The sequence below is a fragment of the Coregonus clupeaformis genome, chromosome 15 (genome assembly GCF_020615455.1).
Source record: "Coregonus clupeaformis isolate EN_2021a chromosome 15, ASM2061545v1, whole genome shotgun sequence".
Taxonomy (NCBI): domain Eukaryota; kingdom Metazoa; phylum Chordata; class Actinopteri; order Salmoniformes; family Salmonidae; genus Coregonus; species Coregonus clupeaformis.
Window position 1 is genome coordinate 22,682,004 of NC_059206.1, and position 68,553 is coordinate 22,750,556.

Here is a 68,553-nt window from a genome sequence, read left to right on the forward strand (position 1 = left end):
TTAGGGTTTGCCAACTACTACCAGAGGTTTATCCGGGGCTTTGGTCAGGTAGCAGCTCCCATTACCTCCTTGCTGAAGGGGGGACCGGTGCGACTGCAGTGGTCAGCTGGGGCAGACAGGGCTTTTGGTCACCTGAAGGCTCTGTTTACCTCGGCTCCCGTGCTGGCTCATCCGGATCCCTCCTTAGCATTCATAGTAGAGGTGGACGTGTCCGAGGCTGGGATAGGAGCTGTGCTGTCTCAGCGCTCGGGTACGCCACCAAAGCTCCGCCCCTGTGCTTTCTTTTCGAAGAAGCTCAGCCCAGTGGAGCGAAACTATGATGTCAGGGACCAGGAGCTGTTAACTGTTGTCAAGGCTCTGAAGGCGTGGAGACATTGGCTTGAGGGGGCTAAACACCCTTTCCTGAACCCTCGCCAGGCAAGGTGGGCCATGTTTTTCACCCGTTTTGTTTTCACCCTATCCTACAGACCAGGTTCCCAGAATGCTAAGGCAAATGCTCTGACCCGGATGTATGACTCAGAGGAGCAGTCCACGGATTCCACTCCCATACTTCCAGCTTCTTGCCTGGTGGCACCGGTGGTATGGGAGGTTGACGCGGACATCAAGTGGGCGTTATGTACGGAGCCCACTCCCACCCAGTGCCTTACAAAAGTATTCATCCCCCTTGGTGTTTTTCCTATTTTGTTGCATTACAACCTGTAATTTAAATGGTTTTGTATTTGTATTTCATGTAACGGACATACACAAAATAGTCCAAATTGGTGAAGTGAAATGAAAAAAATAACGGAAAAGTGGTGCGTGCATAGGTATTCACCCCCTTTGCTATGAAGCCCCTAGATAAGATCTGGTGCAACCAATTACCTTCAGAAGTCACATAATTAGTTAAATAAAGTCCACCTGTGTGCAATCTAAGTGTCACATGATCTGTCACATGATCTCAGTATATATACAACTGTTCTGAAAGGCCCCAGAGTCTGCAACACCACTAAGGAAGGGGCACCACCAAGCAAGCGGCACCATGAAGACCAAGGAGCTCTCCAAACAGGTCAGGGACAAAGTTGTGGAGAAGTACAGATCAGGGTTGGGTTATAGAAAAATATCAGAAACTTTGAACATCCCACCAAAACTCACGGACCAGGCAAGGAGGGCATTAATCAGAGAGGCAACAAAGAGACCAAAGATAACTCTGAAGGAGCTGCAAAGCTCCACAGCGGAGATTGGAGTATCTGTCCATAGGACCACTTTAAGCCCTACACTCCACAGAGCTGGGCTTTACGGGAGAGTGGCCAGAAAAAAGCCATTGCTTAAAGAAAAAAATAAGCAAACACGTTTGGTGTTCGCCAAAAGGCATGTGGGAGACTCTCCAAACATATGGAAGAAGGTACTTTTTGGCCATCAAGGAAAACGCTATGTCTGGCGCAAACCCAACACCTCTCATCACCCCGAGAACACCATCCCCACAGTGAAGCATGGTGGTGGCAGCATCATGCTGTGTGGATGTTTTTCATTGGCAGGGACTGGGAAACTGGTCAGAATTGAAGGAATGATGGATGGCGCTAAATACAGGGAAATTCTTGAGGGAAACCTGTTTCAGTCTTCCAGAAATTTGAGACTGGGACGGAGGTTCACCGTCCAGCAGGACAATGGCCCTAAGCATACTGCTAAATCAACACTCGAGTGGTTTAAGGGGAAACATTTAAATGTCTTGGAATGGCCTAGTCAAAGCCCAGACCTCAATCCAATTGAGAATATGTGGTATGACTTAAAGATTGCTGTACACCAGCGGAACCCATCCAACTTGAAGGAGCTGGAGCAGTTTTGCCTTGAAGAATGGGCAAAAATCCCAGTGGCTAGTTGTGCCAAGCTTATAGAGACATACCCCAAGAGACTTGCAGCTGTAATTGCTGCAAAAGGTGGCTCTACAAAGTATTGACTTTGGGGGGGTGAATAGTTATGCACGCTCAAGCTTTCAGTTTTTTTGTCTTATTTCTTGTTTGTTTCACAATAAAAAATATTTTGCATCTTAAAAGTGGTTTGGCATGTTGTGTAAATCAAATGATACAAACCACCCAAAAATCAAATTTAATTCCAGGTTGTAAGGCAACAAAATAGGAAAAATTCCACTGTATACAGAAGATAACCCTATTTGGTAAAAGACCAAGTCCATATTATGGCAAGAACAGCTCAAATAAGCAAAGAGAAACGACAGTCCATCATTACTTTAAGACATGAAGGTCAGTCAATCCGGAACATTTCAAGAACTTTGAAAGTTTCTTCAAGTGCAGTCGCAAAAACCATGAAGCGCTATGATGAAACTGTCTCTCATGAGGACTGCCACAGGAATGGAAGACCCAGAGTTACCTCTGCTGCAGAGGATAAGTTCATTAGAGTTACCAGCCTCAGAAATTGCAGCCCAAATAAATGCTTCACAGAGTTCAAGTAACAGACTCAACATCAACTGTTCAGAGGGGACTGCGTGAATCAGGCCTTCATGGTCGAATTGCTGCAAAGAAACCACTACTAAAGGACACCAATAAGAAGAAGAGACCTGCTTGGGCCAAGAAACACAAGCAATGGACATTAGACTGGTGGAAATTTGTCCTTTGGTCTGGAGTCCAAATTTGAGATTTTTGGTTCCAACCGCCGCGTCTTTGTGAGATGTGGTGTGGGTGAACGGATGATCTCCGCATGTGTATTTCCAACCGTAAAGCATGGAGGAGGAGGTGTTATGGTGTGGGGGTGCTTTGCTGGTGACACTGTCTGTGATTTATTTAGAATTCAAGGCACACTTCACCAGCATGGCTACCACAGCATTCTGCAGCGATACACCATCCCATTTGGTTTGGGCTTAGTGGGACTATCATTTGTTTTTCAACAGGACAATGACCCAACACACCTACAGGCTGTGTAAGGGCTATTTGACCAAGAAGGAGAGTGATGGTGCTGCATCAGATGACCTGGCCTCCACAATCACCCGACCTCAACCCAATTGAGATGGTTTGGGATGAGTCGGACCGCAGAGTGAAGGAAAAGCAGCCAACAAGTGCTCAAATCAAATCAAATCAAATTTTATTGGTCACATGCGCCGAATACAACAAGTGCAGACATTACAGTGAAATGCTTACTTACAGCCCTTAACCAACAGTGCGTTTATTTTAAACAAAAAAGTAAGAATAAAACAACAACAAAAAAAAAAAAAAGTGTTGAGAAAAACAAAGAGCAGAAGTAAAATAAAGTGACAGTAGGGAGGCTATATATACAGGGGGGTAACGGTGCAGAGTCAATGTGCGGGGGCACCGGCTAGTTGAGGTAGTTGAGGTAATATGTACATGTGGGTAGAGTTAAAGTGACTATGCATAAATACTTAACAGAGTAGCAGCAGCGTAAAAAGGATGGGGTGGGGGGGCAGTGCAAATAGTCCGGGTAGCCATGATTAGCTGTTCAGGAGTCTTATGGCTTGTGGGTACAGCATATGTGGGAACTCCTTCAAGACTGTTAGAAAAGCATCTAACTCTGGTTGAGAGAATGCCAAGAGTGTGCAAAGCTGTCATCAAGGCAACGAGTGGCTATTTGAAGAATCTCAAATATATTTTGATTTGTTTAACACTTTTTTTGTTTACTACATGATTCCATATGTGTTATTTCATAGTTTTGATGTCTTCACTATTATTCTACAATGTAAAAAATAGTTAAAATAAAGAAGATCCCTTGAATGAGTTGGTGTGGCCAAACTTTTGACTGGTAGTATATTTTTCCTACCACATGCCCTTTTTTCTCGCTCTCTCTTCCACTCTCTCCCCTCTCTCCCTTTCTGCCCCCATCACTCTCTCCTCCCCAGTGTATTAGGGTGAAAGCCAGCTGAATCCCCTACTTTTATTCTTATTCATGGTGGAGGGTTTATAGTTAATTACTAATTAATACCTTCAGAGCCGGGTTGCAGTGCGCCCTTTTACACATCTCTCCAGTCCCATGATTAATGATCCCCATTTATGAAGTAACCTAACGAGCCTATAGGTACCTCACCTCCACGATTAACAGATCACTGTAAGACCCCCTCTCCTCTCCGTCGGGCCTGACCGCTCGGTAAAACACATCCCCTGTAAGATTTATGACAGATGGAGGGGAAGACATTAATACATTGATAAGTTCATTTAAAGGCCTTAGTTAAAGCAGAGGCGTTTCACCAGAGGGGAGCCATTAACATTTTATTGTATCTTAAGGAGAGATAATGAATGTCTCTGGACCAGATTAGACCAGCACTCAACTATCCTGACACAATGGGCTGATTAGAAACATAGAAGTAATAATGTCTAATGGATGTGGTTTGCTCTTTAGTTAAAACAGCAAATGTTTGGGAGAAGTGGAGGAACAATTCTTCAGAAGTAAATACACAGTATATACACACACACACACTCTCTCTCTCTCTCTCTCTCTCTCTCTCTCTCTCTCTCTCTCTCTCTCTCTCTCTCTCCCTGTCCTTTCTCTCTCTCTCTCTCCCCCTGTCCTTTTTCTGATGGACCATCGTCTTTCTCCACAGTATTACTTTGACCCCAGACCTTAATCCCCTCTCCATCTCCAGCAGGTCTGGTAACAACACACACACATACACACACGCTAGGGCCTGTAGAGAGCGGTCCACCAGGGTCAAGCAACCTGAATGTCAGAACGGGAAAACACACAGAGGAGAAGAGGGAGGTGAAGGAAAGGAAGGTGAAAGGGAGAGGAGTGTTAGAGAAAGGGGATGTGGAAAAAAAGGGGTGGAGCAAGAGAGAGAGAGGGGGTATTAAAGAGAAGACATAGAGACCCTACTGGACACCTGACCTACAAGAAAACCACCCAACTCTACCCCTCATCCAAATCCGAGTCCGTACAATCCTAAACAGGGTTCGTATCCAAGCCCCCCCCTTACCCTGATTTTTTTTGGCCCCCCCAAAAATGCTAATGTCACCAGGAAAAAAGTCTAAAATCACCAGGAATTCAGCTAAAAATTAATTTCATTTGGGAAATCTTTTCACCAAGTATTCCCACGAATAACAAAAGATATGTGATCATGTCTCAATGTAATCAAGGTATGAAACAACTGTTATTTTCAACAAATTTTTGGGCTTAGTTGTGGTCAATTTGCAGCGGCAGTTAGCTTAGTGGTTAAGAGCGTTGTGCCAGTAACCGAAAGGTCGCTGGTTCTAATCCCCGAGCCGACTAGGTGAAAAATCTGTCTGTGCCCTTGAGCAAGGCACTTAACCCTAAATGCTCCTGTAAGTCGCTCTGGATAAGAGCGTCTGCTAAATGACTCAAATGTAAAAATGTAAATGTATGTTCCGCCCCCCGACCATCCACTCTGACAAAAATCGTCCCACGGCTGAATCTAGTTTATCTCCTTTACCTACTTATTATATACTTACTTGCTAACCTAGAAATATAAGATAAACCGTTTTACTCCTTTACATAAATGCCTCGACAACCACGCGCCTCCCCCTCCGCAACATTAACCAATCAAGCCAATAGCAATCTAACCTATCCAATCTATTTTTTGATCTGTCAGCTTTGACTCATCTCCTTACATGTGAGCTTTGACTTGAAAATAACCTCTAACATCGCACACACACACACACGATCACATGCATGTACTCATTCACACATCGCTTCAGGGAGCAAATTAGGCCATATCTACTATTCAGTTGCTATGGAGACCAATAGTCACAATTCCTGATCAAGTGTGAGATGTGATTTTTTTTCTCTCTCCTCTTCTCCCTCTTCTTTTTCCTCCTCCCCCTCTCTTATTGTAACATATAAATAGCCTTTATTTATTACAGTAATATGTATGGCTCATTCTGAGTGAGCTGGGGTAGCACACATTGATACACATATATTTAGCACCGTGATACACACACAGTGATATACACAGCCACTGTCATACTAATCCTTGTGACCTCTTTACTGTGTGCTTTAGAATAGAATGACTTTCTCTTTGTCGCTCTCTCTCTCTTTCTTTCTTTCTCTCTCTCTCTCTCTCTCTCATACACACACACACACACACACACACACACACACACAAACCTAAGGCTTAACTTCTTAGCTTTTACTTTTCATTCTGCAGAACAAGCACTCTTCTCTCTCCTCCCCTCTCCTTTCCTTTCTTGTCTCCTCCCTTTCTTTTCTTGCTTCCTCTCCTCCCCACTCCTCTGTTATTCAAAGTCACTGAGCCACCTCCAGCCAAGTCATTATAATATACTATACACACATTTACCACAGATTGCTTTTATCTCAGAGAAAATGGCTTCCACGAGACAGAGGAATGAGTGTGTATGTACAGCGGTCACAGCTCGACAATGCCATCCCACAGAATCCAATTTGTGAAGTCAATGAGGGGTGTGACACATAATGTATACTAATTCAGCGCCAGGCAAGGCACTGTAGGGTTCAGGCATCCCTCATGTACATATCATGCATATGTTAATGTCTCCTGCGTACCAGACAACAGGAATGAACCACACACGTATGTAGCTACTGTATGAGGCTCCCTCTGGCTAATGCTCTCGTACGTTCTCACAGCTTGAATATGAATGGGTCGTTCTTGAATTGCGGTGGCAACCATGAAAAACACTTTAAAATGACAAATAGCTACACATCATACATGTTTTGGTTTATATTGAACTGATAAAACATAATGCAAATCCTTTATACTGCAACACTTTATGTTTATGCATTGTTTAAAGTACTTAGGGAATGCAAATTGGCTTGTCCCAGTAGTGATGTGTAGAGCTGTAGTGACATGTTTTGGGGATTTAGAGATATCATCTATTAAATTACTCATTTTTTATCACTTTTTCTCCCCAATAGGTAGTTACAGTCTTGTCCCATCGCTGCAACTCCCGTACGGACTCGGGAGGGGCGAAGGTCGAAACACGAACCTGCCAAGCCGCACTGCTTCTTGACACACTGCTCGCTTAACCCGGAAGCCAGCCGCACCAACGTGTCGGAGGAAACACTGTACAACTGGCGACCGTGTCAGCGTGCATGCTCCCGGCCCGCCACAGGAGTCGCTAGAGCGCGATGGGACAAGGACATTCTGGCCGGCCAAACCCTCCTCTAACCCGGAAGACTGTGGGCCAATTGTGCGTCGCCTCATGGGTCTCCCGGTCGCGGCTGGCTGCGACACAGCCCGGGATCGAACCCGGATCTGTAGCTGCGCCACTCGGGAGACCCATCCATCTATCATTTTGAATGCTAGAAAGTGAACAAAAGTATTTAATATATTGCATAGATCAATAAAAACAAAGAAGGATATTAAAATAACTATTTTTTATTAGTATAATGTGTGTCCCTCAGTTTTATGTAATTGGTGTTACCACCTTGAAAATCCGTCATTACAAAGATATAAAAGGACCTTGAGCGTTCTCTCCAGCGGCAAACTGTCATTGTAGGAGGTGTGTATATTAAAGGAAATTAGTAGGTAATCACACTCTTTTAGTATGTCAAAAATGTTAGGATTCTATTGATAATTTGGTGTGTCTAAATCCAAAGTGTCAATTGGTGTTACACAATTTAAATTAAGTGAGCAAAATAATGAATCATATCACTTTAGTAAATGATTTTAAAGGATTGATGACCTGAGCATTTGTGGCCTCCATTTCAGAAAATCCTAATTTACCAAAAGCTTCTCATTGGTGTTACCATCATTGGCGTTACTACTCCTACTGGTGGCACAATGTTATCATATTGGTAAAAAAAAAAAAAAGTCATTAAGCTAACATATTAGTTGATTTAGAATATTAGTTGATTTATCCATTTATTTTATTTTATATATCTACAAAAATGAAATGCCATGCCCAAATGCCACCATAATTCAAGAGCAACCCAAATATCATATGCTCTGTTTCTCGCCCTCTTGTACACATACAGTGCATTTGGAAAGTATTCAGACCCTTGACTTTTTCCACATTTTGTTACGTTACAGCCTTATTCTAAAACGGATTAAATCGTTTTCCCCCCGATCAATCTACACACAATACCCCATAACAAAGAATGACAAAGCATTACTCCATTGTTGACATAGTCCTAAAATATTTTGTTTGTTAGCAATCAGGTTTTCAAGATATGTAACTTTCAAAATGCAGAAATCATCCCGTATGATGCATTTTTCATCATATGATGCACAACGCAGCATCATATGATGCAAAATGCATCAAACGGGGATGATTTCTGTATTTTTAAAGTTACATACAGTGAGGGAAAAAATTTGATCCCCTGCTGATTTTGTATGTTTGCCCACTGACAAAGAAATGATCAGTCTATAATTTTAATGGTAGGTTTATTTGAACAGTGAGAGACAGAATAACAACAAAAAACTCCAGAAAAACGCATGTCAAAAATGTTATAAATTGATTTGCATTTTAATGAGGGAAATAAGTATTTGACCCCGTCTCAATCAGAAAGATTTCTGGCTCCCAGGTGTCTTTTATACAGGTAACGAGCTGAGATTAGGAGCACACTCTTAAAGGGAGTAAAATCAATCAGATTTCAAACTCTCCACCATGGTCAAGACCAAAGAGCTCTCCAAGGATGTCAGGGACAAGATTGTAGACCTACACAAGGCTGCAATGGGCTACAAGACCATCGCCAAGCAGCTTGGTGAGAAGGTGACAACAGTTGGTGCGATTATTCGCAAAAGGAAGAAACACAAAAGAACTGTCAATCTCCCTCGGCCTGGGGCTCCATGCAAGATCTCACCTCGTGGAGATGCAATGATCATGAGAACGGTGAGGAATCAGCCCAGAACTACACGGGAGGATCTTGTCTATGATCTCAAGGCAGCTGGGACCATAGTCACCAAGAAAACAATTGGTAACACACTACGCCGTGAAAGACTGAAATCCTGTAGCGCCTGCAAGGTCCCCCTGCTCAACAAAGCACATATACAGGCCCGTCTGAAGTTTGCCAATGAACATCTGAATGATTCAGAGGAGAACTGGGTGAAAGTGTTGTGGTCAGATGAGACCAAAATCGAGCTCTTTGGTATCAACTCAACTCGCCGTGTTTGGAGGAGGAGGAATGCTGCCTATGACCCCAAGAACACCATCCCCACCGTCAAACATGGAGGTGGAAACATTATGCTTTGGGTGTGTTTTTCTGCTAAGGGGACAGGACAACTTCACCGCATCAAAGGGACGATGGAAGGGGCCATGTACCGTCAAATCTTGGGTAAGAACCTCCTTCCCTCAGCCAGGGCATTTGAAAATGGGTCGTGGATGGGTATTCCAGCATGACAATGACCCAAAACACACGGCCAAGGCAACAAAGGAGTGGCTCAAGAAGAAGCACATTAAGGTCCTGGAGTGGCCTAGCCAGTCTCCAGACCTTAATCCCATAGAAAATCTGTGGAGGGAGCTGAAGGTTCGAGTTGCCAAACGTCAGCCTCGAAACCTTAATGACTTGGAGAAGATCTGCAAAGAGGAGTGGAACAAAATCCCTCCTGAGATGTGTGCAAACCTGGTGGCCAACTACAAGAAACGTCTGACCTCTGTGATTGCCAACAAGGGTTTTGCCACCAAGTACTAAGTCATGTTTTGCAGAGGGGTCAAATACTTATTTCCCTCATTAAAATGGAAATCAATTTATAACATTTTTGACATGCGTTTTTCTGGAATTTTTTTTTGTTATTCTGTCTCTCACTGTTCAAATAAACCTACCATTAAAATTATAGACTGATCTTTTTATTTTTTATTTTTTTATTTTTTTTATCATGTCTTTGTCAGTGGGCAAACGTACAAAATCAGCAGGGGATCAAATACTTTTTTCCCTCACTGTATCTTGAAAGCTTGATTGCTGACAAGCAAAACATTGTGGGACTATGTCAAAAACAGACTAATTAAACAATTACCAAAATATAGTTTTTGGGTGGAGTTTTCCTTTAAGTAAGTACCAGGGAGAGACAGAAACCAGCAGGACTGCAGAACTAGAGGGTCTGAGTAGAGTGCCCCCCTGGTCTATAACTCTTCATCATATGAATATCCGCCGGTCGATAGGAACAAAATGTATTGATGAAATCCATCATGAGAATAGAACAATTCCAGAAGAACAGATGTCGTATTGACTAAATGATGTCTCCATTTTAGTCCTGTCACTGCTGCTGTAGGCCTACTGGATGTTAGTTTCCTATAAAGCACTGGTGTTGTAACCTGGGTCTGTGTGTGATTTAGCTGACTCCTCTGATTATTATTGTCTTTGCCAATATGCAGAGAGTAATCTGTAGATTGTCCATCACTCACTAACCTTTAGAAGCACCTTTAGAAGCACATGTAAATATCACTATAGGACTTCATAGCATTAACATCGAGTGTGAACCATAAGGACACAACAACATAAACAGGATTGTATACGTGCAATTCTGCCAGTCCGCCATTTCCTCTCAAATGTCACTGTGTGGTGGGGAATGAGAAAAGGTGAACACACACACACACACACACATTGTTAAAAATGTATGGGGTTACTCCTGTGCTGGCTGTGCGTGTCTGTGTGGCATTTCCCATTCTTCCTCAGAGACGTGGCACTGAAACACACACACATGCACACACACACACACATCAGACCCCCCCCATACACACACACACACACACATGCAGCGTCCTCAGAGAGGTGGCATTGACAAACCTCCAGACGGTAATTGGGTCATTATGAGTCCCTGGGATGGTATTGATCCTGTGTTTTAGGCTCTGGCTACTAATAGACGTCTAGACACACCACGGTTCATACTGTAGCCATGGCTAGTATGTTGTGTATGTGTACACTCTTGATGCTGTTTTTGTGATTGAGGTGTGTTGTTTGGTGCATCTCAGCCAATTTCAGGACTGGACTTCGCTTTGTCCTCATTTAGCACCACTTCACCAGAGCAGCCGCATTGCCAAAAACATGGGGGAAAGAAAGGAGAAAAAAGAGGAGAGGAAGCTAATCACAACCTTGGCTTCAATCCAAATCAAAGATGGCGGATGGGCGCTGGGTTTCCATGACAACCGCGCTGCCTGCCCCAGCCAGCGATTACATTTTGGGGGGTTAGCTGAGCTGAGCCTGGGCCCAAACGTGACCAGCATAGATGAACACAGAGTGAACAGCACGTCAGACACCTTTTCACCTACAGAGTAGATCCCCCGGGAGACTGAAGACTGAGGGGAGGTTGTGCTGTGCTGTGGCAACACATACAGTACACATGGAAGACAATATCAAATTTTTTCACTAAGGTCATTGGTTTCTGCATGAAGTAGCATATTGTGGCAATTTCTCCAACATTATGTATATGAATGTCTACAATATACCCGGTAACATACTGTTGCTTTTGTTTACCTAGTGAATCCCACGGGGGGTCAGTATGAAAAATGTATGCACTCACTAACTGTAAGTCACTCTGGATAAGAGCGTCTGCTAAATGACTAAAAATGTAAATGTAAATGAACCACCAGAAAACTCTAAATGGTAGATACCTCTGGTAGCCTTTCTGTATTCAAAAAACTTTTCAATCATTTAAAAACACTGGCAGTTAGCAATATCTTAAATCTGTCCTCTCAAACCCTTCTCTCGCCAAGCTGTCATTTAGAATAAAACCCAGAACATTCTCTGTGTCCTGTAAACGTAACTTTAACAGGTCTCTTCCTTTCACTTAAAATTATAAATCATTTAGAAGGGGAAACTTTCATGCCAACTGTGGAGTCTATCTGGTTCAAAGACGTTTGTTCAGTCAGAGAGGAGTTGGAAAATGGCTGCTGCACCACATGAAGGGGATATTCCTTATACTTTCTAAATCGAGATCCTCAGTAGAATAAAATCCATCTCTCCTCCCACTTTTTGTAATATCCATATTGGGTAGTGCTGTCAAGGTGAAACACACATGCTAATTCCTACTAGCACACTACCCTGGGCTCTTTTCACTGTGTCAGTCTTCTGCCATCATATCAACCATGGATCTCCATGTAGGGTGAATTCGGAATTTGCATTTCCGTCTTCTGTAACCTCTTTCGACATTTATCCAACATATTAGCCCAATACATGATACATTTCTGAAAGCCTTAAATATGTTCCCTAATAAAAAATTATAATAAAAAATGGATATCATATTAACAGGAGGCATGACACATCCATTTCTGTACACTGAGTCAAAACCATATTTTCAGTTTGCATTTGGTAGACTGGGACAGCATGTTAGATAAACGGGGACACCATTATTATAGTTCTAATTGTACCCCAGTGACAATTAAATTAAATGTTGTGTGATTAGGAAATATCTGATGATTTCAGAAATGTATCATCTGTTGGGCTAATATGTTGGATAGATGTCTGAAGAGGTTACAGAAGACGGAAATGCAAAAAGTGTCCCACTTTTTTTTTGAATTCACTCAAATAACAGTACTAATAAAAGTACTACAATAAATTATGAACACAAGAACCAGAGACCTGGTAGAGCACGGCGCTTGTAACGCCAAGGTAGTGGGTTCGATCCCCGGGACCACCCATACACAAAAAAAAAATAATGTATGCACGCATGACTGTAAGTCGCTTTGGATAAAAGCGTCTGCTAAATGGCATATTATTTATTATTATTATTATTATTATAACCTAAGTTCAGGGTGTCCCAAATATAAACTGGATCGCTTTCCTCCATTGGAAAAGCCTATAAGACTGTCCCACTATAGCTACTCCATGCTGTCCTACTTTAGCTAGCTATGGTTGGTAAAGTGGCACAACAACAAAAAATTACTACATTTCAACATAATATTGGAAACTTTTTTTATTTATTTTACATCAGAATTTGGCACAGTGCATTATTTATGACAGTTTTATAACCTTAACATCAAAACAGAAAAAAAGCATGTCACTGATTTTACCGTGTGTTTTGCGAGGTGAGCTTCCTGGTTGAAGCTTCCTCTGCCCCCCTCTATGATGTTACACAAATGAATTGTTGTGATTGGTGATGCTTTTTCTCCGCAAGAGCTTAGTAACAATATATTTGATTTTCTCTTGTCAGACCAAGAAATAAACGCATCAGGATTAAGCTGTCCCAGTTTATATGATGTCCCACTCTTTTCCGAATTTACCCTACATGTGGGGGAGATTCCCTGAATTTCCATACATTCTAGCATATAATTAGAATTCTATTTGTCTGGATTCTATACAGTTCTCCTTATGGACTGCCTGGGAAGATATGGGTGGATTCATAGAATTAGGGTGGTCAGGGTAGATTGGTATTCTATTCTCTTTCTTCTGCTGAGGAGATGAATGGGGGGACGGCTGTATGACAGGAGATAGATGGATCTCATTTAATATCTGTGCATATTCACAGCGGACTGGGCGAGAGTTAAGACAGATTGGGTAGGCAGAGAGGGCAGGAGGGAGGGAGGGAATAAGGAAGAGAGAGAGACAGAGAGAGAGACACTGAAAATAAACTTTTATTAAAATAACTTGTCTAAGGAGTACTGAAAGGAGTGTTTTCTGTTGTGCTACCATATCTAGTCTAGCCTTGTCTGGAATTGAACATTTCAGTGCCAACTGTCAAGCCATTGGCAACAGATTGTAAACCCTGAACACAATTCAATTCAACTGTTTTCTCACCATATGGTGTTGCGTATACATCTGTGGTCAGCACTTTTTCAGTTGGTATAAAGGCCTCTCTCTAGTGTAGAAAACCTTTGAGGAGCTGTGTGCATGTCTGTGTGCATGTCTGTATGTGTGTGTGAGTCTGTGCATGGGGGTAATGAGTGCATCAGTGTTGTTCAGTCAGTGTGGTTAGGAGCATCCTCCATAGGTCATGCACTGCAACTGCAGGAAGCAAGCAGCACCCTATGGTTCAGTGCTCTTCTTCACTTCCTGGTCCTGCTGAGAGGAGATGAGCTGGTTGGTTATTAATTACAGTTGGCAGCCATCTTTAATCTGGGTATAGGTGATTCATGGGTAACTCTTTCTGACTCCGAGGACAAGGCCCTGAGAAGCCCATCAGCCATAAATAAATCCACATACCTCAAAGAAGGCGAGACAGACAGGGCAGGGGTTAAAGGCTCTCTCTGTCTCTCTGTCAGTCATACTTTGAAGATCATCTTTTAACTTGAAGTGCAGACATATTTTTTTCATCAACACAGGTCTCTATAACTCTGTTGTGTAACTGCCAATCTCCCATAGACCTCATTTTGGATATGCCATTGTCTCCCATTTCCCTATATCATTATTTTATTAATGTATTTTCATACCCGGTGCAATAGTTTGTAGTTCAGTGTGTTTTTTAGGAGTGTAACTTTGTTTGAGTCCTGATTCTTATACTGCACACAGAGCTGTGGGACGTGTGAGACATTGTTTATGCAAGCACAGACTCTTCCATACTCCAGTAGCGAGGCTTCTCTCATTGTTGTGTAAGGTTGTTCCTCACTGACAATCTGCACATTGATTTCTTCTTAATCGGTCTGAAGTTTGCTGTGCTGAAGTTTCCTAACACAACACATACATTTTTCATAAAGGCAGATTATGCAAATGCTGTTCAGAGTAAGATGGTGGTGACATATTTTGCGCTGAATACACCATGCATATTTCATCAAGAAAACAGTATTCTCCCCAGCAGCTTTGTCGATGCATGTTCTCCGAGGATCCAGGAGAGATCAAGAAATGTTCTCCCACTGTAAGATGTGAGAAGGTGAGTTTGCTCATCTGAGGAGACCATTTGCTAAAGTACAGTATGCCTTAGCCCATTTGTTATGTAGGCCTACTGCATCGCAAGAGAGAGAGAGGAAAGGAGAGTTTCACATGAGAGAAGTATCATTTAGTTTAACTTTAGTCCCAGACCACTAGACCAGAGATGTCAAAAGGTCAAATATTATTGTTTTTAAAAACCTTTCTGAAACCTGGTTAGAAACCCTTCATAGGCTGACTGAACACAATATAATTTCTTCATCCCACTTATACTTTCATGAGCTGTATGTGGTGGTATAGTATGAATGTTTATAAATGATCCTGTATCTATTAAATGTTGATTCATGTGGCAATATCTTTGAATTACAAAGCATATTTAATAATAGCATCCAGTGATGGTGACGATGGCAGATTCCCCACTACAAACACACTACTGACACACATCTCTTCATCCCTCCTCTTTTCCCTGTCATCCACAGCAGTTTGTCACCATCACACCATTGATTTCTATTGTGACAGCTCTGTGCTCCACTGAATCAGATGGGTTCTGAGCGCGGCCCCGCGTGACAATCTGAATGACACGCCCGTTTGGTGAAATATACATTTTCAAATAAAATTGACAAAGAAATGTAATCTGAGTTCAGGGGACGGCTACCGCATCGTCACAGGAGAAAATTAATTACTACCCTTATGGTGACGGTGTGTGACAGATCTTGAACAGTTCAGATAATGGCTTTATCATGTAACCATGAAGCGGCCATATTGAAATAAATGACAAGAAGCAGCTTTGCAGACCGAGCATGAAGAACACAGGAACACACTGTGTGAAAGATAAAGGACGTTTGTTGCCTCTCAGAAAAAATCTATGGAAACACATTGAAAAACACAAGGAACATCAACTGACAAGATATACATTTTCCATTGATAGAGGTCAACGTGTGTTTTTTTTATGGCAGAGATAGAGAGAGAGCGAGAGAGGGGGAGAGAGAACGAGAGAGATGGAGACTCCACTGTTTATAATCTATGTAACTGATAGGGGATATGTGGAAGGTCTGGCTGCGTGCCCGATTCCACGAGGGCGATAAGTTAGTTTTATGCCCCCTCAGTTAGTTTTATGTCCCTATATAAAAATAAGAAAAAAACATCCGGTTGTCGCAGCATCTGTACCTCCGCTGCGCTGTGTCAGCACAATGGACACAGCGCGCTGCGGTGTGTGTAGAGGGGCTATGGAAAGCCACTGGGGTAACCACCCCAGTTGCTTTCTCTCTCACACGCCTTTCCATAAATAGTGGGAAAAAACGCATCTAATCTGTAGTAGTGAATAACATGATACACCTCCGCCTATAATATTATCATTGAAGCTGCTTCACTCAACTCTTCCTTACGCCCCACCACTACAGAGTTTAGTTAGCTTTTTACCTAGCTGTAAAAAGCGTTATCGTTATTAGCCTTAACCTACTTAGCTAGCTTGAACCAGCTAATGTGCCCCTGCCACGATGGATATCAGAAATTGACTTCGCCAAAGTACCCAAACAAAGCCAAAGGAGAAGGAGAGCGATGAGCAGCAGCAGCAGCATCAAACCACAGAGGCCACCGCCAAGCCCAGCCGCGATGATTCTGCCGAGTTACAGTTAGCTCCGCGTGCAGAGCCTACCCACCCTTCCACAAGCGCCACCAGGATAATGGCTCCACAGCCCCCTCCACCTCCGACTGTTCCTGACGATCTTGGAACAGAGGAGCCAGCCCAGGTTAGCCTAGAATCCTACCCTAGCCGCAGGTTTTCTGTCCAAAATCGTTATTTTAATTGCAACTAGTTCATAGGAAGAGTGGCTGGAATACTCGGTTACTGTAGATAGGGCATTTTGTTTCCCATGTCAAAAGTTCTGTGTTGGGTCCAATGCTAACGCAGACAAGGCTTTCACATTTTACATTGACATTTGAGTCATTTAGCAGACGCTCTTTTCCAGAGCGACTTACAGTTAGTGAGTGCATACATTATTTTATTATAGCTTGGGTATAGCGTGATATAAGCAGAATTCAATATACAGTGCATTCGGAATGTATTCAGACCCCTTTACTTTTTCCACATTTTGTTATATTACAGCCTTATTCTAAAATTTATTAAATAAAAATGTTTCTTCATCAATCTACGCACAATACCCCATAATGACAAAGCGAAAACAGGTTTTTAGAAATGTTAGCAAATTTATAAAAATAAAAAAACATATACCTTATTTACATAAGTATTCAGACCTTTTGCTATGAGACTCGAAATTGAACTCAGGTGCATCCTGTTCCCATTGATCATCCTTGAGATGTTTCTACAACTTGATTGGAGTCCACCTGTAGTAAATTCAATAGATTGGACATGATTTGGAATTGGACATGATTTGGAAAGGCACACACCTGTCTATAAAAGGTCCCACAGTTGACAATGCATGTCAGAGCAAAAACCAAGCCATGAGGTCAAAGGAACTGTCCGTAGAGCTCTGAGACAGGATTGTGTCGAGGTACAGATCTGGGGAAGGGTACCAAAAAATGTCTGCAGCATTGAAGGTCCCCAAGAACACAGTGGCCTCCATAATTCTTAAATGGAAGAAGTTTGGAACCACCAAGACTCTTCCTAGAGCTGGCCGCCCAGCCAAACTGAGCAATCGGGGGAGAAGGGCCTTGGTCAGGGAGGTGACCAAGAACCCCATGGTCACTCTGACAGAGCTCCAGAGTTCCTCTATGGAGATGGGAGAACCTTCCAGAAGGACAACCATCTCTGCAGCACTCCACCAATCAGGCCTTTATGGTAGAGTGGCCAGACGGAAGCCACTCCTCAGTAAAAGGCACATGACAGCCCGCTTGGAGTTTGCCAAAAGACACCTAAAGACTCTCAGACCATGAGAAACAAGATTCTCTGGTCTGATTAAACCAAGATTTAACTCTTTGGCCTGAATGCCAAGCGTCATGCTGTGGGGATGTTTTTCAGCTGCAGGGACTGGGAGACTAGTCAGGATCGAGGGAAAGATGAACGGCGCAAAGTACAGAGAGATCCTTGATGAAAACCTGCTCCAGAGCGCTCAGGACCTCAGACTGGGGCGAAGGTTCACTTTCCAACAATGACCCTAAGCACACAGCCAAGACAATGCAGGAGTGTCTTCGGGACAAGTCTCTGAATGTCCTTGGAGTGGCCCAGCCAGAGCCCGGACTTGAACACGATCGAACATCTCTGGAGAGACCTGCAAATAGCTGTGCAGCGACGCTCCTCATCCAACCTGACAGAGCTTGAGAGGATCTGCAGAGAAGAATGGGAGAAACTCTCCAAATAGAGGTGTGCCAAGCTTGTGGTGTCATATCCAAGAATACTTGAGGCTGTAATCGCTGCCAAAGGTGCTTCAACAAAGTACTGAGTAAAGGGTCTGAATACTTATGTAAATGTTTAACAATTTAATCCATTTTAGAATAAGGCTGTAATGTAACAACATTTTGAAAAAGTCAAGGGGTCTGAATACTTTCCGAATGCACTGTAATTCCAACGCAAAAACCCAAATGACACCCCTGGGTATACCAACATATCAATATGTTTCATCATAGAAAATCGCTTTGTGCACGGGGCATTGTCATGCTGAAACAGGAAAGGCCCTTCCCCAAACTGTTGCCACAAGGTTGGAAGCACAGAATGGTCTAGAATGTCATTGTATGCTGTAGGGTTAATATTTCCTTTCACTGGAACTAATGGGCCTAGCCCAAACCATGAAAAACAGCTCCAGACCATTATTCCTCCTCCACCTAACTTTACAGTTGTCACTATGCATTGGGCCAGGTAGCATTCTCCTGGATCCGCCAAACCCAGATTCGTCCGTCAGACTGCCAGATCGTGAAGCGTGATTCATCACTCCACTGCTCCAGAGTCCAATGGCGGCGAGCTTTTCACCACTCCAGCCTACGCTTGGCATTGCGCATGGTGATCCTAGGCTTGTGTGCGGCTGCTTGTGTGCTCCTGACGAACAGTTACAGTGGGGAAAAAAAGTATTTAGTCAGCCACCAATTGTGCAAGTTCTCCCACTTAAAAAGATGAGAGAGGCCTGTAATTGTCATCATCTGTACACGTCAACTATGACAGACAAAATGAGATTTTTTTTCTCCAGAAAATCACATTGTAGGATTTTTAATGAATTTATTTGCAAATTATGGTGGAAAATAAGTATTTGGTCAATAACAAACGTTTCTCAATACTTTGTTATATACCCTTTGTTGGCAATGACACAGGTCAAACGTTTTCTGTAAGTCTTCACAAGGTTTTCACACACTGTTGCTGGTATTTTGGCCCATTCCTCCATGCAGATCTCCTCTAGAGCAGTGATGTTTTGGGGCTGTCGCTGGGCAACACAGACTTTCAACTCCCTCCAAAGATTTTCTATGGGGTTGAGATCTGGAGACTGGCTAGGCCACTCCAGGACCTTGAAATGCTTCTTATGAAGCCACTCCTTCGTTGCCCGGGCGGTGTGTTTGGGATCATTGTCATGCTGAAAGACCCAGCCACGTTTCATCTTCAATGCCCTTGCTGATGGAAGGAGGTTTTCACTCAAAATCTCACGATACATGGCCCCATTCATTCTTTCCTTTACACGGATCAGTCGTCCTGGTCCCTTTGCAGAAAAAACAGCCCCAAAGCATGATGTTTCCACCCCCATGCTTCACAGTAGGTATGGTGTTCTTTGGATGCAACTCAGCATTCTTTGTCCTCCAAACACGACGAGTTGAGTTTTTACCAAAAAGTTATATTTTGGTTTCATCTGACCATATGACATTCTTCCAATCCTCTTCTGGATCATCCAAATGCACTCTAGCAAACTTCAGACCGGGCCTGGACATGTACTGGCTTAAGCAGGGGGACACGTCTCGCACTGCAGGATTTGAGTCCCTGGCGGCGTAGTGTGTTACTGATGGTAGGCTTTGTTACTTTGGTCCCAGCTCTCTGCAGGTCATTCACTAGGTCCCCCCGTGTGGTTCTGGGATTTTTGCTCACCGTTCTTGTGATCATTTTGACCCCACGGGGTGAGATCTTGCGTGGAGCCCCAGATCGAGGGAGATTATCAGTGGTCTTGTATGTCTTCCATTTCCTAATAATTACTCCCACATTTGATTTCTTCAAACCAAGCTGCTTACCTATTGCAGATTCAATCTTCCCAGCCTGGTGCAGGTCTACAATTTTGTTTCTGGTGTCCTTTGACAGCTCTTTGGTCTTGGCCATAGTGGAGTTTGGAGTGTGACTGTTTGAGGTTGTGGACAGGTGTCTTTTTTTTTACTGATAACAAGTTCAAACAGGTGCCATTAATACATGTAACGAGTGGAGGACAGAGGAGCCTCTTAAAGAAGTTACAGGTCTGTGAGAGCCAGAAATCTTGCTTGTTTGTAGGTGACCAAATACTTATTTTCCACCATAATTTGCAAATAAATTCATAAAAAATCCTACAATGTGATTTTCTGGAAAAAAAATTCTCAATTTGTCTGTCATAGTTGACGTGTACCTATGATGAAAATTACAGGCCTCTCTCATCTTTTTAAGTGGGAGAACTTGCACAATTGGTGGCTGACTAAATACTTTTTTTCCCCACTGTATGTGCTGACGTTGCTTCCAGAGGCAGTTTGGAACTCGGTAGTGAGTGTTGCAATCGAGAACAGCGATTTTTACGCGGTACGTACTTCAGCACTCGGCGGTCCCGTTTTGTGAGCTTCTGTGGCCATTTGTGAGCTTGTAGACATTTCCACTTCACAATAGCAGGGCAGAAATTTAACCACTTCACCGCCAGACACTCTTTCTCAACAATTCAGCTGATGTACATGATGGGGTGCTCCTCCCCCTCGTGTATCTGGGACAGAACGGCCCCTAGTCCCGTATCACATGCATCCGTCTGGACCACCATCAGCACCTGGAAATCGGGCGTTACGAGAATCGGATGGGAGCACAGCGCTTCCTTCAGACGTTTCTGTCTCGTCCGTCCATTTTCGGGAGGCGGCCCTGGTTAGATCGGTGAGGGGGGAAGCTATAGCCGCAAAGTTGGGGATAAACCGGTTATAGTATCCTGCCAGTCCCAGGAAGGACTTGACCTATGTCTTGGTGTGTGGAACGGGCCAGTCACGTACTGCGTGAACCTTCCTCTCCTGGGGCTTGAGGTTCCCCCATCCGATCAAATACCCCAGGTACTCCACCTCCTCGAGCGCTAGCTTGCATTTCTTGGGGTTTGTGGTCAACCTGTCTTGTCTGAGCGCGTCCAGCACCGCTTGGAGGCGCGTCAGGTGCTCCTCCCAACCTTGGCTGTGGATGATGATATCATCCAGATAGGCCGCTGTGTACTGCTGGTGGGGTCGAAACACTGTTCATCAGTTGCTGGAATGTGGGCGGGGCCCTGTGGAGACTGAACGGGAGCACCCGGTACTGGTACAGACCGTCTGGTGTCGAGAACGCCGTCATCTCCCGGGAGGAGGCTGCCAATGGTACCTGCCAATATCCTTTGGTCAGGTCAAGGGTGCTGATGTACCGGGCCTTTCCCAATCCGTCGATTAGCTCATCCACCCTCGGCATGGGGTAGGCGTCGAATACGCTTATGTCGTTCACACCCCGGAAATCATTACAGAAGCGGAGGCTACCGTCCGGTTTGGGCACCAACACGATGGGGTTGCACCATGCACTGTGGGACTCTTCAACGACCCCCATCCTCAGCATAGCCTCCACTTCTTGTTTCACTGCCTTCCGTTGGGCCTCCGGAATTCGATATGGCCTCTTTCTTACTGTTTCCCCGGGCCGGGTACGGATGTGGTGTTCAATGAGGGTTGTGCGGCCTGGCTTCTCGGAGATCACCGCCGTGTTCCAATCAACAAGTTCCCGGAGCTCTTGCTTCTGGGCCGGGTCGAGGTCCTCACTGCTCGGGACCACCACTGGTACCGTTGGCGTCCTGGGTCCCGACCATAACACGGCCAAGGCTGTCCTCTCGTGCCACTTCTTCAACAGGTTCATGTGGTAAATCTGTTGAGGTTTCCGTCTCCCCGGTGGCCGTATGCGGTAGTTGACAGGTTCCAGTTTGTCGACCACCTCGTATGGTCCGTGCCATGTTGCCAGGAACTTACTTTCGGCCATGGGGATCAACACCAACACCCTGTCTCCCACCTGGAATTCTCGGCGCTGGGCTCCACGATTGTAGATCTGGGCTTGGGCGCGTTGGGCCTTCTCCATATGTTCCCTCACGACTGGCTATATGACTGTCATCCGCTCCTGCATCGTCTCCATGTGCTCTACCACGCTGCGTAAGGGGGTCAGTTGGGCTTCAACTCTGTACCTTGGTCTGTCAGGATCTCGTTCGGGATGCCCACCCGGCTAAAGAGGTGGATCAGCTCCCGGGCGATTCCCTTGGATACCGCCGCCCGTAGGGGAATGGCCTTGGGATACCGGGTCTTCTCCATTCCCAGGTGCGCCCCCAACAGGTGTGTGTGGGCCAGCTGAAGAACGGTTCCTACGTACCATCGGGGCAGCAACAATACCTCTCGAAGTTCCCCCTGTTGGCGCGACACCTTATTCTTAATTTGGAAATGGGGGTATCGCCAGTCACTCACCCCCAGAAGTAGCTGTCCATCCACCACTATCACTTGGGCTGCGGCAGCTTTCAAATTCGGATCCTCCCACTGGGCCGTCCCGATTTGTCCCCTCAGTTGGCCCCCAATAGGGGTCTCGACTGGCCCCTCAATCGAGAAGGGGGAGGCTGGGCTCCTCCTCCAGTGGTTCCCCACGGGGTTCGGGTTCCGGCTCCCCCTCCGACTCCGACCCCGTAGAGTCAGGTTGGTTAACCGGTGGCGTCCTGGCCGCACAGGCGAAAGGTCGTCCCCGCTCTCTTCTTCGGCCGGCTCGTATCTTTTTTTTGAACTCGTGCCCCCATAGGGCCACGAACAGCGGACAATCCCGTCCCACTAGGATAGGTACCGGCAGCTCTTGTACTGCACCCACCATCATCTGGCAGCTCGCTCGTGGTGTCACGATGTTGATCCATACGGCGGGATACCGCTTGGTGTCACCGTGAACACGTTTGGTCTCCTGGTTCAGCAGGCTCGTGGTTACGAGCGTAGCCATGCTTCCAGAGTCTAATAGCGCTTCCGTGTCGTGTCCGTCAACCTTCACCGGGACCATGGGTGCAGTTGATTCATGGTCTGCCCAACAGGAGGTGACATAGTTCACGGCGTGACCCACCTGGCCTCCGGTGCTAGCTGATGGCATCGACTCCTCTCGAGCAGGGCAATTCCAGGCAATGTGCCCTCGGGTGCCACACTCAAAATACCTCCGTTAGTCTCCATCTACCTGGGGTTGTCGGTGGCGGCTCGGCCCTCCCCAGCCGTCTCTCCACGGGTTTGCGGTCCCTTGGCCCTGCCGACTGTCGGTTCGGGGTACACCGCGGTGGGGTTGTCCTTCTATCCCCTCGCACAGGTCGCCGACTCGTCCCAGCTCCCCCTCAGTAGGGCTTGAGTGTTCTGATCCATTTCCACTGCTTCCAGGAGGCCCTCCAAGGTCTGGGGCGCGCATAGGCTCGCTGCCCTCTTCATGTCGTGGGATAGCGCCCGTACGAAGCGATCCAGGACCACTTTGTCGAGGAGGGAGAGGGTGGATACGTCGGTTAGGAGCCATGCCCTGGTGACGCGCAGAAGGTCGCTCATCTGGGCTCGGGGGGATGCGTCAGGTACGAACCTCCAGTCGTGGAACCGTTGAGCCCGATGGGCCAGGCTGTACCCGTAGCGGCTGAGTATCTCCCGTTTGAGTCCGTCATAGTTAGCCGCCTGTTCGTCGTTCAGGTCCCAATATGCCTTTTGGGCATTCCCAGAGAGGAACGGGGCCAACAGAGTTTGCACACTTCGGCCTTGGCCATCCTTCCCATAGCGCTGTCCGTTCAAACGTACAGAGGTATGTTTCAATGTCATCGTCTTCCGTTAGCTTGATTAAAAACTGGTTGGGATGGGTTTCAGGAGACGCTCCTCCTTGCAGCTTCCTGACTTCCTCCACGAGGCGGACGTTTTGTAGTCGCTGTTCCTCCAGTGTTCGTTCCTGAACCGCCTGTTGTGCTTGTTGGGCCCGGAAGAACTGAGCTATCAACTCGTCCAGGCTGATGCTGTGTAAACGTCAACCCTGATCTGACCACGTTATCAAAGTGCCCGCATTCTCCACCACTTGTGGCAGATCAGGGGGTTGGGTCAAGATGTTTACACAGATCAGACACGGACAGAGTATGATTATCTCGGTTTCAAGGGTGTTTATTAATAAAATAATTAAAAGAAAAGTTTAGGTCGTCCCCCATGAGATCCTCTCCAGGATACCGTCTCCAACTACACTGAAGTTACCTTACTTCCCCCAGTCCTCTCTCATGTGCTGCCCTTCTGGCAGCTTAATGGGCCTTATACAGCTGGTGAGCAATCCGCCCTTAATTACTCACCAGCTCCCAATCAGCCCCAATTAGTCCTGTCCGGGGAGCCCGTTGAGACCTGGCACGTCCAGCAGATGGAGCCACCGCCTCGTGATGTATACTCCATCTGTTACCAGGCTTCGAAGAGTCTCCCCCTGGTGGCTGACCTGCTGTACGCCACAATATATATACAGCTGTGGAAAAAATTAAGAGACCACTGCAAATGTTTCTTAAATCCGCATCTCTACATGTATGATAGCCATTCCATTCCAGTGTCTGTTGAATTCCAACACAAGCACACCTCATTCTACTGAATTAGGTACTGATTAGGTGATCACATGAACCAAATCTTATTTAACGAGGAAAAGTATAAAAACCACTGCTGTGGTCATCACTATCCTCTTGCAATAGGACCAGCTGGATGGCAAAAACAGTGCTAATAGTACATCAAAAGTAATATTAATCAAAAAATAACTCTTGACCATGCCAAAAGTGTTGAAAATGAGTTTTGAGTGAGGAAAAGAAGGGTTCAATTCTGGCTTTACTGGCAGAGGGATACAGTCAGGTTGCTTCCATCCTTAAAATTTCAAAACTAGCCAGCCAGCTAACTAGCTAACTAGCTACTTGCTATTAGCCACTGTTAGCGGTTTTTCACCCAGATCATTGGACTTTTTGCCGGAATAATTGAATCACTGGACCTTAACACCGGATCTAGCTAGCCGCAACCGAATGGATGTCGAATGGATGTTGCTGTAGGCTAATCACCACTGCCCCCGAAGCACCAGTTAGCCTTGAGCCTTGAGCTAGCCTCGAGCAGGCCCATATCCCGGCTATCTACCTCTCTGTCTACCGGACAGGAGTAGCCAGCTAACCAGCTAACTAGCTACTTGCTATTAGCCACCATTAGCGGTTTTTCACCATTGTCCGTGGCCTGCACTACCTACCAGCCAGCTCTAGCCTGGACTATTATCGGCCAGTCTGCACTGCCTGCACAGCGCGTTATCGACCGAGAACCTATCAGATTTTCTGCTGGAATCACTGAATCACTGGACCTTTAACACTGGATAATTGCAACTAGCTAGCTGCAACCAAATGAACGTTGTTGTTGGCTAATCAGCCTTGAGCTAGCCTTGAGTCAGGCACATCTCCCGGCTATCTACCTCTCTGTCAACCGGACGGGACCTCCTAGAGTCGACACGGAGCCCCGCCGAATTGGTGCTACAGCGACCACGAAGATCCATCTGCTATCCCCGGCCCGCTAGCACACGCAAACAACAACCGTGCTTCCTGCTCGCTGTGCTGTAGCACCAATTCGAACTGCTCTCGGACTCACATATTGCTGTTCACTGGACCTGATGATCACTCAACTGCACAGCTGATGCCTTCTGGACTGTTCCTTTACACGGTACCCTGTCCTGTTTATCTGTTTAGCCTCAGCCCAAACTTTATCGCCATTACCAGTTGTTGTCTTAGCTCTCTCTAATAACACCTGTGATTGCTTTATGCCTCTCTCCCATGTCAATATGCCTTGCCTATTGCTGTTCCAGTTAGTTCTTATTATACAATTTCACTGTAGAACCCCAAGTCCCTCTCAAACTGCCTCAAATAGTTCCTTTGTTCCACCCCCCATACACGCAGAGACCGGCTCAATCGGTGCCTCCAGTGATGCTATCTCTTTCATTGTTACCCAACGCTTAGGTTTACCTCCACTGTACTCATATCCTTCCATATCCTTGTCTGTACATAATGCCCTGAATCTTTTCTACAACGCCCGGAAATCTGCCCCCTTTCTTCTCTGTACCCAACGCACTAGAAGACCAGTTCTTAAAGCCTTTAGCCGTATCCTTATTCTAGTCCTCCTCTGTACCTCTGGTGATGTAGAGGCTGTAGAAGACCAGTTCTTAAAGCCTTTAGCCGTATCCTTATTATAGTCCTCCTCTGTTCCTCTGGTCATGTAGAGGCTAACCCAGGCCCTGCAGCCCCCAGTATCACTCCTACTCCCCAGGAGCTATCATTTGTTGACTTCTGTAACCGTAAAAGCCTTGGTTTTCTGCACGTTAACATCAGAAGCCTCCTTCCTAAGTTTGAGTTATTCACTGCGTTAGCACACTCCGCCAACCCTGATGTTCTAGCAGTGTCTGAATCCTGGCTTAGGAAGGCCACCAAAAAGTCTGAAATGTCCATCCCCAACAACAACATTTTCAGTCTAGATAGAACTGCCTAAGGGAGTGGAGTTGCAATCTACAGTAGAGATAGCCTGCAGAGCTCTATCATACTATCCAGGTCTGTGCCCAAACAGTTTGAGCTTCTACTTCAAAAAATCCACCTTTCCAGAAATTTGTCTCTCACTGTTGCCGCTTGCTACAAACCCCCCTCAGCCCCCAGCTGTGCCCTGGACACCATATGTGAATTGATTGCCCCCCATTTATCCTCAGAGTTCGTCCTGCTTGGTGACCTAAATTGGGATATGCTTAACACCCTGGCCATCCTCCAATCCAAACTAGATGCCCTCAATCTCACACAAATTATCGACGAACCTACCAGGTACAACCCTAAATCCGTAAACATTGGCACCCTCATAGATATCATCCCTCATAACTTACCCTCATAACTTACCCTCTAAATACACCTCCGCTGTCTTCAACCAGGATCTCAGCGATCACTGCCTTATTGCCTGCGTCCGTAACTGGTCCGCGGTCAAATGACCACCCCTCATCACTGTCAAACGCTCCCTAAAACACTTTAGCGAGCAGGCCTTCCTAATTGACCTGGCCCAGGTATCCTGGATGGATATCGATCTCATTCGGTCAGTAGAGGATGCCTGGTTGTTCTTTAAAAGTAATTTCCTCTCAATCTTAAATAAACATGCCCCATTCAAAAAATACAGAACTAAGAACAGATATAGCCCCTGGTTCTCCTCAGACTTGACTGCCCTTGACCAGCACAAAAACATCCTGTGGCGTACTGCATTAGCATCAAATAGCCCCCGCGATATGCAACTTTTCAGGGAAGTTAGGAACCAATATACACAAGCAGTTAGGAAAGCAAAGGCTAGCTTTTTCAAACAGAAATTTGCATCCTGTAGCACTAACTCCAAAAAAGTTTTGGGACACTGTAAAGTCCATGGAGAAAACAGCACCTCCTCCCAGCTGCCCACTGCACTGAGGCTAGGAAACACTATCACCACCGATAAATCTACAATAATCGAGAATTTCAACAAGCATTTTGCTACGGCTGGCCATGCTTTCCACCTGGCTACCACTACCCCGGCCACCTGCTCTGAACCCTCCGCTGCAACTTGCCCATGCCCCCCCGCTTCTCCTTCACACAAATTCAGACAGCTGATGTTCTGAAAGAGCTGCAAAATCTGGACCCCTACAAATCATCTGGGCTAGACAATCTGGACCCTTTCTTTCTAAAACTAGCCACCGAAATTGTCGCAACCCCTATTACTAGCCTGTTCAACCTCTCTTTTGTAACGTCTGAGATCCCCAGAGATTGGAAAGCTGCCGCGGTCATCCCCCTCTTCAAAGGGGGTGACACCCTAGATCCAAACTGTTACAGACCTATATCCATCCTGCCCTGCCTTTCGAAGGTTTTTGAAAGCCAAGTTAACAAACAGATCACCGACCATTTCGAATCCCACCGTACCTTCTCCGCTATGCAATCCGGTTTACGAGCTGGTCATGGGTGCACCTCAGCCACGCTCAAGGTCCTAAACAATATTATAACCGCGATCGATAATAGACAGTACTGTGCAGCCGTCTTCATCGACCTGGCCAAGGCTTTCGACTCTGTCAACCACCGCATTCTTATTGGCAGAATAAATAGCCTTGGTTTCTCAAATGACTGCCTCGCCTGGTTCACCAACTACTTCTCAGATAGAGTTCAATGTGTCAAATCGGAGGGCCAGTTGTCTGGACCTATGGCAGTCTCTATGGGGGTGCCACAGGATTCAATTCTTGGGCCGACTCTTTTCTCTGTGTATATCAATGATGTCGCTCTTGCTGCTGGTGACTCTCAGATCCACCTCTACGCAGACAACACCATTTTGTATACATCTAGCCCTTCATTGGACACTGTGTTAACAAACCTCCAAACGAGCTTCAATGCCATACAACACTCCTTCAGTAGCCTCCAAGTGCTCTTAAACACTAGTAAAACTAAATGCATGCTCTTCAATCGAACGCTGCTGGCACCCGCCCACCCGACTAGAATCACTACTCTCGACGGGTCTGACCTAGAGTATGTGGACAACTACAAATACCTAGGTGTCTGGTTAGACGGTAAACTCTCCTTCGAGACTCACATTAAGCATCTCCAATCCAAAGTTAAATCTAGAATCGGCTTCCTATTTCGCAACAAAGCCTCCTTCACTCATGCTGCCAAACATGCCCTCGTAAAACTGACTATCCTACCGATCCTTGACTTCAGCGATGTCATTTACAAAATAGCCTCCAACACTCTACTCAGCAAATTGGAAGTAGTCTATCACAGTGCCATCCGTTTTGTCACCAAAGCCCCATATACTACCCACCACTGTGACCTGTACGCTCTTGTTGGCTGGTCCTCTCTACATATTCGTTGCCAAACCCACTGGCTCCAGGCCATCTATAAATCACTGCTAGGCAATTCCCCGCCTTATCTTAGCTCATTGGTCACCATAGCAACACCCACCCGTAGTATGCGCTCCAGCAGGTATATCTCACTGTAGTAGGCTGTAGGCTATGTTTAGGTTATTTGGATCTCCATTCACCTATTCTTTACTGCGTTTGTTTACTGTTAAGGTAACTACCCTAAATATACACTGAACAAAAATATAAACGCAACATATAAAGTGTTTCATGAGCTGAAATAAAATAGCCCAGAAATGTTCCATGCGTTAAAAAAACGTATCTCTCTCAAATTGTGTGCACACATTTGTTTACATCCCTGTTAGTGAGCATTTCTCCTTTGCCAAGATAATCCATCCACCTGACAGGTGTGGAATATCAAGAAGCTGATTAAACAGCATGATCATTACAAAGGCCACTCTAAAATGTGCAGTTTTGTCACACAACACAATGCCACAGATGTCTCAACTTTTGAGGGAGCGTGCAATTGGCATACTGACTGCAGGAAAGTCCACCAGAGCTGTTGCCAGAGAATGTAATGTTAATTACCATATGCTTCCTCCAACGTCGTTTTAGAGAATTTGGCAGTACGTCCAACCGGCCTCACAACAGCAGACCACGTGTAACCACGCCAGCCCAAGACCTCCACATCCAGCTTCTTCACCTGCTGGATCGTCTGAGAACAGCCACCCAGACAGCTGATGAATCTGTGGGTTTGCACAACCAAAGAATTTCTGCACAAACTGTCAGAAACTGTCTCAGGGAAGCTCATCTGCGTACTCGTCATCCTCACTAGAGTCTTGACCTGACTGCAGTTCGGCGTCGTAACCAACTTCAGTGGGCAAATGCTCACTTTCGATGGCCAATGGCATGCTGGAGAAGTGTGCTCTTCACGGATGAATCCCGGTTTCAACTGTACCGGGCAGATGGCGTTGTCATGACTTTCCCTCATGGGTTGAGGATCAAACATTCCTGCTAGGCAAAGGTTTGAACACCCCCTTTCCTGGGCGGCCAGTTTTATGACTTAACAGCCGGTCATAAATAGTTTGCAGAAAAGGACTCCTTTTGGTCTCTAGTATGGAAGAAAGAATTTCACTGTGAGACAAAGGAAGTCTTCCCGCCAAGACCCCAACATCCAAAAGTGGATAATGAAACAATATTCCTACTTAAAATAATGTGGGAAATGGTCAGTGGGCATCTAAAGAATAATCATGTCATATTGTTTATTATTTTGTGATGTCATTAAGGATGGTATCAAGTAATAACTGTAACTCGGAAAGTGTACATATTCTGTCTATCAAGTTTACATCTAAATGTTGTATAAAATATATGATTAAGTATGAGAGTATTTTGGTGAAGATAACAATGTGATTTTATCATTCTAGATGAGATGATTGTTTTCCATATTGATTTGTTCTCAGTCAGTGGCCACGCCCAGATGAGCACAAACATGATGGAACGCCCCTTTTGCCCCGAGTGCATAAAATGCCTTGTGACTAAATTCACCTCAGACCAGCAGACGTGAAGCATGAGCCAAACGTTGCAAATGGTTGAATTTCTACCAGACCAGTAAGCCCCATGGCTTAAAATGGTTGACACTACAAGACCAAGAAGCGTGAAGCTGAAGCTACACGTTACAAAATGGTTAGACTAGAAAGACCAGAAAATGTGAGACGTTAGTCCACACGTTTGAAATGGAAAAACTCTGAAACTCTCAACTTCTACACAAGGTGAAGAAGAAGACAATGAACTAGACCTTATCATTTCAGTCTGCAGCTGGCATGTATAGTCGTCTAGAGAACTTTCACTAAAGACATGAAGTGGGAAGGACAATCCCTCTCAGACAACCGCTGGTACATCTGAAGTAGCCATTCTAACCACCACTACGACCAGAAACTCTACCAAGGACATTGAGATCTCTGGTGGGCAAACCAGAGTCCTACATCATCAACTCAACTATCGAGGACAGCAACACGTAAATACATGTTGCATTTCTAATCCGAATGAGCGTTATTAGGGTGCATAAGTATTATGGTTACTGTGAGCGTAGTTTCCAAAATAACTACGATAGTTTGAAGTTTGAGTCTCTCCCTTCCACTCTGACCCTCCTTCTACCCAAGCATTCATGCTAATGTTAGTCCAGTCCACTAGGGACCTGTTTTCATTTTATTACGTTAACAATCAATAACCTATGTGTGTGTGTGTTTGTATTGTGTTATTATTTATTTAGTTAGTAAATAAATAATTAAGCCAATTTGTGTATTTGTCACGAACGTTGAGAGACGGGTCGGACCAATTTGCAGCGTGAAAAGCGTACATGTTTATTCACCCAATAAACATACAAACCAAAACAAGAATACAACGTAACGTGAAGTCCAAAGGGCTATACACACACCAGCCTAACAGGAACAAGATCCCACAATACACAGTAGGCAATGGGCTACCTAAGTATGATCCCCAATCAGAGACAGCGAGCGACAGCTGTCTCTGATTGGGAATCACACCCGGGCAAACATAGAAACACAACCTAGACTGCAACATAGAAATAGACTAACTAGAACATAAACATAGAATATATAACATAGAAACTCACGCCCTGACCAAACCAACTAAAAACAACTGGCCTCTCAAGGCCAGGGCGTGACAGTATTGCTGATTCATCAATAAGGTTAGGGTTTTTGCAGGTTCAAGGATTAGGCGACGTTCAGAATGAGACTGATAAGAGGTAATTATTTAATAAGTGACTGTTATCGATATATATAACATATATATCTTCTAAGAGTTTAATTCGGGAGATGGTAACTCGTTAAACAACTTCTTCCGTGTTGCCCCAAATTCCTAATGAGTTAATTGTTACATGATTAATTTAATAGAGTGACAATTAAACATAGTTAGGTGATTCGATAAATAACAGTCATACATTAAAGTAAGTCACGTCGTGAGTGCGAGCAGATTGCTGATGTCAACGTTGTGAACAGAGTGCCCGATATGGTGGCGGTGGGGTTATAGTATGGGAAGGCATAATCTACGGACAACGAACACAATTGCTTTTTATCAAAGGCAATTTGAATGAACAGAGAAACCATGACGAGATCCTGAGGCCCATTGTCGTGCCATTCATCCGCTGCCATCACCTGATGTTTCAGCATGATAATGCACAGCCCCATTTTGCAAGGATCTGTACACAATTCCTGGAAGCTGAAAATGTCCCTGCATACTCACCAGACATGTCACCCATTGAGCATGTTTGGGATGCTCTGGATCGATGTGTACAAGAGCGTGTTCCAGTTCCCGCCAATATCCAGCAACTTCGCACAGCCATTGAAGAGGAGTGGGGACAACATTCCACAGGCCACAATCAAAAGCCTGATCAACTCTATGCGAAGGAGATGTGTCGCGCTACATGAGGGAAATGGTGGTCACACCAGATACTGACTGGTTTTCTGATCCACGCCCCTACTTTTTTTTTTTAAGGTATCTCTGACCAACAGATGCATATCTGTATTCCCAGTCATGTGAAATAGATTAGGGCCTAATGAATTTATTTCAATTGACTGATTTCCTCATATGAACTGTAACTCAGTAAGATCTTTGAAATTGTTGCATGTTGCGTTTATATTTTTGTTCAGTGTAGATTGTGTCATGCCTTTATTGATCTGATATTTTGTTTACTTGGCCTACTTGGTACCGCTGTTTTGTTCTGTTCACATTCATTCGTTCGCATTCGCAGTTGTGTCAGTATTCTAAGTCATACTGCTATTCAGTATTTTTTTCCATGCATGAATAACTAGGCTACTACTTTCAGCATTTGGTTTGCATTATTTTGGTAAAATAGCTGTGTGTACGGCTGCATTACTCTATATATGTGGTCCTCTGTAGCTCAGCTGGTAGAGCACGGCGCTTGTAATGCCAAGGTAGTGGGTTTGATCCCCGGGACCACCCATACACACAACAACAACAAAAAATGTATGCACGCATGACTGTAAGTCGCTTTGGATAAAAGTGTCTGCTAAATGGCATATTATTTATATCTTGTAGCCTATATTCATTACCAAAACAGCCTTGCTTTAGTGCAGGGTTCTTCAATTCCGGTCCTGGAGGGCCGAAACACTTCTGTTTTTATTTCTACCTGGTAGTTAATTGCACTCACCTGGTGTCCCAGGTCTGAATTAGCCCCTGATTAGAAGGAGAGGATGAAAAACAGAGGTGTTTCGGCCCTCCAGGACCGGAATTGAAGAACCCTGCTTTAGTGTGTAGGGCGCTGTCCATTCTGCTGATACAGCATAGCAGAGATAGGCTATAGATTTCACGCCAACCTGTCACTTCAAAAGCACTCAATCAGTGGTCTCGGAGTCTCGACATTTGAACTTCATGTTTATTGTGGTATAGCGTGATATAAGCAGTATTCAATATAATTCCAATGCAAGAACACTGCAAAATTGTGCCCCCTCACCGATTTCAACAGCCCCCTTAGTCACTTTATCCTGGCGCCGGGTCTGTCAGGCTATATAGGATTCTGTTCCACTCCTGTCTTGAGAGCTAGTTTAGATACAGTAGCTTCTGTTTGAGGTCATGTATTGGATCATTATAGAGCTCAAGGAGATCATCTAAAATGTAGTTCACGTCAGGCATGCCGATACAGAGCGAAATTGAATGATTCTCATTTCAAAATGACTATATTTAAAATAAGACAAAGGAGAGCGCCATAACCATAGACAGTCCCTCTGACTGACACAACTAGGCCTCATACAGTCATTATGAGGCCAAGGAGCATCTGCTTATTATCATTATAAAGAGTTAGAATTGTATTTACCATAAATTTGAGGAAAATGTAACAAGCGTCTTCTCATCTTCAGAACCGTAAACAATCCCTCGGACTGACACAACTAGGCCTCATACGGTCGTTAGGAAGCCAAGGATCATCTGCTTATTATCATTATAAAGAGTTTGACTTAAAATATATCTTTATTGCCATTAACATGACAAAATCATGATGAGCGTGAAAATAATTCAAGAAACAGGGAAGTGTCGTCTGTCAAACCCAATTTATAGACATATGTTTGGATAGACAGGAAGAAGAAGCATACAGAAATCTCAGGCTATAAGGTCATTAATGGATTGAATAGGCAATATGTTATTGTCCTTAATGACTAGTATCAGCATAATGACAATATCAAACCATATTAACGAGTGGATTTGATAATGATAGCTCTAATCTGACAAATATTGTAGACAAAAAAACTGTATATTTCTGCCACTCTCCTATAGTATCCCCTTTAGATTGGATTCTCCTGGACCTTTAGATTTCACACAGACCTCAGGAAGGACAGCCTATGAAACCATAATGAGCAAACATCATAGTGGTGGGAGAAGCTATCCCAGAATGCACTTCAAAGTCATGCACCCTGTCCCGAGAGGTCTCCTCACCCGTTTCCCCTTTCATCCTCCTCCTCCTTTTCTCTTCCCCTACTCCTCTCTCCTCCTCCCTCTCACTTTTCACTCTTATTCCTCCTTTTCCCATCCTCTTTGTGCCTTGGTGAGCGTTCTAATTGAGTCCTAAACCTAACCTAAGCTTCATGACCACACCCCAGCTCAACCCTTGCCAAAACCCTAACCCTAGCTTCATGTCAACACCACAACACAACCCTAACCCTTACCCTAAACTTAGCCCAAGACAAGACATGAATACTGAAAACATATAAATACCAATTTAGAACCTCAGATTACCAACCATTATCGACAATCTATCCTGAAAATGTGACTCTATACAGTCTAAATTGTTTGGTTGAAAATACATTTCCTATTAAAAAGATGGATGCGTATAGGATATGTGGGGATATAGAGGATATGTAGCCTAGCTTTAAGAGTCCATGAGATAACGGAATGCATAACTTTCTTCTTTTAATGACGTGTGTAACAAAGGGAGGAGAGGAGGGATAAAGTGATAGAGCTATCCCTCCTCTATTTTCTAACAGCCAGTGTATCCCTAGGGGGATGTTGCAGCTCCAGTGAACAGGACTAAGGGCCCATCTCTGCCAGAAACCATTAGACACAGAATCTGTTCCCCTGCCTCTGCTCCCCACGTAGAACTACAATTACCAGAATAGACATTCCCATCGTAATCAAGGTTCTGTGGTGGGTACGTACATACATTCTAGTTGTTCTATTTCTATGGCTCCCACTGTCAACTAAGAACAGAGAACACTGGTCGGAATGCTCCTCCCTCCTGACTATTCTGTCCAGCTCAGATCTACAGTACAGTCATGACAATGGTAATTAGCACTGGGATGTCTGTCTTGTCACAGCACACGCACACACACAGAATATGGAATGAGGTAACCATTCTCGGGTCATCTTGGTGCCAGCTAGCTGCATGCCAGTCCATGGATAGACAGTGGAACGGTACGTATGGCAGGCCTCTCTACAGTAGCAGCCATGTTGAAAAGCAGAGTCTCTAAGGAAACGAATAATGAGGTATCATTAGAGCTATGCAGGCCTGACATGCCTTAATTTAGCATTCTGGGAGAGAGAGAGAGAAAGACAAAGAAAGCGTTGCTGAAGCTTGTGAGAGAGTACACACTCAGTCCAGGCTGCACAGTGGAAATGGCTATTGTCACTTGTGTACATTTCATATACATGCCAGAGTTAGTGACCAAACATTTACATAATTTAGCAGATGCTCTTATCCAGAGCAACTTACAGTAGTGAGTCAATCAATTTTTTGTACTGGTCCCCCATGGGAATCAAACCCACAACCTTGGTGTTTGAAGCACCATGCTCTACCAACAGAGCCACTTGGGACCTGACTTAGACTAAGACATGACTGCAGCACTGGATGGAGCCTGAGAGCGAGGCTATTACAGCCTGAGAGTGAGGCCTGTGCTATTAGAGTGGAGAGTGGAGGGGAGGCTGGATGAGGGGGGAATTGAGCAATCCACAAATCCTTCTCAGCCCCTTTCAAGGGATCTCCATATGCACTGTCTGCTTGCATCATGAATTATCCATGACTGCAAAATAGACTCCCAGCGTTCCCTGCCTGCAGTACATTAAATATTGGTATGTAAAATAATGCGAATGATCTCCAAATTGCCTATGCATGGCAGGTTGCTGTGGGCTTATTGGCTTACAGTTCAGTCACTGTGTCCGACTGACGAATCATCTTGGGGAACAGGCATTTATATGGTGATGATAATATAATAAATACGACTTGGTGCCAATGGTGTATTTGGAAAGTACTTCCTTTGATCATACGGAAATTAATGTCCATTTATGATATTGTACACCCACACACTTTCTCCGCACACACATCCCTCCTATATACACACAAAGAACAATCATCAAACACCATTAAGCTGTACTGTGTCCTCATTAATCCAGTGGGATCCAACGCAAACAGACAGAAAGTAGTCCCTCACTGCTGACAGCAAGGGACGTGGTTGCTGGGGAAACAGATAGGCCAGACAACGTTGGCCGACACCTTGGGGAATGGATGGGCCCTCTGGACTGACAGGCAGAGAAAGAGAGAGGCAGGGTGTGTGTGTGTGTATTTGAGAGTGAGAGAGTGAGAGAGTGAGAGAGAGAGAGAGAGAGAGAGAGAGAGAGAGAGAGAGAGAGAGAGAGAGAGAGAGAGAGAGAGAGAGAGAGAGAGAGAGAGAGAGAGAGAGAGAGAGAGAGAGAAAGAGAAAGAAAAAGAGAGAGGAAGAAAGAGAGAGGCAGGCAGCTTCATTCATCTTTTGGAATGGATTGTGGTTCTGTCCGTGTAGGAGTGACAGCTGCAGCTCAGGGCTGGTTATAGGAGAGACTGTGTTACTGCTGCTAGCTTCCCTGACAGATGTCTTATTTATATTAAAAAATATATATTGTCACATACACCAGATAAATGCGTTGTTTTACAGGGTCAGCCGTAAACACCCCTGGAGCAAATTAGGGTTAAGTGCCTTGCTCAAGCGCACATAGACAGATGTTTCATCTTGTTGGCTCAGGTATTCTAACCAGAACCGTTCAGTTACTGGCCCAACGCTCTAACCGCTTGGCTACGTGCTGCCGGGATTCACTGTAAATGCACCATCATCATCCACAGAGTGACTAACAGTGTGTTGGGTTGTGATGTGACTGTTTGACTGATTGAATGTATGTGTGTCAGTGGGATTAACTCATGTTTGACATATATTCATGAGTGGTATTAGATTTACAACAGCACAAAACTATCCAGCAACTCATCAAACTATAGTTTTCTTCAGCAACAAAAAGTGAAACGTGAAATACAACATGTGAAACACAAGTGATGGACCTGTTTAAATACTTTCAAAATGCATCCCTCTGTTCTCACTTTCTTGGCGGAATCTCCCAATCAGATACAGTGTATGTGAGAATAATTTGTAAAGTAGTTAAACAGCGGCCAGGAGAGAGATGGCTCCTAGATGGCCCACTGCTGCCATGGTGTGGTCCAAGGTGAGAATGACATGATCAGACTGCACCGCTCACAAAACCCTGCACATACTGTATAGTGGCCCCATTCAACTTTATATTTTGTTGATCTTAACTTGATGAAAATAAGTAGAAGTAATTATACATTCCAATAGTCAATGTCAAAAGAGTTTAACTTTCTGTGGAAATTCCAAAAAATGCTGTTTTTACAAACGTGACTAGCCTGGGCAGCCGCTATGGACCTCCACTATCGTCTGGCCTTAATTCACCCAGCAGGTAACACACTCATGTCCCCCGACGACCGGTTCGTAATAAAACATCCTCCATTCAGGCTGCAAAGGCATCGGTTTCTTCCTTAACTCGCTTTATGGCGTGCCGTCTGAAAAAAAGGGGGAAATATGCATACTGTAAAACACAATTTTCCACTACCATGTTAGAGTGGCTAATGCTACTTCCTGATGTTGCGCCCCATGTTTAGCCAGGGGTAAACAACAGGCTGCTGTAACCGGATTGGCTGAACGCGGTGTGCAACATCCGGAAGTTGTTTTATTAAGACAGTACGCATATTTTCCCAGGTATTTTTTCGGCGGCACGCCATTAAAGCTAGCTATGGAGGACATCGATGCCTTTGCAGCCTGAATGGAGGATGTTTTATGTCCAGACCGGTCGAATGTATTACCAGCTGGGCACATTAAGCCCAGATGATAGTGGAGATTCATTGCGCCCACTAGCGCCTGACCAGGCTACTTAATGACGGAGTTGTGGGATTGGTGTTTTGCTTATGCTACAATGTGATTCTTTGTAGCCCCTCATCGGGATCAACGATGGTGCATTCTGAGACCATGTCTGTAATAATGACTGCAATTCTGATTGAGATGCAGACGCATTGTTCCTCCCATGCAGCTATGGAGAGGCACACAATATCCTAAGTAAGCAAAATGATGTTGAAAAGACGTCTAAAAGACATATTCCAGACGTTGAAGTTAGGTTCATTTTAGGTTCTGAATGAAAGGTGAAAATACGTATTTTCCGGACGTTGAAATCAGGTTCATTTTCGGTTCTGAATGGAAGTTGAAAAGACATCATTTACAGATGTTGAAAATAGGTATTGTTTTGGTAATTGATTTTATGGCCAAATTTCAACTGCACATACATTCTCAATGAAGTAAGCATTATGTCACAAAAATATATATTTTAATCCATTTAATATAGGAAAGAGGAGCCAAGTGAAGATTGCTAAATATAATATTTATTATTGCTCTTATCTGTCACATGCACTTATGTTAGCTTTTTCAAAAGCTTTAAAACTGGCAGCGATGATGTTCAAAGTAGTCCAACCTACAGAATAAATCAACAGACCACTTCAACTACAATAACGTTCTCACTAACGGTTACAGAAATATGTTTTTCTTGGTATGACTGTGATATGTTGTTGTTTATCTACCTTAGTTGAATGTAAGTCGCTCTGGATAAGAGCATCTGCTGAATGACTAAAATTTTAAAACAAATACTTGCAATAACCTCCACCCCCAAACAAGTACATATTTGGTCGGTCCAAACCAGACCAAATCTGAACGTTTCACAAGTTTGAACCACACAGTACAGTATGGCACAGTTCAGTACAGTAGAGCACAGTAAAGTACAGTACAGGACAGCAGAGTTTTATTCACTAGAGTAGAGTACAGTAGAGTACATTACAGTAGAGTACAGTAGACTACAGTAGAGTTTAATTAAGGACAGTAGAGTACAGTATAGTTCAATTCAGTACAGTAGAGTTTTATTCACTAGAGTAGAGGACAGTAGAGTACTGCACAGTAGAGTTTAATTCAGTACAGTACAGTATAGTTCAATTCAGTAAAGGACAGTATAATTTAATTCAGTACAGTACAGTTTAGTTCAGTAGAGTAGAGTACATTATACTGTACTATACTCTACTGTACTGAACTATACTTAACTTTTTTTTTACTGTACTCTACTGTGCTCTACTGTATTGTACTGTACTGTATTATACTCTATGTATTTTTTTTTACTGTAATGTAATGTACTCTGCTGTGCTCTACTGTACTGTACTGTGATGACTAGCCTGGGCAGCCGGCTAGCCTGTACTGTGCTGTCCAAACTTGTGAAACATAGATGTCTATGATTGGTTCCAGTCTGGACTAAGAATCAACGTCCATAGATGTTGAAACCCCCCAAAAAAATAAAAAAATAAAAAAAAAATTAAAATAAAGACGCCCAAAATACGTTGTGTCGGTCCATGCTTAGTGGGTCGTCTGGATTTGTTTTTCAGAACAATAAAGTGCAGGTGAACACAAGAGGAGGAGATTAAAGGCCCAGTGCAGTAAAAATGCTGTTTTTCCTGTGTTATATATCATATTGTACAATAGCTGATGAAACTAACACTGTAAAAGTGTGAACCTGTTTTGTCAGTGTCCTTTCCTAATAGTTGCTGGTTGAAAATACAATCTACAATCTTGATGGTTAATAATACAAACTTCTAATCAGCAGGTTTGCATGGGTGTGAGTTTCGGCTTTCCATAGTGACATCACCAGGCGGTAAATTGGTTAATAGACCAATACAAAAAGAGTTCCAAACCACTCTGCCAATAACAGCTAGTTTTCAGTTTTCCCTTCCCACTTAGACCACTCCCAGACAGTCTTAGCAAAATTCTTGCTTAGAAATAGTTTTTGCTAAAAAATCTATTTTTGCCCATTTTAATGGGACTCTATTACAGTAAGGTACTTAATTATTACAGATAAATTATTTGATATTGATGAAAAACCCAGGCTGCAGTGGGCCTTTAACATTTGAATCGAAACAGAGCATTTCAAATCAAATCAAATCAAATCAAATCAAATTTTATTGGTCACATGCGCCGAATACAACAGGTGCAGACATTACAGTGAAATGCTTACTTACAGCCCTTAACCAACAGTGCATTTATTTTAAACAAAAAAAGTAAGAATAAAACAACAACAAAAAAGTGTTGAGAAAAAAAGAGCAGAAGTAAAAATAAAGTGACAGTAGGGAGGCTATATATACAATAGAATAAAGTGACAGTAGGGAGGCTATATATACAGGGGGGTACTGCTGCATAGTCAATGTGCGGGGGCACCGGCTAGTTGAGGTAGTTGAGGTAATATGTACATGTGGGTAGAGTTAAAGTGACTATGCATAAATACTTAACAGAGTAGCAGCAGCGTAAAAAGTATGGGGTGGGGGGCAGTGCAAATAGTCCGGGTAGCCATGATTAGCTGTTCAGGAGTCTTATGGCTTGGGGGTAGAAGCTGTTGAGAAGTCTTTTGGACCTAGACTTGGCACTCCGGTACCGCTTGCCGTGCGGTAGCAGAGAGAACAGTCTATGACTAGGGTGACTGGAGTCTTTGACAATTTTGAGGGCCTTCCTCTGACACCGCCTGAGTATAGAGGTCCTGGATGGCAGGGAGCTTTGCCCCTGTGATGTACTGGGCCGTACGCACTACCCTCTGTAGTGCCTTGCGGTCAGAGGCCAAGCAGTTGCCATACCAGGCGGTGATGCAACCAGTCAGGATGCTCTCGATGGTGCAGCTGTAGAATTTTTTGAGGATCTGAGGACCCATGCCAAATCTTTTTAGTCTCCTGAGGGGGAATAGGCTTTGTCGTGCCCTCTTCACGACTGTCTTGGTGTGTTTGGACCATGATAGTTCGTTGGTGATGTGGACACCAAGGAACTTGAAGCTCTCAACCTGTTCCACTACAGCCCCGTCGATGAGAATGGGGGCGTGCTCAGTCCTCTTTTTTTTTCCTGTAGTCCACAATCATCTCCTTTGTCTTGGTCACGTTGAGGGAGAGGTTGTTGTCCTGGCACCACACGGCCAGATCTCTGACCTCCTCCCTATAGGCTGTCTCATCGTTGTCGGTGATCATGCCTACCACTGTTGTGTCGTCGGCAAACTTAATGATGGTGTTGGAGTCGTGCCTGGCCATGCAGTCATGGGTGAACAGAGAGTACAGGAGGGGACTGAGCACGCACCCCTGAGGGGCCCCCGTGTTGAGGATCAGTGTGGCAGATGTGTTGTTACCTACCCTTACCACCTGGGGGCGGCCCGTCAGGAAGTCCAGGATCCAGTTGCAGAGGGAGGTGTTTAGTCCCAGGATCCTTAGCTTAGTGATGAGCTTTGAGGGCACTATGGTGTTGAATGCTGAGCTGTAGTCAATGAATAGCATTCTCACGTAGGTGTTCCTCTTGTCCAGGTGGGAAAGGGCAGTGTGGAGTGCGATAGAGATTGCATCATCTGTGGATCTGTTGGGGCGGTATGCAAATTGGAGTGGGTCTAGGGTTTCTGGGATTATGCTGTTGATGTGAGCCATGACCAGTCTTTCAAAGCACTTCATGGCTACAGACGTCAGTGCCACGGGTCGGTAGTCATTTAGGCAGGTTATCTTAGAGTTCTTGGGCACGGGGACTATGGTGGTCTGCTTGAGACATGTTGGTATTACAGACTCAGTCAGGGACATGTTGAAAATGTCAGTGAAGACACTTGCCAGTTGGTCAGCACATGCTCGGAGTACACGTCCTGGTAATCCGTCTGGCCCTGCGGCCTTGTGAATGTTGACCTGCTTAAAAGTCTTACTCACATCGGCTACGGAGAGCGTGATCACATAGTCGTCCGGAACAGCTGGTGCTCTCATGCATGCTTCAGTGTTGCTTGCCTCGAAGCGAGCATAGAAGTGGTTTAGCTCGTCTGGTAGGCTTGTGTCACTGGGCAGCTCGCGGCTGTGCTTCCCTTTGTAGTCTGTAATAGTTTTCAAGCCCTGCCACATCCGACGAGCGTCAGAGCCAGTGTAGTATGATTCAATCTTAGACCTGTATTGACTCTTTGCCTGTTTGATGGTTCGTCGGAGGTCATAGCGGGATTTCTTATAAGCGTCCGGGTTAGAGTCCCGTTCCTTGAAAGCGGCAGCTCTACCCTTTAGCTCAGTGCGGATGTTTCCTGTAATCCATGGCTTCTGGTTGGGGTATGTACGTACGGTCACTGTGGGGACGACATCATCGATGCACTTATTGATGAAGCCAGTGACTGATAGGGTGTACTCCTCAATGCTGTCTGAAGAATCCCGGAACATGTTCCAGTCTGTGCTAGCAAAACAGTCCTGTAGCTTAGCATCTGCGTCATCTGACCACTTTTTTATTAGCCGAATCACTGGTGCTTCCTGCTTCAGTTTTTGCTTATAAGCAGGAATCAGGAGGATAGAGTTATGGTCAGCATTTAACCATATGTTGACAATTTTTTTATTTACTTAAAATGTATGACTTATTATCATATTTATGAATGCATATAATAATTATTCGAATGATAAACCTTTATAATAAAAAATACATGCTTATCGACTATTACTCAATCATTGGTTATAAATCGTGAATTATACGCATTTATAGAATTAGTCGCGATAAGCCTCTTATTTTGCAATGAACACATTTAAGCGTGCTGCTTTTTCCCCCAAATGCACATACACCGAAAATTGCATAAATATTGCAATTGTAGCTAGCTAGAAGACTAAGCTAAAATTAAATCCAACTGATTTCTTGGATGCGTCTCCACTCTGATTGAGCAGGGTAGGGTCTTTGCGCATGCGCACTGCTTTCCTCTATCCTCCTGACCTCCTCCCGGTTTCTCTTCTCTGCGGCGCAACTTGGTCCCCCTCCAATTAAACAAATACACACCCCATACTACAGCCATACACACATACTACACACATGAGGGATGGCCGTCGCTGTCTTCGGAAAGATCCTCATCGGCATTTACGTGGAAATCAAACGGAGCGATGGTAAGACAGAGAGAGATCTCTCTCCCCTTCTCGTCCGCTAGCTAGCTAGATGAAGATGCATTTTTCATTGAGGCGCTGTCGCGTTAGCTACATCATCTTTGTTGCTTCAAGGCAGCGCCTAGCCAGGCAGGCAGGGTGCTGTGATTGGATAGCTTGCCTAGCAATGGCATAGAGATCTGTACTCGGTACTAGACCCATTCTCATCCTACTGTCATGGTCCCTGTTTGATATAGCGGCAGTCAATCAAATAGGTTATTATTACCGAATGACGTAGTTATAGCCAGCTAGCCTTTACTCAATTACTGGGTGAAGCTAGCCGGCTGTCTAACAGGGATCAATGATTTAAATTGGCAGGGATGCATCCACCTGTGCGGTTATAGGCCGTGCTGGCTGCCTGGTAATGATACTGGATTCATCCGCTATATCGTTTAGCGAACTGGCTAAATGAGAATTGTCACAAGACCGTTCAGTTCTGAACCAGAATCTGGGTTTACAGGAGACGTTGAATATGGCGATTCTCCTTTAAGCCTTTGATCATGACTCTCAGTTCCATTATTTTACACATGTACTACAGTGCCTTCAGAAAGTATTTACACCCCTTAACTTTTCCACAAAGTGGGATTAAAATGGATTTGGTGAAGATTTTTTTGTCAACGATCTACACAAAATACTCTGTAATGTCAAAGTGTAATACAAATTCTAACATTTGTGAGAAAAAAATAAATGAAACACTAATATATCTTGATTAGATAAGTATTCAACCCACTGAGTCAATCAATACATGTTAGAATCACTTTCGGCAGCAATTACAGCTGTGAGCCTTTCTGGGTAAGTCCCTAAGAGCTTTCCACACCTGGATTGTGCAACATTTGCCCATTATTATTTTCAAAATTATTCAAGCTCTGTCAAATTGGTTGTAGATCATTGCTAGACAACCATTTTCAGGTTTTAGATTTTCAGGACATAGATTTTCAAGCTGATTTAAGTCAAAACTGTAACTCGGCCACTCAGGAACATTCACTATCTTCTTGGTAAGCAACTCCAGTGTAAATTTGGCCTTGTGTTTTAGGTTATTTTCCTGCTGAAGGGTGAATTAATCTCACAGTGTCTGGTGGAAAGCAGACTAAACCAGGTTTTCCTCTAGGATTTTGCCTGTGCTTAGCTCCATTCCGTTTCTTTTTTCTCCTGAAAAACTCCCCAGTCCTTAACAATTTAAAGCATACCCATAACATGATGCAGCCACCACGATGCTTGAAAATATGGAGAGTGGTACTAATGTGTTCTATTGGATTTGCCCCAAACATAACACTTCGTATTCAGGAAAAAAAGTTAATTGCTTTGCCACATTTTCTGCAGTATTGCTTTGGTGCTTTGTTGCAAATAGGATGCGTGTTTTGGAATATTTTTATTTTGTACAGGCTTCCTTCTTTTCACTGTCAATTAGGTTAGTATTGTTGAGTAACTACAATGTTGTTAATCCATCATCAGTTTTCTCCTATCACAGCCATTAAACTCTAAACTGTTTTAAAGTCACCATTGGCCTCATGGTGAAATCCCTGAGCGGTTTCCTTCCTCTCCGGCAACTGAGTTAGGAAGGATGCCTGTTTCTTTGTAGTGACTGGGTGTATTGATACACCATCCAAAGTGTAATAAAAAATTTCACCATGCTCAAAGGTATATTCAATGTCTGCTTTTTTATTTTTACCCATCTACCTTCTTTGCGAGATTGGAAAACCTACCTGGTCTTTGTGGTTGAATCTGTGTTTGAAATTCACTGCTCGACTGAGGGACCTTACCGATAATTGTATGTGTGGGGTACAGAGATGAGGTAGTCATTCAAAAATCACGTTAAACACTTTTATTGCAACATATTATGTGACTTGTTAAGCACATTTTTACTCCTGAACATATTTAGGCTTGCCATAACAAAGAGGTTGATTACTTATTGACTCAAGACATTTCAGCTTTTCATTTGTAATTAGTTTGTAAAACTTTGACATTATGGGGTATTGTGTGTAGGCCAGTGAGAAAAAAATGTAAATGTAATCAATTTTAAGGCTGTAACACAAAACATTTGGAAAAAGTCAAGGGGTGTGAATACTTTCTGAAGGCACTGTATAAGAGTCATTGGACGAAGGCGTCTTTTGTACGGGGGAGTTTTGTTAAAGACCCGTTGCTCGGTCTGAACAATAACACGCATCGCTTGCAGTACGGTTTTGGAAGCAAAATGACCTTATCTTTCATATCAGCGAGGAATAATTTTCAAAAATCAAAGCGTTAAATTGATACACACCTTTATAGGGCTAGGGTTCACCTACGCCCATGTCATGTGTAAATGCGGGCTATTCTTTGGGTGCTGAAATCCGTAGTTTTTGAAAAAAACGATGTGACGTTGGAACTCCAGTTCGCCCACACAAGTCGCCACGCAACCCCATCGTAAATCGTGGAGTTGAGTTTAGTCGGCTAGCCACTGTCTGACTATAGCCTACTAGCTACTACTTTATATAGTAGACCTTGCTAGTCTAAAGTGAATAGTGTTTGGTTGCTATTTATTTAATTATCGTCTGCTCTAGCTCCAGGGAAGGACTAGCAAAATACACACTCTTAGTGATTCTGCAGCAATGAACCTGTCTTATTTGATTTAATTGAATTATCTGCTCAACCAACAGTGTGACATTATTTTTTAAATGTTTTTAGTAATTTGGGCTGATCCCAAAGAGAATAGCTATAGCTGTTTAGAATGAGACATGACACATAAGACTAGAAATATTATGGAAACAAACCATTTTGCATGTACAATAACATAACGAAATGCAACTGAAGCAGTTGAATGTTGACATGCATGTGAAGCTTTTTTAAATGTCAACCAGTCAGATCCAGGGTAATTAACACATCTGTTACTGAAGGTCTCCTCCCATACTGGCCGATTTTGGCTGGTCTCATCGTCATCCTCTTTGGTCAGTGTGATCTAGTGTGTTGTGGTCATTGGCTGAATTTCAATAGCCAGAGCGTATGACTGTATGAGTCTACAACTGTTTTCTCCCATCTATGGCAGCCAGGACAAATCCATCATGTCATGTGGTCACATGGCTGAAATAATATGTTATGGTTCCGTAGCCTTTAGGAGTCTACACTAAAGCTGTTCTATGTTTATAACATGTTTCTTGCAGGTCGAATCCACCAGGCAATGGTCACATCACTGAATGAAGACAACGAGAGTGTCACGGTGGAATGGATAGAGAATGGAGACACGAAAGGAAAAGAGGTACTGTGTGTGTGTGTTCATCAGTCATGTCTGACCCCCTATCAGCTTGTGCCAGATGGAGCATTGAAAGTTTTAGGACTCAGAGAATTTACTGCAAATCAGCTTTACTACGGATGCCCTTAAGTAGTGTGTGTGTGCGTGTGTTTGTTTGTGCGTGTGTGCCCCCCTTTAGGATTACACGTTTTAACATGGTAGCCTATTTCACTTCTTAAATGTCACTGGTAAATTGTTAATCAATCTCACTGCACATGAAGCAAAACGTGTGGCATTCTTGTATTTTCCTGAGTTAAGAGATTACTTTATTATTCCATACGAGACATTCATTTGTCTTTTTTTCACCCAACCCCTCCGATATACACTGAGTGTACCAAACATTAGCAACACCTGCACTTTCCATGACATAGACTGACCAAGTGAATCCAGGTGAAAGCTATGATCCCTTATTGATGTCACTTCTTAAACCCACTTCAATCAGTGTAGATGAAGGGGAGGAGACAGGTTAAAGAAGGATTTTTAAGCCTTGAGACAATTGAGACATGGATTGTGTATGTGTGCCATTCAGAGGGTGAATGGGCAAGACATAAGATTGAAGTGCCTTCTAACGGGGTGTGGTAGTAGTGTGTCAACTGGTTTGAGTGTGTCAAGAACTGCAACGCTGCTGGGTTTTTCACATTCAACAGTTTCCAGTGTGTATCAAGAATGGTCCACCACCCAAAGGACACCCAGCCAACTTGACACAACTGTGGGAAGCATTGGAGTCAACAGGGGCCAGCATCCCTGTGGAACGCTTTCGACACCTTGTAGAGTCCATGCCCCGACGAATTAAGGCTGTTCTGAGGGCAAAAGGGTGTACAACTCAATATTAGGAAGATGTTCCTAATGTTTTGTACACTCAGTGTATATACATACACACATTAGGTTGGAGAGGCTGGAACAGAGTTTTAACATGTATGTTGTACCCTCGCCCCATGCAGATTGACCTGGAGAGCATCTTTGCTCTGAACCCAGATGTGGCTCCAGAAGAGGAGGTAGTACAGAGTCCTGAGACCCCGCCTCCTGCCACCTCCATCTCCTCTGCTGCCAAACAAATCAAGCCACCCAAGGTCATTCTCTAATAGTGTACTCTACTGTGGCCAAAATCCATATGTCTGTACAGTATACTTTAATCATGGGAAAGTATTAGCTATTTTCATGTGTCACATCTGCTTCTTTACATTCATATGGTATTATTTTGTCTCTTGTAGAACCGGCGAACAATAGCACCCCCCAAGACTGAAACCCCAGCAAGAGAAAACAGAGGCAAGACAGCTTCAACAGAACTTTGATCTCCAAGCCTCCTCACGTTCCAGAGCAAAGACTTTGAAGTCTGTCAACGCGAGACTACGGCTGTGTCCCAAATGGCACCCTATTCCCTTTATAGTGCACTACATTTGAACAGGGTCCATAGCTACATAACATCCTACTGACCCACTGTACCATGAGAGTAATATATCTCTATTTCTGTTTCAATAGAAGCAACAGCTGTGCCATCTGTGAATACGTGGTGAAAATAGCCCTCAGGCACTGTGATATCTGGAGAGAGAGAGAGAGAGAGAGAGAGAGAGAGAGAGAGAGAGAGAGAGAGAGAGAGAGAGAGAGAGAGAGAGAGAGAGAGAGAGAGAGAGAGAGAGAGAGAGAGAGAGAGAGAGAGAGAGAGAGAGAGAGAGAGAGAGAGAGAGAGAGAGAGAGAGAGAGAGAGAGAGAGAGAGAGAGATCTGTAGCAACAGTCTAAATACATAAACACACAGATGGAAAGGAGAGAGAGGGTCTGGGGAGAGATAGCATATTAATGTCAAGATAATGTACTGACAATCACCTGAGGATGACAGATATGGGACTGTCATTACTCCTATTCTGATTTTAAAAGCAATCAATAAGAAGATAAGATGCCCAAAGATAATATGTCATGTACTAAGTGTAAATGTACTAAACAAAATGTACAGGCATGACTAAAATGTAATGTGAATGATGTATGTTGTGTGTCTCCAGCTGCAGCGGTGGGGACTACGCGGGCCAGACCCAGTCAGATACAGCACCAGCAGAACCAACCAGAAGCACCCCCACCTGCAGCACTCACATCCCTACAGACACAGCAGATGACACTACAACAGCAGCAAAACGGTAATACACACAAACACACTGCAGCTTTGTGTCGCTAAATAGTCCTGGTTATTGTTAAATACATTGCCATGTTAACAACTAGTCTTTTTTAAAATCTCCTATTAGTTTAAACCCTGGTTTCAGAGCTCTCTGCTGTGTTGAGATGTGTTGTTCAGTCTGGTGGGTTATGATGATGGGACACATGACCAGTGATCTAATGCTCCCAGGCAGACAGACACAGATAGGCTTATTAGCCCAGCTGTACTGCTGAGAGAACAGAGGCAGCCAGAGGATAGCTCTTTCACTGAGCTGCGCTCTATTCCTGGGAGGGGGGCTTTATTATGAGCTTATTGAATGTGTTGCTTAGCACTCATGTTTTTATCCTTTTGTTGCCTTGTGTATTTGCCTCTGAAGAGCTTTGAAGTATATTGAAACGGGACAGACAGTAGAAATGAAATGGACCACTATTATACATTTATGATAGATTATATTTGATAAATGTGTTTTCCTACCCTGTACGGGTTCAGCGCGGCGGAAATCCAACTGTGTGAAGGAGGTGGAGAAACTGCAGGAGAAACGAGAGAGAAGGCGACTGCAACAACAGGAGCTGAGAGATAAGAAGGCACAGGTAGGGTCACACACACACGAGTGGTGCGCAGTTTGTTCACCCACACCTACCCGCAATTGCTAATAACCGATCCGCAACCACCCGACTATATGTGATAAAGTGAAAATCTGAGGCCTGCACCCGACCCTAACCCACTAATATAGAAAATGCCTGTAGGCTACAGTCAGAGATGTCGGAACAATTGTATGTGGACACCTGCCCGTCGAACATCTAATTCCAAAATCATGGGCATTAATACGGAGTTGGACCCCTTTGCTGCTATGACATTCTCCACTCTTCTTGGAAGGCTTTCCACTAGATGTTGGAACATTGCTGCGGGGACCTACTTCCATTCAGCCACAAGAGCATTAGTGAGGTCGGGCACTGATGTTGGGCGATTAGGCCTGGCTCGCAGTCGGCATTCCAATTCATCCCAAAGGTGTTCGATGGGGTTGAGGTCAGGGCTCTGTGCAGGCCAGTCAAGTTCTTCCACACCGATCTCGACAAACCATTTCTGTATGGACCTCACTTCGTGCACGGGGGCATTGTCATGCTGAAACAGGAAAGGGCCTTCCCCAAACTGTTGCCACAAAGTTGGAAGCACAGAATCGTCTAGAATGTCATTGTATGCTGTAGCGTTAAGATTTCCTTTCACTGGAACTAAGGGGCCTAGCCCGAACCATGAAAAACAGCCCTAGACCATTATTCCTCCTCCACCAAACTTTACAGTTGACACTATGCATTGGGGAAGGTAGCGTTCTCCTGGCATCCGCCAAACCCAGATCCGTCCGTCGGACTGCCAGATGATGAAGCGTGATTCATCATTCCAGAGAACGCGTTTCCACTGCTCCAGAGACCAATGGTGGCGAGCTTTACACCACTCCATCCAACGCTTGGCATTGCGCATGGTGATCTTAGGCTTGTGTGCGGCCATGGAACCCATTTCATGAAGCTCCCAATGAACAGTTATTGTACTGACGTTGCTTTCAGAGGCAGTTTGGAACTCGGTAGTGAGTGTTGCAACCGAGGACAGACGATTTATACGGGCTTCAGCACTCGGCGGTCCCGTTCTGTGAGCTTGTGTGGCCTACCACTTCGCGGTTGAGCCGTTGCTGCTCCTAGAAGTTTCCACTTCACAATAACAGCACTTACAGTTGACCGGGGCAGCTCTAGCAGGGCAGAAATTTGACGAACTGACTTGTTAGAAAGGTGGCATCCTATGACAGTGCCACGTTGAAAGTCACTGAGCTCTTCAGTAAGGCCATTCTACTGCCAGTGTTTGTCTATGGAGATTGCATGGCTGTGTGCTCGATTTTATACACCTGTCAACAACAGGAGTGGCTGAAATATCCGAATCCACTAATTTGAAGGGGTGTCCACATACTTTTGTAAATATAGTGTATGTTTCTTCTTATAATTTCCGACATTTTGGTAGGCTATTTGTTAGTCAGCTTGTCTATATTTAGATACATGCAGCTTCTCTTCTGTCATTATATGTTGCCCTAAAAGACTAAATAAACCCTTGCTCACCAGAATAATGTCATAAATCGATAGAATGAATGCTTCAATCTAGTTGAAATCGGTAACATTTCTCTGTCATCTCTGCTTCTTTCGCGGAGCAAAGACGTTTAGGGACCGGGATAAAATGCAAAAAAAAAGAAAAAGGTAACGATTTTCAGGGCAAAATTTCAAAATGACCGGTTGTAATGAAATATAAATCTGTGAAAACGACCCAACATGTTTCTGATAAGATTTCAGTTTGGCTTGGGCTATTTTATGTGATTGAAATACTATCAGCTTTTATTATGCTAATAAAGATAGCACCTCTACAGACGGTATCTAACTGCACACTTGCATTCTCTCAAGATGCTGAAAGAAATAAATCATTTATCTCTTGTTCCTGAGTCAAACATTTTCCTACATTTGGTGTATAATTTTACTGCAAGAAATGCTTAATTCTGCAAGAGTTAATATGAAGGCTATGTGAGAGGTTATAGACCTACAGTGAGTGTTTCAGTTTCCATTTAACCCATTTGAACAGTAGGCTACAGTTCCCTTGACGTGCCATAGGCCCATTTGAAGTCCCCGTCTTGTGACTGTCTTGTATAGCGCCTCACAATCATCACACATAACATAGCCGGCACTGCTATCATCCTCTTTTACCACTTCACCAAATCTTTCCCAAACATTACTTTTCTGTCCCTCTCTTCTCATTATTTTCAACTCTCCATTTTGCAGCTCTTATTGAATTAAAGTCCTACATTGTACTTTTTGCCTCTGTAGATGACGTTAACGTTTTCTGCGCATTCCCAAAAGCATTTGGCGTTTAGGCTTTTTGGTGTGCATACAGTTAGTCCTTAAAGTTTAGGCTTACGCACTAATGCCAGAAAAAAACTAAATGTAGGTATAAATTGCACGGGCCTCCTGAGTGGCGCAGCGGTCTAAGGCACTGCATCGCATTGCTTGAGGCGTCACTACAGACCTGGGTACGATCCCAGGCTGTGTCGCAGCCGGCCGTGATCGGGAGACCCATTAGGCGGCGCACAATTGGCCCAGCATCGTCCGGGTTAGGGGAGGGTTTGGCCGGCCGGGATTTCATTGCGCTCTAGCGACTCCTTGTGGCGGCCCGGGCGCTTGCAAGCTGACTTCGGTTGCCAGTTGTACACATTGGTGCGGCTGACTTCCGGGTTAAGCAAGCAGTGCGCCTCTCCTGAGTCTGTACGGGAGTTGCAGCGATGGGTCAAGACTGTAACTACCAATAGGGGGTAAAAGTAAAAAATATATATATATAAATTGCACAATAATTATACATTTATGGATTTTTTTATGCATTCTTTTTTCTTTATTCAACCCGCCCTTCATCCACAAAATATTTCATGACCCTAAACCCACCCGCCCCGAGGATATATCCGCTGGGACTGCGGTAACCCGCACATCACTAACACACACACACACTGTTGACTGTGCCGTTCTCTCCCAGGAGGTAGATGTCACTGTGCCTAACTATGAGATCATGTGTATGATCAGAGACTTCAGAGCCAGTCTGGACTACAGGCCTCTAACCACCGCTGATCTGGTATGTCTTTATCCATATCTGTCTGCTAAACTGGTTAGGTGTAGATCTATTTTCATAGAGTGGTGCCACATCTTCATTGGCCACTAACTAAATCACATCTTGTATGACATTGTTTCAACTTTCAGATCGATGAGGAGCACAGGATATGTGTTTGTGTACGAGCACGGCCCCTCAATAAAAAAGGTACACATTTTATCAATCGAAAACAGGCACACAAACTTTTGGTTACATGGTCTTTTACATGCAGAGATTTAACAGCATCACATTCCTCACACTTTCACATGGAAACATTATTTATATTTCAAATGTGGGTTATTGAAATGTTCCAGTGGGTTATTCAGAACTATTTTCACCTCCCCCCTCCCCCTTCAGAGTTGACTATGAAGGACCTGGATGTGATCACCATCCCCAGTAAGGATGTGGTGATGGTCCATGAGCCCAAGCAGAAGGTGGACCTGACCAGATACCTTGAGAACCAGACCTTCCGCTTCGATTATGCCTTTGACGACAGCACCGACAATGATATGGTCTATCGGTAAGTTTCCCTTCTCAACTTTCAAGAGGTAATAGCGTCTGGTGTGGAGGTACGTTTCAAGAACAAAAATAATAATGTGTGCTGGGACGAGTTCTAACTGGAGATATGTGTATGTGTCAAAACTCCCATTGACATAACATGGTTTATTTGAAAGTGTGAGTTCAAAGTATAATATTGTAATTTAGATTATCTTTACTTTGATTTGGGTGAACTAACTTTTCAAGTAAACCATTTATTCTCCCTGTCCCCAGGTTCACCGCCCGACCACTGGTGGAGACCATCTTTGAGAGGGGAATGGCCACCTGCTTCGCCTACGGACAGACAGGAAGTGGGAAAACACATGTGAGTGGCACTGATGATGATCACTTCCTGTGTGTGTCGGCTAACATTTGAATGTCAACTTGATAATGCTGTATGCTAGCAAGCACTTTCTAGTCTTTCTTTTTTGGCACATTGCCTTCGTTTGGGAGTTCATCTCACCCCTTTCCCTTTCAGACTATGGGAGGAGACTTTTCGGGGAAGAACCAGGACTGTTCTAAAGGGATCTACGCACTGGCTGGTACGAACACTACACCATATCTCTCTCTCCAGAAAAAGTTGTGTTTCTTTAGTTAAAACATGTTCTTTCTGTGTATTTGTGTAAAGTTGTGTCTCTTCAGTGAAACCCTTTCTCTCTGTGCAGCGAGAGATGTGTTTCTCATGCTGAAGAAGCCAAACTACAAGAAGTTAGACCTCAATGTCTACTCCACCTTCTTTGAGATCTACAGCGGGAAGGCAAGTGAAATCACCACAATACATGCATCTTCAAACCCCCTATATTGAACCGTAAAGCCTGGAGGGTGGCTGTGTTGACTGTCTTTATATGACCGTGTTTGTGGTTGTGGTTCTGTACGTGTTTGACCTGCTGAACCGTAAAGCCAAACTGCGTGTGCTGAAGGATGGTTGTGGTTGTGTAAACCTGGCCGCATGGTTGTGTTGCGGTTCTCTAGGTGTTTGACCTGCTGAACCGTAAAGCCAAGCTGAGGGTTCTGGAGGATGGGAAGCAGCAGGTGCAGGTGGTTGGGCTGCAGGAGAGAGATGTCAAATGTACTGAAGACGTCCTCAAACTCATAGAGGTTGGAAACAGCTGCAGGTACAACCACAGAGGGAGAGTAGGAGGGAGGGGTGGAGTGGGATGGTTTAATTGATTGGCGGTAACTTTCTTTAAAGATCTGAAAATACTATTCTATTCCTGCCAGTCATTTCCTGCTGCTTACTCTCTCTCCCCCCTCTCTTGCTCCTCCTCCTCTTCCACTCTCTCTGTCCCATCTCTCTCCATCTCTCCCTCTCTCCCAGGACGTCAGGTCAGACCTCGGCCAACGCCCACTCGTCCCGTAGCCACGCTGTGTTCCAGATCATTCTGAGGCGGCGAGGGAAGATGCACGGCAAGTTCTCGCTGATCGACCTGGCGGGGAACGAGAGGGGGGCCGACACGTCCAGCGCTGACCGCCAGACTCGCCTGGAGGGGGCCGAGATCAACAAGAGCCTGCTGGCACTCAAGGAGTGTATCAGAGCCCTGGGTCGGAACAAGCCCCACACCCCGTTTAGAGCCAGCAAGCTGACCCAGGTTCTTAGAGACTCCTTCATTGGGGAGAACTCCAGGACCTGCATGGTGAGATAATACTGTATATAAAAGTCCTTTAAAGTGGCGATCAGCAGTTGAAACAATAACAAAGCGTACTCCCCGCCCCTGTTTCGCTAAAAAGCTGAGGGATGGGGCTGGAGAAATGTAACCACTCTCAAATTCATAGACAGAGCTATGGATGCAAGGACTGACCATCCATGATATCAAAATGATAGTTCTAACTATGTTTTGAGGCTATATAGTGTTTGTTTACATTTACTTTGTTTAGAGTTAAACAAGCTTATATTTTGGGTTCTGATGGGGTACTAAACTATATTATTGAAGAATTTATGGGTACATATAATTAATTTATAAGTCCAAAAATGGATATACCTACTGCAGATTGTGCCTTCAACACTTCCTGTACTTCACAACTACCTGGTTTGCTGTTTATCTAGTAAGCACCAACGATGATGATTTTCTAATGATGTAGTAACTGTTATTTCTCCACACAGATTGCCACTATATCTCCTGGAATGGCTTCCTGTGAAAACACTCTAAACACTCTGAGATACGCCAACAGGTGAGACCACGCTAACTGACTGTCTACATCTCAACACCGACTAATTACTAAGACTGTTGGTTGATAGGGAGAAGTTAATTCAAGTTGTCATTGCAGAATAACCTTCCCCCCTCTCTACCTCCTCTCACTCCCTCTTCTTGATACGAGCCAAAACATTTACCCTCTAATGTATGACCAGACCTTATCCTGACTGGATCTTCTCCGTCGTTTTGTGTATGTCTCTCTCTCCCCCTCTCCAGAGTGAAGGAGTTTGGGATCAGCCCATCAGACATCCCCTTCTCCCAGCAGCAGGGTGGTGGAGGGGGGAGTCGTGCTGAGCTCTCCCCCACTAACACCTACGAGTACGATGACTTTCCCACCTCTCCCACCAGGTCTCTCCTCTCTACTGATCTCTTACCTACCGTACTTACTTCATCTTCTTTGTTTCTATGTTTGTGATCTCCACTAGCTCACATACAAACCCATCATCTGTTCTGCCTCTCATTTGACTCCAGATGAACTGTAACCGTATAATAACTATAAAGCCAATCAGGCCATAAAGAAAATATCCATCTGATCCTTGACCAGGGGTTATAGGGGTAACTTTGACCTTTCTTTTTATTTTGTACACCTCTAAGTAGCCCTTTGCATTGACTTACGTGTTGCGAATGTCTGGTTTCCATATAAGTAAGGGATGGCTACAAACCTGCAAGGCCTCATGTTTTTCAGCTTGTTTCAGTTTGATTTCATTTATTAGATTTTTTTTCATTTATTTAACCTGCACTGATATAATTTATTTAAAGGTCCCGAACAGTAATTCTGATTCCCATGTAAAATAGCCTTTTGAGTGACTAAAATACCACCCATAATATTTGTTTTGGATAGAAATGCTTAAAACTTTCGAAAAAACTGATTTTTTTTCTCATTGCTAACTACCAGGAAGTTTGAAAAGACAGGCTAAGTGGACAGTGAGCTTATATTCATGAGCTCACCTTGACTGACAGCTCTTTGAAACACCTATGTCAAGCAACTTGGATGCAGTGAGCAGTGTTGCAGTAAAATCATCTCAAGAAAATGTGGTGCTACATAAAGCAACTCAAGCAACATTGAAATTGCATCAATGATTTAATCATAGCATCAATGATTTTTTTATACATCTCCTGTGTGGCATGTCTCTTGTGATATGGTTCACAGCAGCACTGACGGATGTGTTAAAATGACAACTGCGTCAGAGTTTTCAAAGACCCCCCTCACCTTTTGTTCCATGCTGGCTGAAGACCTAGCTAGCCAGTAACTAGCTAACACCAGACACAGATGAAAGGGGAAATATATAAGTATCTTTGCCATAGATGAATAGGGTAATTATGTTTGCTGACAACCTACAGATTTTGACACCAGTTGAGTAGCTATCTAGCTATATAAATCACGCCCCTTTTAAAACACGCCTTCTCCAATGTTGGTTACAAGGCGGTACTTATTTAAATTAGGTAAGAGAATATCATGTTACCATTGGTGTATTAAAATGAGAGCGTTAGGGTGATGTCACCCTATCCCCTTAATAATCCCGCCTCCTGAATCCAAGTCTTTGACACAGGGGAGGGGATCAGTACCTTTATGTTCAAACTTTATCAATGTAGAAACAGTAACTTTTCATACTTTGGGCATCATACTTTGATCCAATTTCATGAAAAACATGATTTTGACTGTTCATGAGCTTTGACCTTCAGTTTCAGTTTGTCATTGCTGAATTGTGGCATGCTTATATGTTTAACTGTTTTTAATTCATTCATTTCAGAAGCAGTTTTTAGTTTTCCATCTTTTTCTTTCCCAGCTTGTCCTTCAAACTCCTGCCTAAGAATGTCTCTATTCGTTCCCATTGGTTAATTGACTGTTTTAACCAATCAGAAGATCATGTGGTCAGAGAAAACGACTAATGTGTGTGTGTGTGTGTGTATGCGCATACGTGTGTGCGTACATGCTTGCGTACGTGTGTACATGTGTGCGTACGTGTTTGTGCTTGCGTGCCTGTGTGTGTGTGTGTGTGTGTGTGTGTGTGTGTGTGTGTGTGTGTTTGTTTGTGTGCGTCGACAGGGTGAAGGAGCTGACGGTGGCCCCCGGGGTGATGATGGAGGGGCGGGGAGGACACAGCGTCACCCAGCTGGAGGTCCTGGAGGCTCAGTGGGGGGTCGGCAGCTCCCCTCAGAGGGACGACCTCAAACTTCTCTGTGAACAGAATGTAAGAACACATTCACACACACCTACTGTACAGTTACCTCTGTATACAGTGCATTCGGAAAGTATTCAGACCCCTTGACTTTTTCCACATTTTGTTACGTTACAGCCTTATTCTAAAATTGATTAAATAAAAAATTGTCCTCAATCTACACACATAATGACAAAGCGAAAACAGGTTTTTAGAAATGTTTGGAAATTAATAATAAAATAAAATACCTTATTTACATAAGTATTCAGACCCTTAGCTATGAGACTCGAAATTGATCTCAGGCGCATCCTGTTTCCATTGATCATCCTTGAGATGTTCCTACAACTTGATTGGAGTCCACCTGTGGAAAATTCAATTGATTGGACATGATTTGGAAAGGCACACACCTGTCTATATAAGGTCCCACAGTTGCATGTCAGAGCAAAGACCAAGCCATGAGGACGAAGGATTTTTCCGTAGAGCTCCGAGACAGGATTGTGTCGAGGCACAGATCTGGGGAAGGATACCAAAAAATGTCTGCAGCATTGAAGGTCCCCAAGAACACAGTGGGCTCCATCATTCTTAAATGGAAGAAGTTTGAAACCACCAAGACTCTTCCTAGAGCTGGCCGCCTGGCCAAACTGAGCAATCGGGGGAGAAGGGCCTTGGTCAGGGAGGTGACCAAGAACCCGATGGCCACTCTTACAGAGCTCCAGAGTTCCTCTGTGGAGATGGGAGAACCTTCCAGAAGAACAACCATCTCTGCAGCACTCCACCAATCAGGCCTTTATGGTAGAGTGGCCAGACGGAAGCCACTCCTCAGTAAAAGGCACATGACAGCCTGAGAGTTTGCCAAAAGGCAACTAAAGGACTCAGACCACGAGAAACAAGATTCTCTGGTCTGATGAAACCAAGATTGAACTATTTGGCCTGAATGCCAAGAGTCATGTCTGGAGGAAACCTGGCACCATCCCTACGGTGAAGCATGGTGGTGGCAGCATCATGCTGTGGGGATATTTTTCAGCGGCAGGGACTGGGAGACTAGTCAGGATAGAGGGAAAGATGAACGGAGCGAAATTACAGAGAGATCCTTGATGAAAACCTGCTCCAGAGCGCTCAGGACCTCAGACTGGGGCGAAGGTTCACCTTCCAACAGGACAACAACCCTAAGCACACAGCCAAGACAACGCAGGAGTGGCTTCGGGACAAGTCTCCGAATGTCTTTGATTGGCCCAGCTAGAGCCCGGACTTGAAGCTAATCGAACATCTCTGGAGAGACCTGAAAATAGCTGTGCAGCGATGCTCCCCATCCAACCTGACAGAGCTTGAGAGGATCTACAGAGAAGAATGGGAGAAACTCCTCAAATACAGGTGTGCCAAACTTGTCATACCCAAGAAGACTCGAGGCTGTAATCTCTGCCAAGGTGCTTCAACAAAGTACTGAGTAAAGGGTCTGAATACTTATGTAAATGTGATATTTCCGTTTTGTATTTGTAATACATTTGCAAACATTTCTAAAAACCTGTTTTTGCTTTGTCATTATTGGGTAATGTGTCTCCCCTCCCTCCATCGGCCTCTCTCTCTCTCTCCCCTCCTTCTCTCCAGGAAGAGGAGGTGTCCCCCCAGCTCTTTACCTTTCATGAAGCTGTGTCTCAGCTGGTGGAGATGGAGGAACAGGTGCTGGAAGACCACCGAGCTGTGTTTCAGGTACACACACACACACACACACACACACATATAGTTCAGAGTAGGGCTGCACAGTTAATCGAATTGACATCGAAATCGTAATCTTAACGTGCAATATCCATATCGCAAGGGATCCATATCGCATGCAATATTTTGAAACGCCATTCAGCCGCGTAATGTCAGTTTTGATAGTTTACTCCACTTGTTGTCTCCTTTCTCTCCTCTTGTGGCTGCAACACGCACAACAAGCCTTGCAACCTGTCACTCGATCAGCGCACTTCCTTCTCCTCGCTGTTAGATTCACTAGAAGTTTGCTTGCTGTTTTGTTAGGTCAAATGCAGTCAACAGATTGTTCCAAACAAGAATTATGCTTTTTTCCACTTCGCTTCTTAATATAAATCATTCTGTTTCTATGATTCCAACAGTTATCCCAAGTGTTTTGATCTATATCACAAGTCGAAATACATTATTTGGTTAAAGAAAAATCTCTATTAGATTTTATGGCCATACCGTGTAGCCATAGTTCAGAGTAGGTGTTTCATTCTCTGTGTGTGTTCCTGTGTGTGTCCGGTGCAGGAGTCTATCCGCTGGCTGGAGGATGAGAAGGTTCTGTTGGAGATGACAGAGGAAGTGGACTACGATGTAGACTCCTACGCCACGCAGCTAGAACAGATCCTGGATCAGAAGATAGACATCCTCATTGAGCTCAGAGGTAACGTGGGGTTCTAATAACCGATTCTAGATCAGAACTAAGCAATCATTAAATGAATTGTGATTGTAAGTCGCTCTGGATAAGAGCGTCTGCTAAATGACGTAAATGTAATGTAAATGTAATGTTATTTGGAAGTAAGAAACAAGGTGACGTTTCATAGTATTTTTTACAGATTATATCTAAGCCTCTACCTTCTTACCTCCTTTCAATCCTCCCTTCTTTCCTCCCCTCTTTCCTCCCCTCTCGCTTCCTCTCTCAGACAAAGTGAAGGGTTTCCGTTCTACGCTCCAGGAAGAGGAGCAGGCAAGCAAACAGATCAACCCCAAGAGGCCTCGCGCTCTTTAGACACACACTCACACACATTCAAACACACACACATACGTACTTACGTCACTAATCTCAACACTTAACTGGAACCCTCTGACATTAAGGCTACTTGAGTCGGTCATAAGCATGACATAACTGATGTCCTAAGCCATGGTCCCTAAAAGATGGTCGGGGCCCATTGCAGTACTGGGTTGTGGATATCTAAATGTGGGTTGTGGCCTAAAGCATTGTTTAATTTGTCCAGAGGGGCATATTGACATTTAAAGGTTTTTAAATAAATAGGGGTCACAGCACAAAAAATCTGGAAACCACTGTTGTACAAGCAACTGATTTAGACATTTGTTTAGACCTAAATAAGATCCATGCTATGATGTATTTTATGATTGAAGGATCATGAGGTGTTGCCCCATTCTCTATGTAAAGGCTCTCATTGCTGCTTGGAAATATCCTCCATCCATCTATCCATCCATTTATCCATCTGTTAAACCGAGGGCAGATTCTCTCTTCTTTCCATGTATGTACATGGGTAATGTATCTATGTGGTGAAAAAACTATTGACTGCTTTTCATTTAAACAAAGAAAAGAGGGAAGGATTTCTTTTATGCACCTTTTTATAAGATAAACTGTAAGATATGATTGATTTGACCTCCAGCCAATTTTAAGAATCAAAACAATGTATTTATTTAGTAACTATTAACTACCGTATTCAATCCTGCTCCTGGAGAGTTTTAGTGTGTGCAGGCTTTCTTTCCAGCCCAGCACTAACACACCTGACTCAACAAATCAACTAATCACCAAGACCGTGATCGGCTGAATTAGATGTGTTACTGCTAGGTCGGGGCAAAAGCCTGCACACACTGCATTCAGCTCTAGGACCAAGAGCAACAAAGATTGATTTAGTAGGAAATACATTTCTGACCACCTCTTCTGATGATGTAGCTTATATGGGTTGAGGAAGTGATCATGTGTTGGTCTGGGAGCCAACCAGATGCATGCATGCACAAACCAGCTGTGATTGTACTTTATACCATGGCATTGTTGAATACTCGTTTCTGATAGGCTTGAAGGGCATTCTAGAGCGTGCATTATTTCCCTATAACACACAGTGTATCAGCATGGTAGAATTCAATGGCTATAATTAATTCTTACATGTTCTATGTTTGAGCTGCTTTTGAAAGCAAAAGTCGAATTGAAAACATTATTGGCATTGTTGAATTGGATTTTCATAATAGCAAGCTAGGACTGATGGTTTGGTTAGCTAAACTAGCAAGTCTGTTTGTTTGGTTACCAAGGCAACTACTGTAGCTATCTAGTAAACTTGCTAGCTACTTCAGTGGATGTTGAACACATTTCTAAAGGCAAATAAACACAAATGTGTTAAATTATAGCCATGGTATAAAAGGGATAATCAACTCGGGGCTCTATGCGTTCTCTGGATAATAATGCAACTCCGTAGAAGGTCAGTTCCACTCCACTAGTGCGTTATTTTCTATAGAACGCATAGCCCCTTGTTGATTATCCCATACATAAACCTACTGTACCCACCTGTGTCTACTGTACATAAATGCACTACTCTTTAGGACCTTCTCCAACAGTGTTTCCCCTACCATTTCTTAGGCAAGGCGGGCCACCCTTCACATCTAAAAAGACTGGTTAAAATGTTCAGTGTCTTCAACCTTCTGATGTTGCTTTTGAGGGACATTGTGCCTCGCCTAAGATTAACTCTTGGGGAAACACTGTCTTACAAATGCTTCTAATGACTAGCTTGTATAAAACTGCTGTATGTGTTACTTGCCAGGATGAATATTTCTATGTACCAACCTGCCTCTTAAAAAGCCCAGTCGCAGTTGTATCTGTCCGTTCTGTTTACAAGGCAATCAATATGCTATTAACTGAAGAAATACTCTCATACTATGAATCTTGTAAAAAGTCTCTATTTTCTCCCCCATCCCATTTTAAAGTTGTTTATAAAAGGGAAGATGGAAGTACAGATGTACAGTGATGAAAAGGACTGAGTTTGGACCTAGCTGCTGCAGTGTAACTGGACCTTGACTACGGTACCTTATGATAATTGATGTGTGCATCAGATGTAACTGCCTGGCATAAAGAATAAAGAACCACCTGACTGACTGGACCTTCTGCTGTATGTGTTCTGACAGAAATTATTCAGACATTGACATTCTTACAGACCACAATCTCAATTCACACCAATTGTATTTATTTTTTGGGGTGGTAGGCTAACGTTTGTTTTAACATATACAGTGCCTATAGAAAGTCTACACCTCCTTGAACTTTTTTCACATTTTGGTGCGTTACAAAGTGGGATTGAAATAGATGTAATTGTATTTTTTTGTCATTGATCTACACAATACTCCATACTGTCAAAGAAAAAATTATACAAATTTTTACAAATTAATACAAATTAAATAACTAAAATATAGTCGTTGCATAAGTATTCACCCCCCTTGTTTAGGCAAGCCTAAATTAGTTCAGAAGTAAAATTTGGCTTAACAACTCACATAATAAGTTATATGGAATAATAGGGGTTGTCATGATTTCTGAATGACTACCCCTTCCTCTGTCCCTCATACATACAATATCTGTAAGGTCCCTCAGTCAAGTATTGAATTTCAAGCACAGATTCAACTACAAAGACCAGGGAGCTTTTCGAAAGCCTCAAAAAGAAGGGCAGTGATTGGTAGATGGGTAACAATAACAAATCAAACATTGAATATATCTTTAAGCATGGTCAAGTTAATAATTATGCTGTGGATGATGTATTTAACCACCCAGACACATCAACGATGCAGTCTTCCTTCGACTGAGCTGCGGGACAAGAAGGAAACTGCTTAGGGGTGTCACCATGAGGCCATTGGTGATTTTAAAACAAGTTCAACGGCTGTGCTGGGAGAAAACCGAGGATGGATCAACATTGTAGTGATTCCAAAACATGCATACTGTATGTATGCAACAAGGCACTAAAGTAATACTGAAAAGATAAACAAGGCAAAGGAATACACTTTTTGGCCTGAATGCAAAGCCTTATGTTTGGGGCAAATCCAACACAACACATCACTGAGCAACTGACATCAGCAAAGACTGTGGTATGATGGAACGTTTTGCCTTGTGTGGTAGATTTCATGGGTTTTGACTCTCTTATGTAGGTGTCATAACCAGCCATAAAAGATCTACTGTTGTAGGTTTTGTGGGTTTTGACACTCTTATGTAGGTGTAATAACCAGCCATGAAATCACACAATATATGTCACAAATCTAAATATATGTGTCATGACAGTGTTATGACCATATTATGACAGGTTATGACAAGTTATGTCAGAACTTGTCATAATCTGTCATAATGGTCATAATGGTCATAATATGGTCAATATGACATGGTTATTATCAAGGCTTTATTTGTTTTGTTTTGTTTTGTGTTTGTCAATTAGCAGACACTCTTATCCAGAGCGACTTACAGGAGCAATTAGGGTTAAGTGCCTTGCTCAAGGGCACATCGACAGATGTTTCACCTAGTCGGCTCGGGGATTAGAACCAGCGACCTTTCGGTTACTGGCACAACGCTCTTAACCACTAAGCTACCTGCCGCCTATTTATCAGAATGTCTTTCTTTGTTTGCTGTCTAACTTTTCAAAAGCTTCTCTTCAGATTTAGAGCTCATTCCTACCTACTGTATGTACATATAGGCCTATTGATTATGCTATTAGCTGAAGAAAAAATTGTCATTGTATTTTAAGAAGCCAATTCAAGTCTCTTAATCCCCTGGGTGGAAATAAGGAATATTGACTTTGTGAATCACAACTTAAACCCAGAAGGTGTATAAACAATGTATTTATCTTAGGTAGCCGTTTGTCTGCAGACACATAGGCCGGGATTCAATCCGATCGGCGGTAGATCTGCGTTATAGCATGCTTGACATTTAGAGGTAACTTCCAATTGAGGCGACATATGCAGCAAAATATGCAGCAATGCCCATGAATGCGGTATACTCTCTGTGAGCGCGGGAACATTGCCTTTAATGTGCATAACCGATGAAGTGTGATCGGACTGAATACCGGCCTTAAAGATGTAACAGAGACACTGTCTGTTTTGTTCATCTTTAAAAAAAGAAGGTGAATCTTCTGAGTTAATGGGTTCTTCTCATGTTGTAAAGATGTGCCTCAAACTCGCCTTGAATACGGTTATAAGAGGTATGTTTAGGATTATTTTCAATATTATCCCATTAATAAAAAGATTTGTCATTCAGATTGCTTGCTATATGAACAGTCACTTTCCCAATCAATAGACTCGCTTGCATGGTATCTGACAAGAAGTTGGGAGATATCAGGATTGTGTGGAAAGCACTTGCCTGAATTCAACAGTACAGTTTTCTTAACTTTTAGTGTTTCCTTTGCAAGGTCATTGATGAGTTGCAACAACTGGGACTCCCTTTCTTTAGCTGACTGCTGCCTTCTCATCAGTGGAGGCTCCTCAGAGGAGGAATGAGGACCATTCTCCTCATTGAATTTCATAAAAATACACATTTTTAAATATTTAAAAAGGTATCATTTTTAGATAAAACTATACTAATTATATTCACGTCACCAAATAATTTATTAAAACACTATTTTGCAATGAAGGTCTACAGTAGCCTCTACAGCACTCTGTAGGGTAGCACCATGGTGTAGCCGGAGGACAGCTAGCTTCCGTCCTCCTCTGGGTACATTGACTTCAGTACAAAACCTAGGTGGCTCATGGTTCTCACCCCCTTCCATAGACTTACACAGTAATTATAACAACTTCCGGAGGACGTCCTTCAGCCTATCAGAGCTCTTACAGCATGAACTGACATGTTGTCCACCCAATCAAAGGATCAGATAATGAATCTAGTACTGAAAGCATAAGATACAGATAGCTAGCACTACAGTGCATAAAATGTGGTGAGTAGTTGACTCAAAGAGAGAGAAAAACAATAGTTGAACAGTTTTGAAAAAATTAATTTCTTCAAAAATGAAGGAGAAGCAAGACCGAGAGAGAGAGAGATTGCTTCATTTTTTCACTTTCAATTTCACTTAGTTAGCTAGCAAATGCAACTAGCTAGTTTAGCCTACTCAAACACCCTGCTCAAACAGAGGGATGCTATGTTAGCTGGCTATAACTATCCAACACAACACTGGAACTCTTCCAAGTCAAGGTAAGCTTTTGGTTTTACTAATTTATTGCCACCAGGACCCGCTAAACTGCTTACTGACTGAGTGTACACTGTAACATTACTGCATGATTGTAGCGGGTTTACTAACGCGTTAGTGTCACGCCCTGGCTCTGGGGACTCTAGTATGTTGAGCCAGGGTGTGAGTTTTCATTTGTTTATGTTCTAGTGGTTGTATATCTATGTTGGCCAGGGTGGCTCCCAATCAGAGACGACTGTAGCTCGTTGTCTCTGATTGGGAGTCATACTTAGGTAGCCGTTAGGCATTCATTATTTGTGGTTTCTTGTTCCGTGTTGGTTCGTGTTTGTAACCAGGGATGTCACGTTTTCGTTTTGTTGTTTTGTTCGTGTGTTCATTCTATTAAATAAAATGTTCGCATTCAACGCTGCGCCTTGGTCCTCCTCTATGAATGACGATCGTGACAGAAGAAACCACCAAGATGTGACCAAGCAGCGTGTCCAGGAGCCATCGCCAGGGAGATCCCTAACAGATCTCATTCGCCTCCTCGACTGGGTCAAGCCGAGTGAGGAAGAGAAGGGCTTGACATTGTGGCAGAAGGGCGAAAGGCTGGCGAGGGACATGGAGACCTGGTCCACGGGTAGGAGAAACGGCCAGAAAATTTTTAGGGGGGGGGGCTAACGCCGTGGACGACGGGCCAGCAGGAGACCGCGGCAGAGCGGCCCAGCGGATTGGCAGAGGAGGCCGCCAGGTTACGGGGGCCACTGGTCGAAGAGGGGGTGGAAGGTATAGAGGCACGGCGAGAGGTACTGGGGTGCTACGCTGCTACGCTGACGATACACAACTAATCTTCTCCTTTCCCCCTTCTGATAACCAGGTGGCGAATCGCATCTCTGCATGTCTGGCAGACATATCAGTATGGATGACGGATCACCACCTCAAGCTGAACCCTGGCAAGACGGAGCTGCTCTTCCTCCCGGGGAAGGACTGCCCGTTCCATGATCTCGCCATCACGGTTGACAACTCCGCTGTGTCCTCCTCCCAGAGTGCGAAGAGCCTAGGCGTGACCCTGGACAACACCCTGTCGTTCTCCGCCAACATCAAGGCGGTGACCCGCTCCTGCAGGTTCATGCTCTACAACATTCGGAGAGTACGACCCTGCCTTACACAGGAAGCGGCACAGGTCCTAATCCAGGCACTTGTCATCTCCCGTCTGGACTACTGCAACTCGCTGTTGGCTGGCCTCCCTGCCTGTGCCATTAAAACCCCTACAACTCATCCAGAATGCCGCAGCCCGTCTGGTGTTCAACCTTCCCAAGTTCTCTCACGTCACCCCCCTCCTCCGCTCACTCCACTGGCTTCCAGTTGAAGCTCGCATCCGCTACAAGACCATGGTGCTTGCCTATGGAGCAGTGAGGGGAACGGCACCTCTGTACCTTCGGGCTCTGATCAGTCCCTACACCCAAACGAGGGCATTGCGTTCATCCACCTCTGGCCTGCTGGCTCCCTTCCTCTGCGGAAGCATAGTTCCCGCTCAGCCCAGTCAAAACTGTTCGCTGCTCTGGCACCCCAATGGTGGAACAAGCTCCCTCACGACGCCAGGACAGCGGAGTCACTCACCACCTTCCGGAGGCATTTGAAACCCCACCTCTTTAAGGAATACCTGGGATAGGATAAAGTAATCCTTCTACCCCCCAAAATTGTAAAGTGGTTATCCCACTGGCTATAGGGTGAACGCACCAATTGGTGAGTCGCTCTGGATAAGAGCGTCTGCTAAATGACGTAAATGTGCCCTTGAGCAAGGCACTTAACCCTAATTGCTCCTGTAAGTCGCTCTGGATAAGAGCGTCTGCTAAATGACTAAAATGTAAATGTAAATGTTACCAGTCCGGTCCGGCCCATTCCAGATCCCTGCGTAGGACCAGTGGTGTGTGTCCCCAGTACGGCCCGGCCTGTTCCTGCTCCCCGCACCAAGTCAGTGGTGCGCTTCGTCAACCCGGCTCGGCCCGTTCCTGCTCCCCGCACCAAGTCAGTGGTGCGCTTCGTCTGCCCGGCTCGGCCCGTTCCTGCTCCCCGCACCAAGTCAGTGGTGCGCTTCGTCAGCCCGGCTCGGCCCGTTCCTGCTCCCCGCACCAAGTCAGTGGTGCGCTTCGTCTGCCCGGCTCGGCCCGTTCCTGCTCCCCGCACCAAGCCAGTGGTGCGCTTCGTCAGCCCGGTCCGGCCCGCTCCTACTCCCCGCACCAAGTCAGTGGTGCGTTTCGTCAGCCCGGCTCGGCCCGCTCCTGCTCCCCACACCAAGCCAGTGGTGTGCGTCGTCAGTCCGGCACGGCCCGTGCCTGTTCCACCGGTGGCTGGTCCGGCACCGGTCAGGTGCTGCGTCACGCCGGAGCTAGAGCAATCCGCTCCACCAGTGTTCAGTTCAGCTCTGGTCAGCAGGGCCAGACCGGACCAGGGGTACTTTGGGGGGTTAGAGAAGGAGTGGGGGTCATGTCCGAGCCGGATCCGCCGCCGAGGCGGAGTGCCCACCCGGTCCCTCCCTGTTGTATTTGGTTGGCGCGGTCGGAGTCCGCGCCTTTAGGGGGGGGTACTGTCACGCCCTGGCTCTGGGGACTCTAGTATGTTGAGCCAGGGTGTGAGTTTTCATTTGTTTATGTTCTAGTGGTTGTATATCTATGTTGGCCAGGGTGGCTCCCAATCAGAGACGGCTGTAGCTCGTTGTCTCTGATTGGGAGTCATACTTAGGTAGCCGTTAGGCATTCATTATTTGTGGTTTCTTGTTCCGTGTTGGTTCGTGTTTGTAACCAGGGACGTCACGTTTTCGTTTGTTGTTTTGTTCGTGTGTTCATTCTATTAAATAAAATGTTCGCATTCAACGCTGCGCCTTGGTCCTCCTCTATGAATGACGATCGTGACAGTTAGTTCTATTAGCTATGTTGACTACGACGTAACTTTAGCTAATATGGTGACACCGATGTAGGCTGTGTGTAGCGGTTATGATATGGTTTGGCTTGGAAAGGTTTTTTCACCTGGTCTCCTACAGCTGATGTGTTGTGCATTGAAGTCCACAAGCGAAGGGAAAAGGTGAGAGGAGGAGAGCGCATAGATGCGAGAAGGAATACAACGTGGCTGCTATGAAACTGAACTGTGTTTGCGCATGATCAGGGGTGTATTCATTCTGCTGGTTCTGTTGAAAAAAGTTTCTTAAACGGATGCAAACAGAATGAAACGGGGATAAACGTACCTGAATTTGTCCAATATAAACTATAATAGCAGCTGTTGGACTAATGATTACACCCTAGATCAGCTAGATGCAGGCAAGAGTGTGCAAGGCGGTATTGAATGTGTTACTGTCTGTCCATGTGTCACTGTCTGTCAGCTCAACTATTTCTCTCAACCTGTGTGCACCTACGTTGTAAACTTTCATTCATAGGCTAGGTTGTAGCAACCTCATGATGGACATAGGGAAAATTTGAGTATCATGTAGTAGCCTAAACCTATCGCTGTTACATTGAACTGGGTGAATGGGAACATGAATTACAGTCATCCAATATGCTGTAATAGAAATAAGGCCATGCTCATGAAAACCGCCACTGCTTCTCACCAATACGTTGCTGCAAATATCAAGCCCAAGTTTTTCTGTCCTCTTGATGCAGGCCATGGTCAGCTTGTCCATAGTCAGAGCTAGATTGATTATGTCAGCTTTAGACACTTTATGTTCAGTCTCAAGTACATTCAAAGA

General features: G+C 44.3%; 1 protein-coding gene across 1 annotated transcript; it reads left to right on the top strand.

Annotated features, from left to right (window-relative positions):
• Window positions 1–42,761: 42,761 nt before the first annotated feature.
• On the top strand, window positions 42,762–60,748 carry LOC121582773 (kinesin-like protein KIF2A). The gene is made up of 20 exons (XM_041898870.2): window positions 42,762–42,938; window positions 46,109–46,203; window positions 47,178–47,306; window positions 47,448–47,502; window positions 48,232–48,363; window positions 48,870–48,970; window positions 51,930–52,025; window positions 52,151–52,208; window positions 52,398–52,560; window positions 52,812–52,902; window positions 53,056–53,119; window positions 53,243–53,334; window positions 53,550–53,692; window positions 53,896–54,211; window positions 54,679–54,746; window positions 54,986–55,117; window positions 56,817–56,961; window positions 58,534–58,635; window positions 59,191–59,326; window positions 59,586–60,748. The coding sequence occupies exons 1-20, from the start codon at window positions 42,875–42,877 to the stop codon at window positions 59,669–59,671; spliced, it is 2,268 nt and encodes a 755-aa protein (XP_041754804.1). The 5' UTR covers window positions 42,762–42,874; the 3' UTR covers window positions 59,672–60,748.
• Window positions 60,749–68,553: the final 7,805 nt, after the last annotated feature.

Coding starts and splice junctions, on each gene's coding strand:
- LOC121582773 (XM_041898870.2), top strand. CDS start 42,875: ATGGCCGTCGCTGTCTTCGGAAAGATCCTCATCGGCATTTACGTGGAA. Junction 52,561..52,811: donor GACAATGATATGGTCTATCG/GTAAGTTTCCCT, acceptor CCCTGTCCCCAG/GTTCACCGCCCGACCACTGG. Junction 53,693..53,895: donor GAGGTTGGAAACAGCTGCAG/GTACAACCACAG, acceptor CCTCTCTCCCAG/GACGTCAGGTCAGACCTCGG.